At 43.8% G+C, this 72,089-nt stretch overlaps 2 protein-coding genes across 2 annotated transcripts in view; one reads left to right on the top strand and one right to left on the bottom strand.

Moving 5' to 3' along the window:
* Window positions 1-40,021: 40,021 nt before the first annotated feature.
* Window positions 40,022-41,097, bottom strand: LOC109239214. The gene is made up of 4 exons (XM_019405742.1): window positions 40,964-41,097; window positions 40,483-40,849; window positions 40,306-40,404; window positions 40,022-40,237 (listed from the first exon to the last, which is right to left on the bottom strand). Exons 1-4 carry the CDS (start codon window positions 41,095-41,097, stop codon window positions 40,022-40,024), a joined length of 816 nt encoding a protein of 271 aa, XP_019261287.1.
* Window positions 41,098-71,472: 30,375 nt separating this feature from the next.
* Window positions 71,473-72,089, top strand: part of LOC109239213 — a 1,053-nt gene continuing 436 nt past the window's right edge. The window contains exon 1 of the mRNA XM_019405741.1: window positions 71,473-72,037. Within this exon, the coding sequence (XP_019261286.1) occupies window positions 71,473-72,037 (565 nt within the window). The remainder of the gene's footprint in view (window positions 72,038-72,089) is intronic.

The raw sequence follows: 72,089 nt of genomic DNA, 5'->3' as shown, positions 1-72,089 counted from the left end.
TTGTGCCCGAGGTAGGCCTAAGAGACATATAGATTTGGAGAAAATCGATGCCAATAATTGCATCATTTTATTAATATGATAAATAAACCAAAATTCAACTAAAACGACAATAATTTTAAAGATTCACTAATGGCATGTGCCTTATTACAACCGAAGTCTAACACGAGTCTAGAAAGCAAGTAAAAAAATTATTCCTAATCTATTTGGTCCCAGAGGGACATTCTTCATGCTTGCCCTTCTTTGCTCCATCGATCAGGTTCCCCAGGTCGCGCATGTCCAACAGTAGATACACCCTTGCTAGATGCCCTCCTTCGTTGCCCTCTGCATTCTAACAGTCCGAGATTCTTTTCCTCATCATTCCCTCAAGCTCCATCAACCCCGGCTTCAAATATTCCAACCTCTCTATTGACTTAGTAGCGATTTCTCTCCTCTCGTTAATTGCTTCCATGTCCGTTTTATGTTGTTCCAAATGCCTGGCTTTAGACTCGAAAACCTTTTTGCGCAACATCCTGTATTTGACTTGTACTTCAGCAGCGTCATCTATAACCCTATTTTCAGATTAATTCCTGGCTTGACGTCCCCCGCTATATCATCTACCAACCATGATGGATAGAAGTGCACATGGCCGGTATGATACCGATCTGGCTCGATGGTATCTTTCTCCACAATGATCTTTTGGTGCCACATGTGATGTGCCTTGAAGTTGAATGGAATAGCGTTCCCCTGGAAGTCCGCTTTGTACCGAACCATTTTAGAAGCTCGTGGTATAACTTGTTTTCCCAGCTTGCCGCATAACCCTAATAGGAGCATAAGGATAGATTCCCCTCAGTCCGTTTAGCACTAGATGATGAGTATCTCTTGACCTGATGATGAATTCGCTGCTGGAAACCATTCGATCATCCAGTGTACCTTGTCATCAGTCCAATTGCTAAAGAATGTACCCAGCTTACATCATTTTCCGGTTGTGTGAACCTGTTTGGGATAAAAGTCATTCTCTTTGGATGGTGATAAGCTATGTGGTCATTCCATGGTCGTCGGGGAAGTTCTTGACGGTATTCTCCTCTCTGAAGGTGTTCCAACAACAATACTTGCAGCAACAGATTGCAACCCTCGAAATGTCTATACCCCTTTGTGCAACGGTCTAAAGCCCAGTACATATCAGCCAAAATCATAGGGACAATAGTGTAAGTTTGCCCCTCAATCCCCTTTATTAAAGTCTAAGTGACCATAGCTAGGCGAGTGTGGATATTTTCTCCTTGTATTGGAAATACCAGCATCCCTAGAAAACAGACATTGAATACAAAAACTCGGCGGTGAGTCCAACCTAAAGAAGTGATGACAAACTCATCATGGTAAAGGCAGTACGACTTGATGTGCCCATAATGCTCATAAAGGAAATCGAATGGTATGTACGACTTCTTTAGACAGACTAAATCATCATTTTTCCTAAAACCTATCATTTTCAAGAAACCTCGAGAAGTGCGGTTTTCCGATACCAACAAGCCATGGCTATCCCATGGGAGCCTAGCGAAACCTCCTATTTCTTCTAAAATGGGAGTCATTTCTATGTCACCAAAATGGAAATCGGCTCTCTTCTCATCCCAGAACATGGTGACGACCTCAATTAATGCATTATTTTGCCGAATGTCTAACATAGAGGGTAAATTCCAGAGGACTCTTTTCACATAGTCTTTCTCACTTGGTGCGATATTTTCCCACCAATCCAGAAGCAAAGGTGGGATATTTTAAACCATGCCGAACTTGGGGACTTCGTGCCTCATTTCTACAAAACAAAGAAAGTTAGCCCTTTCCCCCTCCATATTTGGCTATTTACATGTTAATGATCAACATATTGGCATGTTTTCTCCAAACAATGCACAGATCGTGTTGTGTCCATTGGGATTATGGAAATCCAGGCGGACTTTGGAAAATGCTTGACTTAGCGAGTTATTACGCGGACGGCGTTCTAACCCATACTAGGTTTGGACATGATGCATGCACACATAATATTAGAGTGGTGGTTTCAAGAAGAGTCTAGCCGGTACCCTCAAGCGGACAACTTGAGAGGGAAAGGCACGGAACCATCAAAGGCACTGCTGATCGACTAGTTTTACCGCAAATAAGCCTTTCCACATTTAAGGGGTGATTTAGGAAGAGTGCATACACTCATCAAGCGCCGTTATGGTATTAATTTCGCACGAGTGGAATATGATGTGGAGCATGATTTATGCAAAGAGAATAACACCACGTTGCCAAATATGTTTGCATGATGAAAACAGTAAATGCAATTTTTGAATGAAACGTAAAGACATAGAAAGAAAGGAAAACAAGGAAGAAGTTAGTTCATGTAATGTGGAAATTGTAATAAAGTAGACAAGGGGGTGGGGGTGTGGAGAGACATGATGTAGCAATTCTTAAAAATGTCTAAAGGAAAGCGCATGTTATGACCAAATTTAGCAGAGATTTGCATGCGAACTCAAATAAAGGAAAAACGGGGAAAAAGGTGTACAGATAGCAACAAAAAGGGAAACAGGAGCGGGATATTCATGTATTAGCAAAAATAATAAAGACACGTTTATTAGAGAAGACTAATTCATATAGACCAAGTTTGTTTATGGTAAGAGACTAAAAATATCCCTAGCAGAGTCGACATGCTGTCGTGCCACTTTTTCTCGCGAAATAGGGTATCAACACATGACAACTCTTTTAAGGAAGGTATTAAAAGAGAGAGTCGCCACCTAAGGGGTTTGAGGTGCGTTAGGGCACTTATTTGCGAATAACTCAGGCTTAACCAATTTGCATCACCAAAGATCAGGTAAGGGCTAAAATTACCTCGAGGAGAAGGTGTTAGGCATTCCTTGAGGTCCACAGCTGTGGGTCCTGACCAAACTCGAATTATATGAATTAGTCCAAATAAAGATAAAAGGCAAGAAGTTGGGCGAATAAACAAAATAATTGATTTTAAGACAAGATGGGGTGACATAAGTTTTTTAGCCAAAAGGATCACCCCGTGCAACATAAATAATACTTCGTATCTCCCTTGAGATGGGGTGTTACTCATATTATTCAGCGAGCACAGACTATCATCTCCTGCTACTCGATTACTATCTATAAGTTGTTACCTAAGGCATACTAATTTATTCTAAGTCGTACCTTATGCGTGCGCTACCCGTCCAATGCCTATGGTCCGGGAGGCGTTAGGACCTCTATTTTGGGTGGTTCCAGACTTAACTTAGGTTGCTCAAAATGAGAAAACTAGGAGACATACAAAACAAGTTGGACTTCATGTAAAATCAATTAAAGGCTCAAGTTAGCCTCCACACTTAGACAAGAAATGCACGCGAAAAAATTAGGCATTTTGACAATTTTAGAATTGAGACGAGTGAAAGTCATTAAGCCCTATAGACATGGTTCCTATGTGACCTCAAACTTGCAGGCAGTTTCATATGCAAGGTGCCATTTTAAGGCATGCTTTCCGAATTACTATATATCTTAGGGAATCTGATATTGAGTACTAATTGCTAGAATTACAGATTGTAAGTGTTTAAACCTATAGACAAGATATGTAGGTGCAGTAGTTGACAGTGATGACCATGTAATACATTAGAATTACTCAATTTGATCCTATAAGCATGCTTTCTAATAGTGGCAATGAAACAATGTTGAAAGATCAATATCAACACTTAAAAGCAAGTGGGATTACTCTATATGTAGAATTTCTAACGATTAGCGATTGAAACTGATTTTTATATACTTAGCTCCTAGAGTCATGATTTCCGGATGAAAATAAGCTAATGGAATCCTATGATCATGATATCTAATGAACAAGCTGCAATTGAAAGATTGGTCCTATTACTTCCTATAGGCATGATATCTAATAAAACATATGGAGCATAACATATTGAACGAATTGAACATTAAAGTCCTATAGGCAGGTTATCTAACACACATAGAAAATATGTTCGGGCAAATTAAACCCCTATAGACAGGATTTCTACCCACTTCACGCAAGCATTAGAATAGACTCATTTCCCCAATTTTACTAACACCCCAATTGTTATTACAACATTATTAGAGGCCTAATGAATGAAATGAGTTACAGAATTACAAAATAGCTATAGTGGGCCTACAGCAGGCCAAAAGGATACCCAGTCAGGCCAGGACTTCATTCTCATGTCCATACAGTTTCACAACAACCCAGAACATATCTCCATTTTACACAGAACAGACCACATCCAGTAACCACAGTTTGAACAAAAGTTCCAAAAGTGTAACAATTTACACAAATCAACTAGCTTATCTAGTAGGTGAGAAGAGGGGCAAAGTTTGAGCAAATTAGGGAAAAGTGGCAGTGAACCTAGATCCTAGTGTGTCAGAGTTCCCGAGGGCTTCAAGAACCAGGGCAGTGCTTACACTAGGGAGCTTTATAGAGAAGACTTAGGGTGGGGATTTGGCTTTTTGCCATCCCCGGAATTAAAGAAGAAACAACCAGTGAAAAATAGTAGTAGGGTAACATGTTTTGAAAGCATTAGATAACTTGTAAGATAATCACATTATGAATTCCAAAAAAAAGCAGACTAACACACTGGGAAGGGTGGCATATGACATGGAACAAGGAGCCTGGGATTGCAAGTTAAAATGCAATGGTATTAGGCTATTGAAACCAAACAATGCAACTGAGTTAGGACTTAAAGGGTTAGGTCATGCTAACCTAGGTTTAAACAGTATCCAAACAGGATCGTGTATCAGGGAGGGTATTAAATCAAAGGAGATTAGCTTCAAAAGATCACAATTCATTAAGGTTATAGGTTGGACATAGCAGAAGTTCATAGGGTGATAACCATAGTCAATATGAGCATACAACATTCAGATTAAAGGTATATTACACAAGTTAGGGCATACTAATAATATCAATTGGTCGTTAGAAAGTCAGAATTAGGCAGGGAACATGGATCAGACCCTATTGTCAAACAGATCATTCCATCATCATAAATTAAACTAAGCATGCTTCATTGTTTCTAAATTAAGTAAGCTAAGTGTAGAACATCATTAAGGTAGTAAGCAGAATTAGGCAGAAAAGAGTCGAAGAGATGCATTAGATCATGCATTTTCAGAGAACATACTCAACATAATAAAGTAAACATTACAAAGGTTTAGAAACTAACCGGTGATTATTTGATAAACAAGAAAAGATTGCAGTAAGGACCCAGAATATTGACAGAAATAAAACAAAAAATAGGCCATAGTAGAATATAGGGTGAATATGGACATAATAATACCTAAAATCAGATAATCGAAACTATTTTGGCTCGATTAAAAGAGATATGAAAACCCGAGTTTAGGGTAGGTAAGAATCAACAGAAGATATAGAAATATTCGTACTTACAATAGAGCACATGATGAATATAGACAGAATAATCAGAAAAGTTAAGGATCTGAACCGGTTTTGGTTCGATTCTTATGAGATCTGCATGCCATGTTTAGGCAAGCAGTATAGAAAATGATCCAGTACCAAAGAAAGGCCAGATATGGCATAGGGTAGCCATCGAATCCCATATCGTGTGGAATTAGGAGAGATTTTAGGGGAGGCGGCGACTAGGGTTCTTAGGAGGGATAAGGGAGGTGAGATATGAGGGCGGAAGACGATGGGAAGTGATTAGGGTTAGGGGGTTTGGCTAGTAATTAAAAGGGAGGGTGTAATGTGGGTCGTTGATCTCAAAGATCAACGGCCACGATTTAAAAGGGGTCTTTGGTCGGGTGGTTAAATGGGTTGCGACCCGATTGTGAGGATAGGTTGATTGATTTGGGTTGGGGGTCATTTGGGCTAGCGTGTTTGATTTGTTTTTTTAGGCTAGTTTTTAAATACCCGATATTTAATAAAGAAATAATTTATAAAAGTAATTAATAAATAGCAAAAATGTCATTTGTGTACTAAAATTATTGAAAATAATTACTTAACATTATAATAATATAAAAAGTCATTTTTTGCATAGATAATGTAATTATACATTAATATGGGCTATTATTTGCAAAAATGTGCCATTAGCCCTAAAATGCAAATGTAATTATAAAAATGCACTGAAAAAATATTTGAAATATCATGCTGGTGTAAATGATAAGTTTAGACGATTAAATCATCATTAAAATAATTTGAAGAGTAATTACTGGATATTTATATAATAAAAATGCCGAAATAAATCGATTTGAAGTCTTTAAAAATTATGAAAAATACTTGTATATGCTTGTAAACTAAATGATGATGCATACATACTATTTTTGAAAGTATATATATAGATATATAGAATATGAGGGAAAATTGGGTATCACCATGTACGAGTCTCCAGAATCGTGATGTAAACTGCGTGCCCCGGTCAAAGATGATAGATACCGGCACGCCATGTAGTCTGACAATCTCCCAGATATATACTCGAGCCATATGCACGGAAGAATAGGTAGTCATCACAGGAAGGAAATGAGCTGACTTGGTCAGTCAATCCACAGTCACCCAAACTGCATCAAACTTCCGTTGAGTCTATGCGAGTCCAACAACGAAATCCATAGTGATCCGCTCTCACTTCCACTAAGGAATCTCTAACTTCTGAAGCAACCCACCCGGTTGCTGATGCTCATACTTCACCTACTGGAAATATAGGCACTGAGCAACATACTCCTCTATGTCCTTCTTCATCCTACGCCACCAATAATGCAACCTCAAGTCCTGATACACCTTTGCGGCACCCGGATGAATAGAGTACCGTGAGCTATTAGCCTCTTGAAGAATCAACTCACGCAAACTGTCCACATTAGGTACACATAGCCTGCCCTGTATCCTCAAAGCACCATCATCCCCAATTGTCACCTCCTTAGCATCACCGTGCTGGACCGTGTCCTTAAGGACAAGCAGATGGGGGTCATCATACTGACGCTCCCTGATACGATCATAAAGAGATGATCGAGAGACCACACAAGCCAATACTCGACTAGGGTAAGAAATATCCAATCTCACAAACTGGCTGGCTAAGGCCTGAACATCTAACGCTATGGGCCTCTCTGCTGCCGGTAGATAAGCTAAACTCCCCAAACTCTCTGCTCGGCGACTCAAAGCATCGGCTACCATATTAACCTTCCCCGGGTGGTACAAAATGGTGATATCATAATTCTTAAGTAGCTCTAACCACCTCCTCTGACGCAATTTAAGATCCTTCTGCTTGAATAGATGCTGCAAACTTCGGTGGTCAGTATAGATCTCACAAGGGACAACGTACAAATAGTGCTTCCAAATCTTCAAGGCATGAACAATAGCAGCTAATTCAAGGTAGTGGACTGGATAGTTCATTACATGCACCTACAGTTGTCTGGATGCATAGGCAATCACCCTTCGGTCCTCCATCAACACCGCACCGAGGCCAACTCGCGACGCATCACAATAAACTGTTTGAGACCCCGAACCTAAAGGTAATACCAATATTGGGGCTGTAGTCAAAGCTTTCTTGAGCTTCTAAAAGCTCTCTTTGCATTTCTCTGTCCATCTGAACGGAGCACCCTTTTGGGTTAGCCTGGTCATAGGCGTTGCAATAGACGAGAACCCTCAACAAATCGATGATAATATCCCGCCAAACCTAGGAAGCTCCGGATCTTTGTGGCTGATGATGCTTTGGGCCAACTCTGCACTGCCTCCACCTTCTTCGGATCCACCTTGATCCATTCACTCGATACCACGTGACCCAAAATGCCATTTAATCTAACAAGAACACACATTTTGAGAACTTTGCATATAGTTTCTTCTCTCTCAAAGTATGAAGCACAGTCCTTAGGTGCTGCTCATGATCATCCCAACTCTGGGAGTACACCAGAATGTCATCAATAAAGACAATGACGAACGAGTAAAGATAAGGTCGAAATACACTGTGCATCAAATGCATATATGATGTTGGGGAGTTGGTCAGCCCAAATGACATGACAAGGAACTCGTAATGACCATACCAAGTCTTGAAAGCAGTCTTTGGGATATCTGGCTCCCGAATCTTCAACTGATGATAACCCGAATGCAAATAAATCTTGGAAAACACTTGGTCATCCTGTAACTATCAAATAGGTCATCAGTACGAGACAGAGGATACCAAATCTTCACTGTAACTTTGTTGAACTGATGATAATCGATGCACATTCGCATGGACCCATCCTTTTTCTTCACAAACAAGACATGAACACCCCAAGGTGACACACTGAGCTGAATGAAGCCCTTATCAAGAAATTCCTGTATCTGTTCCTTCAACTCTTTCAACTTAGGAGGGGCCATACGATAAAGAGGAATAGAGATGGGTTGAGTGCCCGGCAACAAATCAATGCCAAAGTCAATATCTCTGTGGGGTGCCATGCCCGAAAGATCAGCTAGAAACACATCAGAAAAATCCCTCACTACTAGGACTGAATCAACTGTAGGGGTATCAATACTGACATCTCTCACATAAGCTAGATATGCGTCACACCACTTCTCAACCATTCGTTGAGCTTTAAGAAATAAAATAACTCTGTTGGGGTGTAATCTAAGGTACCCTTCCACTCTAATCATGGTAAACCTAGCATAGCCAGCGTCACTATTTCGGCGTGAATATCAAGAATATCATAACGGGGTGACAACCAGTACATGCTCGAGATAACATCAAAATCTACCATGCTGAGCAATAATAAATTGGCTCTGATCTCAAAACCACTAAGAGTAATCAAACACGACCGATAAATGTAGTCCACAACCAAAGAATCTCCCACAGGAGTACATAAATAACAGGGGAACTCAAAGAATCTTGAGATACGCCCAATATGGGGCAAAATAAGAGGACACATAGGAATAAGGGAGCCTGGATCGAATAGAACTAATGCATCTCTATGACAAACTGGAGCAATACCTATAATGACAGAATCAGAAGCAATGAACTCTATACGAGCAAGAAGGGCATAGTATCTAGCCTGGTTTCCCCTTCTAGGGCGACCTCTACCACCCCGACCTCCACCTCGGGCTGGCTGAGCATGTGGGGTGGCAGCTGGTGTTGTAATCATAGCCTGAAGACCTGGTGGAGCACGCTGTGGCTGAGAAGTTTATGAAGGTGCACCCCTCCTAAGTTAGGGGCAATCCCTCACCATATGGCGAGTGTTGCCACACTGAAAACAAGCTTTGGGAGGGCATGGCGGCTGTGACTGGCTCGGTCCAAGTTTGCTGGACTGACCGCTGATAGCACCCCGTGCAGGAGGCACACTAGATAATGGAGGTGCAGAATTAGGCTCCTGAGGTCTAGGAGGAGTTGGAATACCACTGGTGGCTGGAAGAGCTAAATGAATGGGGCGACTCACATAACCCCTACCATGATGAACTGCAGCTGGGGCACGGGCACCAGAATAAGGGAGCGACCCTCGAGACCTCTTGGCCTCTCTCTCCTCCCTATCCCGAGTAAACATGCCCTCCACTCCCCTAGCAATACTCACCTCCTGTTGATACGAGATATCCATCTCTAGCTTCCGGTCCATGCTAGTCCTAATGCTGGGATTGAGTTCTTCAATAAACCGGTGAGCCCTCTATCAAACTGTAGAAACCAAGGCCGGTGCATGTCTAGCCAAGTCACTAAATGGACTGCTTACTCTGAAACAGTCATAGAACCCTGGTGCAACTACTCAAACTCCGCGCGCCATGCATCCCTGAGAGACATACTCTCTCAAAATCATGTAAGAGAACTAAGTCCATGTAAGGAATGTTGCCTCAGTTGGACTGTCCAACTCATAAGTACGCCACCACTAATAGGCTGCTCCTCGAAGCTGGAAGGCACTGAAAGAAACCGCACTCGACTCTACTATGCCCATAGTGCGGAACATACGATGGCACTCCTCTAGAAATCCCTAAGCATCATCTGTCGCTAAGCCATTGAATATAGGAGAGTCATAATTTTTGTACCTCCAAAGCCTATGCTGCTCCTACTCCAAAGCTGCTACCCTACCCTCGGGCTAGCTGGGGCGATTGGTGGTACCGGTATAACCATTGGAATCTGATCAACCTGAACCTGCTACTCTGGGGTGTGGGTGGCGGGAGTCTGTACTTCTCCCCTGGCCTGAGATCTGGCTGCAGCAAGGGGAATCAACCCTGCTTGAGCTAGAGTGTTGTACATGCTCATGAACTGTGCAAGGGTCTCCTGAAGAGCAGGAGTTGTAGTAGTAGGAGTATCGGGTGCATGTGCTACGACTAGAGCTACTGTTGGCTCCTCTGCAGCAGCTCGTTCGAGTGCTCTGGCTGCACCACGTGGGTATCCTCGGCCTCTACCCCAGCCCCAACCTTTGGTGGATCTAGTAGGGGGCGTGGGTGCCTGGTCATCTTCGGTAGCACGTGTCCTCACCATGTGTGAGAGAATATAAGATAGAACTTTAGAATTTGAAGTCAATAATCTCGCGTGACAAGGAATCAAATGAAGTGGAATTTTTCCTAACAGTTCCATAGCCTCCAGAAGATAAGTATAGACGCCTCCGTATCGATCTGCGAGACTCTAATAAACTGGCTTGTAACTCACAACTCCTATGAACATGGCTCATACCAACTTGTCACGACCCAATTTCTCCCTCCGTGAGTTGTCGTGACGGCACCTAGTCTCTACGATTAGGTAAGCCTAACACTTTGCGGAAAAAGAAACAAAAGCATGAACTTTAACTACTAACAGTAACAATAACTAATAAGCAATTGAATGCCACTAGGCATATACAATTGTCACTTCTGAATTCGGAAACCCGCAAGTCACAAGCTACTAAGAAGTCTTAACTATTTTATACTTCACTTCTATAGAAGGAAGGAAAATGAACATATGGGGGCAGAGGGGGACTTTGAGAATCTGCGGGCACGGGCAGATGTATCTTGAAGTCTCCAATAAGCAACAACGACTGCAACTAGTTATGAAGCTGGTACAGTGAACCTGAATCTGCACACAAAAAACATGTGCAGGAAAGGGCATGAGTACACCACAACGGTACCCAGTAAGTGCCAAGCCTAACCTCGGTCGAGTAGTGATGAGATCAGGTTAGGGCCCTACTGGTATAAATATAATGAAATAAGGCAGAATGAAATATTGTAGTAAAAGTAAATATGGAAATCTAGCAGGAATAGAATCAATGAAAAACAACACCTCAGAACATAGTGATAGCAATAGAGGATCTCCCGGGATACCGTCCCGTAGTCCCAAACGTAAATGTGCAGGAGAATCTCCCATAATATCGTTCTGTAGTCCCAAAGTAAATATGCAGTGCTAGAGAATCTCCCCGAATACCATTTTGTAGTCCCAAAGTAAATATGCAGTACAGGGGGATCTCTCGGAAAATAATTCCATAGTCCCAAAGTAAATATGCAGCTCAACCAATAGAAATAATAGTTACAGCAAGGAAACCTACAGTTTTGACTATGTTCAAGGCAAACAAAGCAGGTAATCTCACTAAACATGCTGCACAAAGTTCAAATAGGCAGTTAAAACACGTAGGCATGCTATTCTAACTAAATTAGGATAGTTACATATGCTAGTGTACTTCAAATAAGGAGAAACAGGTTATGACTTAGTGAAAATGGGGTTTATAACAAATAGCCTGTGTACGTACTCGTCACCTCACGTACACGGCACTCACATATCAAAACAATATCGAATCCTAAGGGGATTTCCCCCACACAAGGTTAGGCAAGCTAATTTCCTTCAACCAAGATCAATTCAATTTGAAACAGTGCTCTTTCCATGAATATCCAACTCCAGATGGCCCAAATCTAGCCAAATAAATTACATAACGTAAATATAGCTACAAGCAACTAATCTAGCTAATGAAATAAAAGCTAAGGCAAGAAAATAGAAAAACGCCCTAAAAACCTCCCCGAGCCCACGTCTCGGAATCGGGTAATTAGTCACAAATTATGAACATGCATTCACTCATGAGTCTAACCATACCAAATTCACTCAAATCTGACACCAAATCTCGATCAAAACCCCAAAATTCGTCCTAAGAACTTTTAACTACCCGACCGGTCGTTTAGAGAGTTACAGCCCCGTTCCCTATTTTTCTACGTCATTTGTGTTCTTCAGTTGTACTATGTCTTACCGGGTCAGTTGGTTCGGGTACGAAGTGGTATTGGAGTAAATTGAGACACTTAGTCTCTTAGGAGAATGTTTAAGTTAGAAAAGTTGACCGGATGTTGACTTATGTGCAAACGACCTCGAATTTGAATTTTGATAGTTCTGTTAGCTCCTTTAGGTGATTTTGGACTTAGGAGCGCATCTGGAATGTGATTTGAAGGTCCGTGGTAAAATTAGGCTTGAATTGGCGAAAGTTGGAATTTATGGGATTTTGGCTGGTAGTGGAAATTTTTGATATCGGGGTTGGATTGGATTTATGGAAGTTGGAGTAGGCTCGTGGTGTCATTTCTGGATTGTGTGGAAAATTTGAGGTCATTCGGACGGGATTTGACAGGTTTCGGCGTCGTTTGTGGAATTTTGAAGTTTAAGATGTTCTTAGGCTTGAATATGGGGATGATTTAGTATTTTGATGTTGTTTTGAGTGATTCGGAGGTTCGACTAAGGTTGTATGATGTTATGGGATGGGTTGGTATGTTTGGTTGAGGTCCCGTGGGCCTCAGGGTGATTCCGGGTGGTTAACGGAAGGTTTGGAACTTGGAAAATGCAGCTGAAGCTCCTGGTTCTGGTGTCTCCGCACCTGCGGAGTGGGAACCGCAGGTGCGATCCCGCAAGAGCACTTGAGGAGCCAGAGATGCGGCCTTGGAGGACCTGGGCAGGAACCGCAGGTCCGAGGTAGTTTCCGCACCTGCGATGATCACAGATGTGGTCTAGAGGCGCAGAAGCGGTCCCAAGGGTTTAAGTGATTTCCACAGAAGCGGAGCGGGGTCCGCAAATGCGGTGAAGGGACCGGAGGTGCGACTTTGCTGGGCAGAATGTATAAATAGAGGACTTCGTGATATTTCCTCATTTCCACCATTTTCAACTCGGACTTTGGAGCTTTTGAGGTGATTTTTGAAGGAGATTCAAGGAGCTTCACTGAGGTAAGTCCCTTGAGCTTGAGTACCCTTAGCTATGGTATCTTCCCGTTGTTTTCTTATCTAATTAGTGGGGTTATGAAGTGAAAATTGGGGGTTAGGACCTGGGATTTTGGAGAGTGAATTTTGGGGGTTTGAGTGACAAAATGAGGTCGGATTTTGGTAAATTTGGTATGGTTAGACTCGTAAGTGAATGAGCTTTCTAGCTTTGTATCTTTTGTTGGATTCCGAGACATGGGCCCGGGGGCCGGGTTTGAGCCAATTTCGGGATTTCAGTCCAATTTAGTAATTTTCTTGTAGAATTTGTTCCGTTGGCATATATTGATTGTGTTGTACTGCTTGTGGCTAGATTCGGGGCATTTGGAGGCCGATTTGAGAGGCAAGGATATCGCGAAGTAGGATTTTGCTCGGATTCAGGTAAGTAACAGTTGTAAATCTAGTCCCGAGGGTATGAAACCTCGGACATTGTGTCTAGCCACTACTTTGGAGGTGACGCACATGCTAGGTGACAGGCGTGTGGGCGTGCACCGACGGGATTGTGACTTGGTCATTCCCGTAGACCTATAAAATTGAACAACATGATGTTAGTTATTTTCTCTCTATGTGTTATGAAAGATTGACCGTAAATCATGTTAGAAACCCTGTTTAGGCTATATGTTGGCAATGTTGGATCCCGTTGGGGCCGTATTACATGTTGAATTGCCTGTTAAATGCGATTTGTACTTAGTCACAGTTTTTAGTCGCATATCATATCTTAGTATCTATTATTCTGTTCGATGCATCATGTTATCGTTGTTTGGGCTGATTTTCCTAATATCTGAGAGACCGAGAGAATGGAGAGATTGATGACTGAATGAGGCCGAGGGCCTGATTGTGAGATATTCATAGGATCGGGCTGCATGTCGCAACATGTTCTATTGATTTATGTTTGAGTGAGGCCGAGGGCCTAATCAATTTATTCCATGATTAGCTTGTTATATTGCATGGGCTGAAGGAGCCCCTCCGGAGTCTGCACACCCCTAGTGAGAGCAAGTACCTACTAAGTGCGAGTGCCGAGTGCTGAGTGATTGTGAGGAATTAGTGACTAAGAGGAATGAGTGATTGTGAGGGCTGAGATATGATTGCCTAAGAGGCAGTATATGATTTCATTGTTGATGCACACAGTTGCCTTATATCTATGTTTTGAAACTGTTGAATGATATTCTTATCTGGTTTTACTTGAACTTGACTTAAATAAACTGATTTGACTTTAATTATCGGAACTTGGGAAGCATGACTATTTTCGCAACACTGATTTCTTCTTCCCTATCTTTCCTTATTTTCTGTATTTTGAATTCCATACTATGATAGTCTTGATATTTTTGGAATCGGTTATGTTAGATGATCATGACTAGTGACACCCCGATGTGGGGCTTTATTCCCGCTCTTATATTTTGGGGCTCACCCTGTTTTATGGCAAAGATTTTAGTTATTTTAAGAGTCTTGATTATTTCTGGTTATTGTTGAAAATGTTTTGGTAATGTCTACTGGCCTAGTATCATCGATAGGCGCCATCACGACGAGTCGTGCAGAACTTTTCCCAATTTTCTCTAATTTTCCACCCCAAATCTAAAAGTAAATGATGAAATCAACCATAGATTAGTGGGATATAATCATAAAGGAGTTAGGAATCATTACCCAATAACTTCCTCTGAAAATCTCTCCAAATTTCGCCTTCTACCGAGCTCTCAATTAAATTTTGTGATATGAACTCAAAACCCTCATTTTTTAACTTTCAATTCTGCCCAAGCACACCCATCTTCGCGAACGCGGCCTCCTCCTCGCGTTCGCGTAGAACAGAAATCCACTGCTCGAATTTCCTCTTTCGCGAATGTCGAGTGTCGTCTCGCGAACACTTAGCTTCACCCGCCAGACCCTTTGCGAACGCGTCCTCCTCTACGCGAACGCGTAGAACAAATTCATGAGGTCCCAGCTATTCTATTTCCTCTACGCGAACGCGATGCCATTCACGCATTTGCAATACACTGAAGACCAAACCTTCGCGAACGCGTCCCCTTACTCGTGAACGCGAAAAGCAATTTCTTCTCCTGTCCCAACTCTTCTTCGCAAACGCGGGCTTCTCTTCGTGAACACGAAGGACAATCTTTTGCAACAAAAACCAACAAAATTTGCTATCTCTCCAAAGTCGAAAATGACCCGTTAACCACCCGAAACTCACCTGAGGCTCCCGGGACCTCAACCAAACGTACCAAGCAATCTTAAATACCGTACTAACTTAGTCGAGCCCTCAAATCACATCAAACAATGTTAAAAACATAAATCACCCTCCAATCCAAATTTAATGAACTAGAAACTTCCCAATTCGACCACCGATGCCGAAACCAACCAAACCACGTCCAGTTGACCTCAAATTTTGCATACATGTCATATTCAACACTACAGACCTACTTCAACTTCCAGAATCGTAATTCGACCCCGATATCAAAAATTCCACTGCCGATCCAAAACTCCAAAAATTCGACTTTCGCCATTTCAAGCCTAAATGAGCTACGGGCCTCCAAAATACAATCCGGACACGCCCCTAAGCCCAAAATCACCCAACGGAACTAACGAAATTGACACAATTCTATTACGGAGTCGTCTTCACATGGTTTCGACTACGGTCCAAATCTTAAAGTTTAAACCTCCATTTAGGGACTAAGTGTCCCAAAATACTTCAAAAACCAAAACGAACCTTCCCGGCAAGTCACTATAACATAAATAGATACGGGGGAAGCGGTTAATAGGAAATCGGGGATCTGACTCTCAAATCGATTGGCCGGGTCGTTACAGAATCAAACGATCATGTTCACATAATATCCTATAATTTCTGCTTTGTTATTCCATGAAATACCCTTTATTTTCTGCCAAAGCTTAAAAATGCGCTTGTTACTCTAAATAACTTCTAGCAACATGCACCCCATAAGTCCCTTCAAATTGAGAGGGGAATTCTTTTAGACGGAGATATATAATCCAATTCTTTCTCTCTCCTTCTTCTCTAGTGAAACAACCCCCATTTTTTTGTCCAAAACGTTTGCAAAATCCTCAAAAATTTACTTTTGTTTCTCTAGTATCTAATCAATACTCCTGAAATGTTTGTATTAAAATTTATATGTATGATGATAATATGTATTTCGTGATTAATAACACAATATTGATAATTTTTACAACTAATCACTTGAAAATATTCTCATTACATATCAGGCGTTGTCATGTATTACTCATTCACGTTCAAAATATCAACAAAAATTGTGTGTTACACACTATTAAAAATCAATGGGGAAAAGGGGATAAATTTTTAATAAAGCTAGGAACAGTGGAGGCATATGACAAAAATAAGGAATCCAAAGTACTCCATCCACGAAATTGAAAATAAACTACTGCTACATCCTAATAAACTACTGCTACATCCTAAGAAATAAACTACTGCTACATCCAAAGAAGTTGAAAAGTTCATCGCCGTAATTTTACTTCTTGGTAAATGACGAAAGGGATATACATAAAAGCAGAAACACACTTTTTCTTCTCATTTGAGAAAAATAACATGAGAAGTCGTTGTAGGACAAGACAGAGAAGAGAAGTTAATTAGCAACTAAACATACATTTGATTTACCAAATAAATTACTCTGATCAATCATCTTTGTCCAGAACATAGAAGTCATCATTCTCCTCCCCGCCGACTTTCTCAAGGCTTTCTTATTTAATTTGTTTTGCTCCATTGGTGTCACGACCCCAAAAAGGGATCCGGTCGTGATGGTGCCTATCGTGAAACTAGGCCAACCGACACAAACCTCAAAGCCAACCCAACAATTATAATAAGTCATTGAAAAGTCATTAATAAGTTAAAATCCCAAAATGTAAGGTAGAATAGAACAGTGCGGAAACAAAACACAGCCCGACATCGGGGTGTCACCAGTCTTGAGCATCTACAACTCGTCTAGGAATATGAAAAGACAACATAGTCTGAAACAAAGCTAATACAATGCGGAATAAAGATAGGAAGGAGAAGCACTGGGCTGCGAACGCCAAGCAGCTACCTAGTCAACTCCGAAAGCCTGCTGGAAGACAATCAGCACTCGCTAGCGTGACCCGAGACTCCTAGATCTGCACACAGGGTGCAGGGAGTAATGTGAGTACGCCAACTCACTATGTAATAAAAGTAAAGGCAGCTGAGCAGCAAGAAAACATGCAAGCCACGTCAAAATGCTACAGCAAAATAGTATAAATCCAAAACAATGCAGTGAAAACAATAAACTCGTAAAAACGACTCAGTTCAATAAAATCCTTTTCAAAACTTCTTTCAATAGTTTCAAACGAGTGACGAAAAACAATGAGTAAAAGAATAGAAACGTAAACAGCCCCTCGGGCAACAATATAAATCAACAACCGTCCCTCGGGCAAAATATCAACAGAACCAGCCCCTCGGGCTACCTCACAATCACTCGTATCAGCCCCTTGAGAAAAAAAATGAAAAAACAATAGCCCCTCGGGCAATATCACATCTCACACTGGCTACCCGCGTGTACTGGGGGTGTACAGACTCCTGGAAGGGCTCCTACATCCCAAGCGCTATAACAAGCCATCTCGTGGCATAATCAAACAGGCCCTCGGCCTCATAACAATCACAAGCCACCTCGTGGCATAATAAATCAGGCCCTCGGCCTCTCATATATCACAAATCAGTACCAAATGTTGTGCCGCGCAATCCGATCCCATAACATCCTCACAACACAGGCACTGGGCCTCAGTCAGTCGAAACTCACTCAAGCCCCTCGTGCTGACAGTAAAACAAATACTCGGCTCAAAATATCATTTATGAAATCAAAACGAGTAAATAAAACCGAGTTATAAAAATAGTAAGAATATAGCAGGACTGAGTGTAAATATCAAACCGGAAACAGTGAGGACATCAGTAGTAAAAGCCCCTAAGGGTCCAAACAATCGGCACAAGGCCCAGACACGGCATTTAGCCCCAAACACAATAATACTTTCCGAAATATTAAAATATCAAATAGTTTCCAACTAAATACGTGACTTAATAGTCGTACGGGACGGACAAAGTCAAAATCCCCAACGGTGCACGACCCCACGCTCGTCACCTAGCGTGTACGTCACCTCAAAATAGCACAATGATGTGAAATTTGGGGTTTCATACCCTCAGGACAACATTTACGATCATTGCTTACCTCAATCCGTCCAAACTCTAGCCCGCGATGCCTTTGCCTCTCATATCGGCCTCAACACGCGTCGAATCCACCAAAAATCTAAATCATAACATTAGAATATGCTAAGGGACGAAGCCCATGCGAAAATAATCAAATTGCATCAAGAAACCCGAAATTGGCGAAACCCGACCCCCGGGCCCACGTGTCGCAATATGACAAAATTAACATCAATGGAATCCTTATCCTCCCACGAGTTCATACATACCAAATATACCAAAATTCAACCACAAATGACCCCTCAAATACCTATTTTTAGGTCTCCAATTCCCAAGCCCTAAACCCCCAATTTTGCTACTAATTTTCTATATTTCAAGCTTACAATGTTAAAAATCATCATAGAAACAAGTTGAGGGTCCAAAAATCTTTCCTCCACGAAACCCTCTCTAATTCCCTCTTCAATTTGCTCTCCAAAGCTTTCTCCCGAATGAAATATGGTGAAAAACCACTCAAAATCGCGAAGGGCCAAATATATATGTTGTGCCCCAGCTAAACCGCTTCTCTGGTACAAAATCTCGCACCTGCATATGCGCACCTACGGTCCCAGGTGCGCATATGCGGGAACCACTTAACCGCACTAGGATCGCACCTGCGATCAGAATACCGCACCTGCGCTATCGCAGGTGCGCTCGAACAACCGCATCTGCGGTGGTTATCACCCCATTCCTAACTCTTATTTCATTTCTATGTCTCACACATAGCATCAAGTGCTTAACAACTAGCATAAAAATAGATCACGTATTCTTAGAGTCCCATAATTAAATTTAATTGTTGTTACCATTTTCACGGTAAAATGTTTGGCGCCCACTGTGAGGCTAAAAATAATAGTGCTTATTTTCTTGTTGCTTCCCTTACACAACACAAGTTATCTTTCACGCTTGTTTTTGTCCAAAGATCTTTGATTTCAGGTCGAAATGTCTGATTCAGTAAACAACAAATCTTGAGAACCACGGTGAGAATGGTGTGGCTGTTCCAGGTGTTGGAGAACCACCACGAAACCTTGAGAATGCACCAGGACCAATTTCGATTGACAAAGTTTCATGCGACGCTCAACACGTCGAAATAAGCTCCCACACTAACAGGAGCATACACCGAGGCGACCAACAAGAAGCCCATAAAACCCCATCTCGGGAAGAACAGGAGGTTAGCCTTCACGTTATTTTAGAAATGTTGCTGGCGCAATAGCTAGCTATAGCTCAGTTGCAAAGCCACCAGAAAACTCCCAGCACAGAAGCACCGGGGACAGCTCCCCTGGCCGAACAGGTACCGGGGAGATCGAGCAATAACGGGTCGATGGCGATCCCGTCATCGTAAAGATGCTCGAGGACCTCACCAGAAGGAGCGAATCGGGCGAGAAAATGATAGAAGCCAACGATAAAAAGGTCGAGACATACAACTCCAGGGTCGACCAAATTCCAGGAGCGCCCCCGATCTTGAAAGGTGTGGACTCAAAGAAGTTCGTATAAAAGTCGTTCCCACAGGAAGCGACCCCGAAACCCATTCGAAAGAAGTTCAGAATGTCGGACCTTCTGAAGTACAATGGTACCTCGAACCCCAATGAGCACGTCACCGCTTACACCTGTGCAGTAAAGGGCAACGACCTAAGGGACGACGAGATCGAGTCCATCCTGCTGAAAATGTTTGGGGAAACGCCCTCTAAAGGGGAAATGATGTGTTATCACAACCTGGCCCCAAACTCGATAGATTCATTTGCCATGGTGGCGGATTTTTTCATTAAGGCACATGCTGGTGCCATCAAAGTAGCAACAAGGAAATCCGACGTCTTCAAGATTAAATAGAGAGAAAATGAGATGCTGCGATAGTTCGTATCTCGCTTCCAGATGGAAATACCACCAGTCTCCGATGACTGGGCGGTACAGACCTTCATGCAAGGTGTGAACGAACGAAGCTCGGTGGCTTCGAAATAGCTAAAATAGAACCTAATCGACTACCCGTTCGTGACATGGTCAGATGTTCATAACCGATGCCAGCCAAAAATCAGGGTCGAGGATTACCAGCTAGGGGCCCTTTCGGGCTCGGTATACCTAAGTAGGCTTCTGGCAAATGAGCCAAAACCAAACAAAGAAAGGTACCAGCAATACACCGATGATAGGAGAAATGCTCCGAGGCGCAACATACCCCGCAACAATCAAAGGATGGACCGAGGACAGAATCCTCGGGGACTCGTCAACAAAGTCGGATTTGATAGGCATCAAGGCCAACAGAGGCACCTCACTTGCCGAAATACAACTTCAACGTTGATGTATCAGACATAGTTTTCGCCATCAGCAAAATCAGAGATGCCTAGTGGCCCAGTCCTGTGCAATCGGATCCTTTACAAAGGAATCATAACTTAGTGTGTAAATTTCACAACACACACGGCCACAGGATCGAGGATTGCCACCAGCTCCGAGAAGAAGTAGCCAGGTTACTCAATAAAGGTCATATCCGAGAATTCCTAAGTGATCAGGCCAAAAATCAGTTCCGAGAAAGAGAGGCGGCCAAGAATAACAAAAATAATAAGCCGCAACATGTCATCAACATGATCTTGGGAGGCATTGATGCCCCATAGGAGCCCATGATGAGAAGAACAAAAATATCAATCACCATAAAAAACCAAACTCGGAGCTACGTACCCGAGGATGCCCTCACATTCGGCGACGAGGACATCGAGACCTTTTCTCAACCTCTCAACGACGCACTGGTAATCTCCTTCCTTGTCAATTAATTTCAAATTAAATGTGTACTTTTGGACCCAGGTAGCTCGGCCAATATTATCAGATCGAGGGTGGTAGAGCAGCTCGGACTACTCAACCAAATCGTACCCGCCTCTCGAGTCCTCAATGGATTCAACATGGCGAGCTAAACAAAGAAAGGAGAAATCACCCTCCCATTCAACGTGGCCGGCACGACCCAAAATGCTAAATTCCATTTCATCGAGGGAGACATGAGGTACAACGCCTTGCTCGGAAAGTCGTGGATACACTACATGAGAGCGGTGCCATCCACCCTCCATCAAATGATGAAATTCCCGACAAAAGAGGGTATTAAAACTGTCTACGGGGAACAGCATGTGGCAAGGGAAATGTTCGCAGTACACGATGTAACACCGACACTAGTGCCTCCACCCTCGAAGGAGCCATAGGATAATCAAACAGTAAAATAGCGATAGCAAGCTACGCCCTCGTCTAAGTCCGAATCGAACGAAATGAAAGACCATACCGCGTCCTCATCACAAGTGACCAGAACATATCGGACCTCGAAACATCGCCAGCACATTCCACGCTGAGGTATGGCCATCCCTTTGTATTTTGGTATATACTCCATTCTGACCTTTATGCAGGCATCCGACCGAAGCAGTCAAAACGCTAAAACCAAGCTCGAAGACGTTAAGGTTTTAAAGAAACCGTTGCACTCTTTTCCTTCGATCGGGTTTTTATCCCAACAAGGGTTTTACCGGCGAGGTTTTTAACGAGACAACACCTACATATGCTACATAGGAAAAACTCAACAAGTATTCAAGGCTTCTTTTGCAATCAACCTCAATTACTGGGGGGCATCCCTTTGGAAGATGACCTTTTCGGAGAAGCTAAGACATGATGAACGGGGTCTCGAAAGAAAATACAATGTACCGGGCCAAACGGTCAAACGAATCGTGTCCGCATAGAACATCCAAGCTCCTAACAACAGAGGCATGTATACTTGTACCAAGTAATCGAAGAATACTTCTCATCAAAGCATTTCACGCTTCAAAAGAAACTCGGTGTCTTTTTTGTAAAAATGGCTCCTCTGTCGAAAACGTCCCAAACACTCGGAAACTGGCATCGACAACTCAAAACAATGCGACCCCCGGGTCGGGCTTATGACTCATAAGCCCTCAATGAGGCAACACTGAGATTGCAAAATAGCTCCAGAGCCAAAAATGCCCCGAGCACTCGGGGACTGGCGTAAAAAACTCAAGTCCACATGACCCCCAGGTCGGAAACTCCGGAATCGTAAGCCTTCAATGAGGCAATACCAAGTTCACAAGTAATGGCTCCCGAGTCGAGAAATCCTCTGCGACTCGGGGACTGCCTTCAATCGCCATCTCCATCGCAATGGCTCCCGAACCAAAAAATCCTTGATGACTTGGCGACCGTCGCCAATTACCACTCATTAAAAAACTCGAGGACATAAGACCCCAAGCGGGCAGACTCGGTCTCGTAAGACCTATATAAGGCAGCAACAGTATCTGTAAGACCTCAAGCGAGGCATGAACCATACTTGTACCAAGTATCTAAAAACTGTAAGACCTCAAAGGCATGAAAATTCCGTAAGACCTTATTAAAGGCATAAACCCGATCTCAAAGTTAAGGCTATATATGGAACTTGTAAGACCCCTAAAAGGCATACCCTCGATACAGACGCCGAAAATACTTTACTCGGAATCAAAAATGGCTCCAGCCAAGCAAAAATGAATACGGCCATAAGGCTGTACCAGCTAAACTAACGCGACATGGGGACGCCCGACCGTCGCTACAAAATCATAGGCCTTCAATTACTTAGAATCTACTTCGAAAAGAACCGGCTAAACATGCTACCCTCAACATAGGAAAAAGAGCTTTGACCAGGTCAGCTCCAAATCACAGGCTTCGAGATACTCAGCCTCTGAGCCAAATCTCCCGAGGTGCTCGATCATCGCCATGAAACGACTCATAATCGAGGTTCTTCCCGAACCGTCGAAGAGTCGGGCAAAAATTATTTCAAAAAGTCCTTAACGAGGGAAAAATAAAGCAGTAAAGTGTCGCTTCGACCCAAGGCGTAAGATCCATTGTCGCCAGCCCGCATAGAAGGCCGCATCGGCCTAAGGAGTAAGAGCCATTATCGCCAGCCCGCACAAAAAGTCGCATCGGCCCAAGGCGTAAGAGCCATTTTTGCCAGCCCGTATAAAAGGCCGCATCGTCCCAAGGCGTAAGAGTCATTGTCGCCAGCCCATGCAAATACAAAACATGAGGGTCGAATGAGCTCGAGTCAAAACTCGATTTGGAGACTGAACTCAAAATAGTTAACTGAAAATGTCCCAGGGCAAAAAGCATAAGAGCTCAAATGCCAGCTTACACTAAAAGGTCGCTTCGACCTAAGGCGTAAGAGCCATTGCCGCCAGCCCATGCAAATACAAAACTTGAGGGTCGAATGAGCTCCATCGAAACCCAATTCGGAGACTAAACCCAAAATAGTTAACTGAAAATGCCCCAGGGAAAAAAGCATAAGAGCTCAAACGCTAGCTTACACTAAAAGGTCGCTTCGACCCAAGGCATAAGAGCTGTTGTCGCCAGCCTAAGCAAACGGAAAAACTTGAGGGTTAAATGAGCTCAAGTCCAAACCCAACTTGGAGATTAAACACAAAACAGCTGGTTAAAACATGTCTAAAAACAAAAGCATAAGAGCTCAAACGACAGCTTATACTAAAGGCTCGCACCGGTCGAGTACATAAAAACCTACGGGCCAGCCCGATGGACCTCAGGGCCGTATCGGGAATCTAAGGATTCCTATCGGCAGAAAAGACCAGTTCACCCGACCAAATTCGAGACAGAAAGGGATACAGAAGAAGTAAAGCCACGAGGTTTTCTTTTATACACATATACGAAAAAACGCAATCTCCATCTACAAACATGCTTTAAAAATACTACATATAGATGGCAAAATCTACGCCCCCCCCCTGGGGGCTACGGCCTGCCGGCCTCATCTTCGCTTTCTTCGGTGTCAAACAGAAGTAACCGAGCATCACGCTAGTCCGCCCTCGCTCGCGCCGACTCTTCCGAGAGAACAAAACCCCTAGCACGGATCTCCTCGAGGGTCTTTCTTCGAGACTTGCAACGAGCATATTCTTTGATCCTCTCTTCGCGATCAAGGATCCTTCTCAGCTCAACTTGAGCCTCAGTAGCGTCCTTTAAATAGATTGCCATCTCCTGGTCAGCCTTAGTTCGGCTCATTACAGCTTCAGCCCGGGCATCAACGATCTCAGCCCTTAACTTCGAAAGATCGGACTCGAGCTTCGTAATCACATCTGCTTGAACCAAAGCATTGTCACGAGCTAAGCGGAGTTGAGCCTCAAAGGCGGGAACACTAGCCAGGGCACCCTTCTCCTCGAAAGCCTGAACCTCCGCCTGAGCTCTTAGCTCATCGTGTTCATTCTTGGCTCGGCCAGCTTTATCCCGAAGACGCTCTAGGGCTTCCATCTTTTTCTGCAACTGAGATAAACGAAGTGTATGCCTTAGAAGCTAGAAGGCGGGACGCATACTCACCCGGGATGGAAAACTACCTGCTCCATCAAGTAGCTCTCATAGTTCAAGCTCCGGCTCACTCGTACCGCAAGTGTGCCAGCTCGACTTCCTTTTCATCGCAAAGAAGCTTAAGGGATTTCTCCCTATCCGAAGCTTTACACAGCCTGGCTTCACGACGAAGCAGCCGGGACTTAAGCCTGTCGAAGTCCTGCAAAAGAAAACCCAATAAAGAAGGCAAGACGCGAAACTCAAAAGGCCTATGTCGAAACTCACCACAAAGTGAAGCCGCAGGGATTCCTCGAAAGCCGAACGTGCATCTGTTAATCTAGCTCCCTCAGCTCTGAAAGAGTTGACTCCGGTCGAGGCACGGTCACTCGGAGTATGCGACCCCGAGTTTCTAGTATCCCTCGAAGCACTGTCGATGGAAAAGGAAGGTGATAGCAACGGAGAAACCACCTTTCTAGAACAAGGAATGACGGGCGCGGCAGGCTCAGATGATGCTTCCGCTCCGGAGCCCCGGTCCAGTTTCGCCTTGCTTTGAGCCTTATCGCCCTGTAAAGGCATCTCCTGCTTATTGTTGTCGTTCTTTAGCCCGGAGGCTAGCGACCCTTCCCCCTCTCCAAAGGACTGTGGCCTTGCCTCGGAAGGCTCTCTGATGCCTACAATAGCTAGATTAACACACAGAAAGGGAAAATGCCTCCCCAAATGAAGGAAAGGAAAGGAAGAAATAGCACAACACATGCCATGATGTTCTGCTCCCCATCTGCCCCGAGACAAAGCTCGCCACTTGCGCTCATCACAAGTCGAGTGGGTCGCCAACTTTCAAACCCAATCCGGCAGATCGAGAACGTCGCCTGGTGCCCATGCAACCACTGTAGAAAAAGAAAAGAAGGCACGATTACGATATCAGCCTTCGCCATAAACAAAACTAAGAAGGCACGAAATGTACCACTTACGTGTATAGTTCCATTCCTCAGGGAATGGCATAAGCTCCATAGGAAAAATGTCAACGGTCCGGACTCGAATGAATTGACTCATCCACTCCCGATCTCCATCTTCCTCATCATCAATGACGAAGGGCGTGGTCAACCAGCATCGCAAGGTTAGCAGACCCCGATGGTGAAAGGGCCGGTACAACTTGATAAGATGACTGAGCGTAAAGTCAAGCCCCGCCTTCTCCGTGAAAAATCTCATCATCAACACTATCTGCCAAAATGATGGATGGATCTGCGTCAAGGTAACCCGATACTTTAAATAGAAATCTAGCATGACCCTATCAAGGGGGCCCAGTGTGAAGGGATACATGCACACATTGAAAAATCCATCAGCATGATCCTTGATGCCCTCATCCATGGAAAATATCTGTAACACTACTTCCACCCCCCATCCGCAGTCCTTTCTCATTAACCCAAGATGCTCTTCTCCTATCAAAGAAGTAATCTCCAAAGTACGCTCTCGTTAGTCCTGAATACCGGAGGCAAAACTCCCCCCTCTCTGCCGGACAGACCCTGACGTGGCAGTCGTGGCAGTGGCAAAATCAGAGAACTCGAGCAGGAATTTGTGCAAACACGTTAGCACTGAAGTGATGAAAGGCTTAGCATAGAAAAAGAAGGGTAACTACCGAAAATGGTGGGGTCTCCAAAGGAGCAGAAGCGACCCCATATATGGAAAAAACGGCAACGATCTGCCTGCCTAAAAGGCCAACATAATCATCGCTAGTCTCGAGGTGGTACCCGACCTCGAGGACCTCCATCAAAAAGAAGCTAGGCTCTAAGAAGCCAACGGCTTCGCTGCAAGTCCCGAGGTAGTACCCGACCTCGATGACCTCCATCAACAAGAAGTTAGGCTCTAAGAAGCCAACGGCATCTCCGCAAATCCCGAGGTGGTACCCTACCGCGAGGACCTCCATCAAAGGGAAGTTAGGCTCCAAGAAGCTAATGATATCATTACAATCCTCGAAGTGGTACCCGACTTCGAGTACTTCCGTAAAAAAGGAGTTAGGCGGTTATAAGCATCTAAACTTCATCCATATGGGCTTGATCACGGAGTACCGTCCGTATTCGGGTAAAACCTCGTTTGGGATCTATCTACAATGCCTTAGGGCCATCAACGCTAATTTCAAAGCAGGTTTCCAGGTGGCGCGGGTTTGAACACTCGGGAACAGCTCTCAAAAGCTTAGATACAGTCCCTATCCTCGAAACGCCTAGCAAATTTCCCCTCGAAGATTACCGCAAGGTCTAAATGACAAATCACAATCTCTAGATTCAAAACAGTATTTTCCTTCAACTCGAAGTAAGGGACCCGATGAACTGAGTTTATCAGCCCGATCCAGGCTCGACCCAAGGTACCGCAAAGGGTTTCGCAAGAAGCCGTATTAATCAATCAAAGGTCAGAAAAAATACTCGCATCCGGGTTCGATATTGGTAGTAGACGATAGAGTCACACAGTCAGAGTCTTCATAACTGCAAAATAAAACAAGCATCAAAGACAAAAGTGAAGACACGTCTTTCTATTCATAGACATTTGATTACAAAAGCCCACTAGGGGTCCTTACATATGAGTATAAAAGCTCACGAAAGGTCCTTACACAGAAACAAAGAAGCGAAGGGGTACACATATAGTATAAGACAAGAGCCTAATCTATTCTCGAGGGTCATTTTCGGCAGCAGTGTCTTCGAGCACTATCTCCTTGGGAATGCATCCTCGGTGGCAGTATCCTCGAAACGTCATCTCCTCGGGAGTCTTATCTCGATCCACCAGAATGGCATCTTCAAAAGGAGAATATGAATAAGAGGAAAATGGTGGAGGAGAGCAAACTGACGCATGAGAGGCAGAAATGAATGAAGAAGTGGCTGGGTGAAAAATTTCGCTAGTATGGACCTCGCCAACACTACTATTGCGAAGCCACTTTTTGAGACACTACACCGGTGCGGGATGCAATAGTTAGTAGATAGTACCACCTTACTCCAGGGAAAGCAAAAGGAGTGAGACGCCACACCGGGTAGTTAGAGGAGGTGAGCAGCGGTGTAGACTCCAAATATTTCCCCGAACCAGGAGAAATCGGCCAACTTCGTCGTCCCGAGCCAACGACGACGACAACAACAACAACGAAATGGTGTAATCTCGCTCGGCGAAAGGATGTCCAGGAGATAGGTCGTGGCATGGCTGATAGAAACGCCGCCATATAATCTTGAGGCCATGAGCCTCAAACATGGTGAACGACAATGGATAAGGATGGCGAGAAGAGAAGGGTGGAGAGATATAGGAAGACACTTGGATAAAAGGTTGATCCCCGGAGGCTCCCATTTATAGGAAGGGCGGTAGCGTAACGGACGACGCCATTATTATCTTCGAAAGACGTAACAGAAGGCACATTTAATGCGTCTTTGGGAGCTGAAACGGCGGCGATGTCATAGCTGTGGAGGATGAGAAACCGTAATGTTATGTATGATTCTGGAGAAGTGAAATGACGGGACGTTTCGGTTATCACGGAGGCTTGCGTCATCGGTATGACGTTATCACGGGAAGTCCGAAGAGTTGGGTGTCAAAATCGTTTCTTGACGCTCCTCTCTAAGAAACGCGGGGACTATCTGTATACGGTGAAATCGGAAGGTCCAATTCCTCGTCATCGAGGCACCTCGTAATATCATCTCGAAGCCTAGGGGCTACAAGGCTATGGTTGAGTTTCCTCCTTCGAGGTTCATCGACGCCCGACCTTGGGACAATGTTGACCACGGCTATGGTAGAAATGGGGAGTTCCCAAGGCACGCGGCTAGGGCTGGCACAATCTAGCGAGCTACTCTGAACCCAAATCAGGACGTCATTTAGTTGTCCCATCTCCATATCGACGTAATTAATGCACTTTGTACTACGTTGGGATTCCCCTCCTAGATAAAAGGAATCCTTTTCACTTTGTACAGGCACCTGTTACTTCAGTTTCTCCATACGAAATATAAAAGAACATTCTCTCTGCTTTCTTATATATTCCCTTGATATTATTGCTTCCATTTATTATCTTCATTATTGTTCATCATTTATTGCTTATCATTCGCCATAAAGAGCCTTCTTTGATTTTATCATAACTGTTAGTCATACTTCGACTACCTTCGATAGCTCGTAGTCGAGCCTCGAAATTGACCTCGAGGCCCCCGAATCGACAAGCTCGAGGCCCCGATTGTTAACCTGTCGGTTTGTTTATCACCCCATTCCTAACTCTTATTTCATTTCTAAGTCTCACACATAGCATCAACTGCTTAACAACTAGCATAAAAATAGATCATGTATTTTTAGAGTCCCACAACCAAATTTAATTGTTATCACCATTTTCACAGTAAACATGCGGTTCCATCTTCCCATGCCGATTTCCGCATCTGCGACCCTCTGGGCGTTTCTTCAAGCCCGCACGTGCGGTCCCCAAGATGCAGGTACGGTTATAACACGAGTTTGAGCACTTCAGCTGCAAATTCCAACTCCAAACCTCCCGTCAACCATCCGAAATCACCCCGAGGCCCCCGGGACCTCAACCAAAAGTACGAACAAGTCATATACCACCATCCAAACTTATACCAATATCTGAAACACCTAAAACAACATCTGAACATCAAATTAACCACGGATTCAAGCCTAAGAACACCAAAAACTTTCGAATTCCGTTTTTTGATCAAAAATTCTATACAACCTCGTCCGAATGACCTAAAATTTTGCACATAGATCACATATGACACAACAAACCTATTGTAACTTCTGGAATTCCATTCCAACCCCGTATATCAAATGTCCACTACCAACCGAAAAATGGCAAAATTCCAATTTCGCCAATTCAAGCCTAAATCTACTCCGGACCTCCAAAACTCATTCTGATCGCGCTCCTATGTCCCAAATCACCTCCCGAAGCTATCTGAATCATAAAAACCAAATTCCGAGATTGATTGATCACAAGTCAACTCCCGATTGACTTTTCCAACTAAAAGACCAACTCAAAAGACTAAGTGTCTCAAACCTTTCCAAAAGCATTCCGGATTCGAACCGACTAACCCGATTCCATATAACACAGATGAACTAAGCATAAAGAAGCGGAAATGGGGGAAACGGAGCGGTAACTCATGAAATGATCGACCGGGTCATTACATCCTTCCCCTCTTAAACAAACGTTCATTCTCGAACGAGTCAAGAAACATACCTGAAGCCTCAAATAGGTGAGGATATCTGCTCCGCATCTCCCGCTCGGTCTCCCAGGTAGCCTCCTCCACGGGCCGACCTCTCCACTGCATTTTCACTGAAGCTACATCCTTTGATCTCAACTTTAAAACCTAACGCTCCAAAATAGCTGCTGGCTCCACATCATAGGTCGAATCCCCCTCTAACTGAACCATGCTGAAATCCAAAACATGAGACGGATCTCCAATATACTTTCGGAGCATAGAAACATGAAATACCGGATGCACACTCAACAAATGGGTGGCAAAGCAAGCTCATAAGCCACCTCCCCAATCCTCCGAAGCACCTCAAAAGGCCCAATGAACCGAGGACTCAATTTACCCCTCTTCCCAAATCTCATAACACCTTTCATGGGTGAAACCTTCAGTAGAACCTTCTCCCAACCATATAGTACACATCACGAACCTTCTTGTCAGCATCACTCTTTTGTCTCGACTACGCTGTACGAAGCCTCTCCTAAATCACCTTCACCTTGTCCAAAGCATACTGCACTAAGTCCGTACCCAAAAGCCTGGCCTCACCCGGCTCGAACCATCCAACAGGAGATCTACATCGCCTCCCATATAGAGCCTCATATGGAGCCATCTGAATACTCGACTGGTAGCTGATGTTATACGCAAACTCCGCAAGCGGTGGAAACTAATCCCATGAACCAACAAAGTCAATCACACAAGCGTGCAACATGTCCTCCAATATCTGAATAGTGCGCTCGGACTGCCCATCCGTCAGAGGGTGAAAAGTTGTGCTCAACTCGACCTGAGTACCCAACTCTCTCTACATGGCCCTCCAAAACTGCAAAGTAAAATGAGTGCCTCTATCTGAAATGATGGAAACTGGGACACCATGCAATCAAACAATCTCTCGGATATAGATCTCTACCGACCGCTCTAGAGAATAGATAGTACACACAGGAATAAAGTGTGCAGACTTGGTCAGCCGATTCACAATCACCCAAATAGCATCGAACTTCTTCAAAGTCCGTGGGAGAACAACTACAAAGTCCATTGTGATCCGCTCCCACTTCCATTCTGGAATATCCATCTCCTGAAGCAAGCCACCCGGTCTCGGATGCTCGTACTTCACCTGCTGACAATTGAGACACCGAGCTACAAATCCCACAAAATCTTTCTTCATCTCCTCCACCAATAATGCTATCTCAGATCCTGATACATCTTTGCGGCACCCGGATGAATGAAATACCGCGAGCTATGGGCCTCCTCCAGAATCAACTCCCGACGCCCATCCACATTGGGCCAGCCCTACATCCTCAACACCCATCATCACCAATGGTCACATCTCTAGCATCGCTGTGCTGAACTCTGTCCTTAAGGACAAGCAAATGAGGATCATCGTACTAGTGCTCTCTGATGCAATCAAAAAAGGAAGATCGAGAAATCACACAAGCCAATACTCGATTGGGCTCTGAAATATCCAATCACACGAACCGATTGTCCAAGGCCTGAACATTATCTGCAAGAGCCCTCTCCCCAACAGGAATAAATGCAAGACTGCCCATACTCACCGCCTTCCGGCTCAAAGCATCAGCCACTACATTGGCGTTCCAAGATGGTACAAAATAGTAATATCATAGTCCTTTAGCAGCTCTAACCATCTACGCAGCCTCAAATTGAGATCATTCTGCTTGAACAAGAGCTGGAGGCTACGATGATCAGTAAATACATCGCAAGACACACCATACAAGTAATGCCTCCAAATTTTCAACGCGTGAATAATGGCAGCCAACTCTAAATCATGAACAAGGGTAGTTCTTCTCGTAGGGATTCAACTGACGAGAAACATAAGCAATAACTCTACCCTCCTGCATCAACACACACCCAATACCCACTCTCGAAGCATCACAATACAGTGTATATGAACCTGAAGCTGATGGCAAAACTAACACTGGAGCCATGGTCAAGGCAGTCTTGAGCTTCTAAAAGCTCGCCTCACACTCATCCGACCAGTGGAATGGAGCACCCTTCTGAGTGAACTTGGTCAAGGGTGATGCAATAGATGAAAATCCCTAAACGAACCGACGGTAATAACCCGCCAAACCAAGAAAACTGCGAATGTCTGTTGCTGAGGATGGCCTGGACCAACTCTGAACCGCCTCTATCTTCCTCGGATCAACCTGAATACCCTCACTGGATACCACGTGCCCCAAGAAAGCTACTGAACTGAGCCAGAACTCACACTTGGAGAACTTTGTATAAAGCTTCTCCTCCCTCAATCGCTACAATACCACTCTCAAATGCTCCGCGTGCTCCTCCTGAATACGCGAATACACTAGAATATCATCAATGAAAACTATGACAAACGAGTCGAGATACAGTCGGAACACGGTGTTCATCAAATGCATGAACGCTGCTGGGGCATTTGTTAGCCCAAAAGACATCACAAGAACTTATAGTAACCATATCGGGTCCTGAAAGCTGTCTTAAGAATATCTGAGTCCCTGATCTTTAACTGGTGATACCCTGAACAGAGATCAATCTTGGAGAACACCCTCGCTCCCTGAAGCTGGTCGAACAAATCATCAATGCAAGGCAGGGGATACTTGTTCTTAATTGTAACCTTGTTGAACTGCCTGTAATCAATGCACATCCTCATAGTGCCATCCTTCATAACAGAACAGGTGCACCCCACGGCGAAACACTAGGCCGAATGAACCCCTTATCGAGGAGTTCCTAAAGCTGCTCCTTCAACTCCTTCAACTCCGCTGGTGCCATACGATACAGTGGAATAGAAATGGGCTGAGTGCCCGATGCCACGTCAATACCAAAATCAATATCCCTGACCGGTGGCATGCACGGCAGGTCTGCAGGAAACACATCGAGAAAATCCCTCACAACTGGAACAGAATCAATGCTGGGAGTCTATGCACTGACATCCCTCACAAACTCTAAGTATAAAAGACAACCTTTCCCAACCATCCGCTGGGCCTTCAGAAATGATATCACCCTACTGGGGACAAAATCAGTCGAACCTCGCCACTCAATCCGTGGCACACCCGGTATAGCCAACGTCACTGTCTTAAAGTGACAGTCCAGAATAGCACTGCATGGGGATAACCAATGCATTCCATAAATCACATTGAATCCACCATATAGAGTAACAAAAGATCCACTCAGGTCTCCAAACCCCCAATGGTCACCACACACGGCCGGTACAAACCGTCCACAATAATAGTATCGCCTACCAGAGTAGATACACGAACAGAAAAAACAAGAGACTCACGTGGCATATCCACATAGCGAGCAAAATATGATGACACGTTTGAAAAAGTGGAACCAGGATCAAATAAAGGAGGGGCATCTCTGTGGCAGACTAAGAAAATAAATGTAATCAGTGCATCTGAATCCATAGCATCAAGTCTAGCTGGGAGTGCATAGAAACGGGCTTGACCACCACTTGATCGACCTCCCCCTCTGGGGCGACCCCTAGTTGACTATCCTCCACCCCTAGCTGGCGGGGCGAGTGATGAAGTAACTGGTGCTGAAGTCGAGGGTTGACTCCTCTGCTGAGATGAACCCCAAGATGACGAGGACACTTCCTCCACATATGTCCAAACTCCCCACACTCATACCAACACCCAGGTGTTGGAGACGGGGACTGAAGGGAACCCCTAGCACCGGAATGACTAGCAGTGGGACCTTGCATGGAAGAGCCCTGAACTGATGGAGCACGGGACGTACTCTAGGCTGGGAGGGCACAAAGTGATGAATGACCCTGCTAAGAACTGTGAGAACCATGGCCCAATGATGCCCCACGATAACTTGGGCAAGCTGACTGAGCATGCCTGAATGGGCGGCCTCTGCCGTGCTGAAACTGACCCCTCGAAGGAGAACCCCCAAAACTACCAGATCCCCGATGCCTCTTGGCCTCCTTCTCCTCTCGCTCCTAGCGATGAACTGACTCAATCTCGCGAGCGATATCAACAACCTCCTCAAAAGTAGCCCCTGACACCCTCTCCTTGGTCATGAGAATCCGAAACTGATATTTGAGGCCATTAACAAACCTCCTGATCCTCTCTCTATCCGTAGAAACCCACCAAATAGCATGACGAGCTAACTTTGAGAACCTCATCTCATACTACGTCATAGTCATATCTCCCTATCGCAACTACTCGAACTGCCTACGTAGCTCCTCCCTGCGGGACTGTGGTACATACTTCTCCAAAAAGAGAACGGAGAACTACTGCCAGGTAAGGGGCGCCGCACAAACAAGCCTACGCCTGTCATAAGCCTCCCACCAAGTGAAGGCAGCTCCAGTAAATTGAAAAGTAGTAAATGTTACCCCGTTGGTCTCCAGAATACCTGCGGTGCGATGAATCCTATAACATCTGTCAAAGAAACTCTGGCATCCTCACCCTCTATACCACTGAAAGTCGGAGGCTGAAGTCTACCAAACCTCTCCAATCTGCATTGCTCGTCCTCTGGCATAACTGGAGCTGCATAACCCAGAGCAGCTGCCACCGGCTGGGCTGTGCCTCCGATGTCTGCAATCCCTGAACAACCAGCTCGGGTGTGCGGGCGGCGGGAGTCTGAGTGCCTCCCCCGACCTGAGAATTGGCTGCGGTATTAGAAACCGCGACCGCCTGAGCAAGACTAGTGCACATGGTCAAGAACTGAGCCAAGGCCTCCTGAAGACCCGGAATGACAATAGGCACAACCATTGCCTGAGCTGGTGTTGCCGGAGCATCCACAACTGGGACCTGGTCCTGAACTGGGGCTGCTGGTGGATTTGCAGGTGCTGCCCTAGCTGGTGTGCGGACTACACCCCTGCCCCCACCACGGCCTCGATCGCATCTTCGGCCTCTAGTGGCCCCAGCTGGTGGTACTGGTGGTCGTCCATCTTGACCGATAGCGCGTTTCCTCGCCATCTATGAGAGAATAGAATAACAGAAGTTTAGTACTAGCATCAATAGATTCTCACGACAAGAATTCAAGAATAAGAAGTTTTCCTAAAAGGTTCTGCAGTCTCCCGAGGATAAATACAAACGTCTCCGTATCGATCCGCAAGACTCTACTAAACCTGCTCTTGACTCGCGAGACCTATGTAACCTAGGATCTGATACCAACTTATCACGACCCTAAGACAGACCCGGTCATGATGGCGCCTATCGAGAAACTAGGCCAGCTGACACAAACCCCAAAGCCAACCCACCAATTATAATAAGTTATTGGAAAGTCATTAATAAGCTAATATCCCAAAATGTAAGGTAGAATAGAACAGTGCGGAAACAAAATACAGCCCGACATCGGGGTGTCACCAGTCATGAGCATCTACAACTCGTCTAGGAATATGAAAAGACAACATAGTATGAAACAAAGCTAATGCAAAGCGGAATAAAGATAGGAAGGAGAAGCATTGGGCTGCGAATGCCAAGCATCTACCTAGTCAACTTCGAAAGCCTGCTGGAAGGCAAATCAGCACTCGCTAGCGTGACCCGAGACTCCTGGATCTGCACACAGTGTGCAGGGAGTAATATATGTACGCCAACTCAGTAAGTAATAAATGTAAAGGCAGCTGAGCAATAAGAAAACACGGAAGCCACGTCAAAATGCTACAGCAAAATAGTATAAATCCAAAACAAATCAGTGAAAACAATGAACTCGTAAAAACGACTCAGTTTAATAAAATCCTTTTCAAAACATCTTTCAATTGTTTCAAATGAGTGACAAAAAACAGTGAGTAAAAGAATAGAAACGTAAACAGCCCCTCGGGCAACAACATAAATCAACAACCGCCCCTCGAGCAAAATATCAACAGAACCAGCCCCTCGGACTACCTCACAATCACTCGTATCGGCCCCTCGGGAAAAAACATGAAACAACAACAGCCCCTCGGGCAATATCACATCTCACACCGGGTACCCGCACTCACTAGGGGTGTACAGACTCCTGGAGGGGCTCCTACAGCCCATGCGCTATAACAAGCCATCTCGTTGCATAATCAAACAGGCCCTCGGCCTCATAACAATCACAAGCCACCTCGTGGCATAATAAATCAGGCCCTCGGTTCCTTATATATCACAAATAAGTACCACATGTTGCGGCGCGCAGCGCGACCCCATAACATCCTCACAATACAGGCCCTCGGCCTCACTCAGTCAAAACTCACTCAAGCCCCTAAGGCTGACAGTAAAACAAGTACTCGGCTAAAAATATCATTTATGAAATCAAAAGGAGTGAATAAAATCGAGTTATGAAAACAGTAAGAACACAGCACGACTGAATGTAAATATCAAACTGAAAACAGTGAGGAAATCAGTAGTAAAAGCCCCTAAGGGTCCAAACAATCGGCACAAGGCCTAGACACGGCATTTAGCCGAAAACACGATAATACTTTTCAAAATATAACAATACCAAATAGTTTCCAAGTAAATACGCGACTTAATAGTCGTACAGGATAGACCAAGTCACAATCCCCAACGGTGCACGACGCCACGCTTGCCACCTAGCGTGTGCGTCACCTCAAAATAGCACAATGATGTGAAATCTAGGGTTTCATACCCTCGGGACAGCATTTACAATCATTACTTACCTCAATCCGGTCCAAACTCTAGCCCGTGATGCCTTTGCCTCTCATATCGGCCTCAACTCGTGTCGAATCTACCCAAAATCAGAATTATAACATTAGAATATGCTAAGGGGACGAAGCCCATGCGAAAATAATCAAATTGCATCAAGAAACCCGAAATTGGTCAAACCCGACCCCAGGGCCCACGACTCGGAATCCGACAAAATTAACATCAATGGAATCCTTATCCTCCCACGAGTTCATACATACCAAATATACCAAAATCCAACCACAAATGACCCCTCAAATCCCTAAATTTAGGTCTCCAATTCCCAAGCCCTAAACTCCCAATTTTGCTACTGATTTTTCATAGATTTCAAGCTTATAGTGTTAAAAATCATCATAGAAACAAGTTTAGGGTCCAAAAACCTTACCTCCACGAAACCCTCTCGAATTCCCTCTTCAATTTGCTCTCCAAAGCAGTCTCCCGAATAAAATATGGTAAAAAACCACTCAAAATCGCGAAGGGCCAAATATATATGTTCTGCCCCAGCAAAACCGCTTCTGCAGTACAAAATCTCACACCTGCGGTCCCAGGTGTGCATCTGCAGAAACCACTTAACCGCACTAGGACCGCACCTGCGATCATAATACCGCACCTGCGCTATCGCAGGTACGCTCGAACAACTGCATCTGCGGTTCCAACTCCCCATGCCCATTTCCGCATCTGCGACCCTCTGGGCGCTTCTACGAGCCCGCATCTGCCAAGCCGCAGGTACGGTTATGACAGGAGTTTCAGCACTTCAGCTACAAATTCCAACTCCAAACCTCCCGTCAACCATCCGAAATCACCCCGAGGCCCCCGGGACCTCAACCAAAAGTTAGGACAAGTCATATACCACCATCCAAACTTATACCAATCTTCGAAACACCTAAAACAACATCGGAACATCAAATTAACTACGGATTCAAGCCTAAGAACTCCAAAAACTTCTGAATTCCGCTTTTGATCAAAAAGTCTATCCGACCTCGTCCGAATGACCTGAAATTTTGCACACGCATCACATATGACACAACGGACCTACTGCAACTTCCGGAATTCCTTTCCGACCTCTAAATTAAAATCTCCACTACTAACCGAGAAACGCCAAAATTCTAATTTTGCCAATTCAAGCCTAAATCTACTCCGGACCTCCAAAACTCATTCCGATCATGCTCCTAAGTCCCAAATCACCTCCCGAAGCTATCTGAATCATAAAAATAAAATTCTGAGATTGATTGCTCACAAGTCAACTCCCGGTTGACTTTTCCACCTAAAAGACCAACTTAAGAGACTAAGTGTCTCAAACCCTTTCCAAATCATTCCGGATTCGAACCAACTAACCCGATATCATATAACATAGATGAACAAAGCATAACGACTCAGAAATGGGGGAAACGGAGCGGTAACTCATAAAACGACTGACCGGGTCGTTACAATTGGGTATCTTCACCGGTTAAAAATTAATAGTTTCAAGGACAGAAGAAATGTTAAACAAAAGGAAATTACAATTGCACGCAGAAGAGGAACCCAAAAGAAGGGAATATATGAAATTCAGGAAGGATGCATTTACAAAGAAGAAGAGCAGACTATGAAACGTTTTTTAGTCGTGGTAACGTCTAAAGTAAATTTTCTAATATGATTTAAAATAGTTGAAGAAATAACAATTCTTTACTATAATGCACAATAACTAAGAAGTAATTTCTTCTTGTAAAGACTTTAATTTGGGAAGTGGAAAAGAAATGAATTATATATACTTTTTGACATTTTATAATTAGGAAAAAAACAAAAAAGGAGAAAAAAGATAAATTGGATCTTTTCCCAAATAGAGGTTTCAAATTAGAGAAAATGCATAAATACCCATTCAACTTGTCCTGGAAAGTCATTTACACACCTAAACTTTACGGGCGTCCTAACACCCCACTATTTCTTAAAGAACTGTATTTATTTACTCCCTCCTTATGCCTGGCCAGCCGCGCGTGTTTGACAACTGAATTGAGCGCGTCCTAACTCTATTAATCGTTGAAAACACCCCAAAAAAAAAAAAATAAATAAATCTTTAACGTTAATATAACCTCAACCAACGGTAAAATCCCCTCTTCCCCAATATTTTACCAAACCCAATTGAAGAACCCTAATTTCTTCTTCTTCTTCTTCTAATTTCTGCCGAGAATCTCTCAAATTGCCCTTTTGAAGTTTTAATCTTTGAAGGCAAAGGTTAACCTTTCTCCTTCTTAAGAACCCTAATTTCTTTTCTTTTAATATTGTTATGCCTTTGCCCTATATTCCAATTATCCGATTTTATGAAAGCTAATGCAATTTATCTGACTTTGATATTGTCTTGTTGTGTTGTAGTTGTTGCAATGCCTTCAAAAGGCTTGAATTTGACAAGGCTTTGCACGGAAGAGGAAGAAAATGAGTCAAGTGGAGAAATTCGATGCAACCATGGCTATGTGCTGCCTTTGTTAACAGCTTGAACCCCTCGGAACCCAGGAAGAAGATATTGGGTTTGTCCATACTATGGGGTAAATGATAGTAAAAATTCTTTCATTAATTGAGTTGTGAAAAATTATTATTCATTAATTTCCTTTTATTATTCATCTTAGGGTCCACGATCTTGTGATTTTTGGGTTTGGAAGGATTCCGAAATTGATCCTAGGTCCAAATTTGTTATTCCAAAATTGCTGGACAAAATGGGTGAACTTGAGAATGCATTAGAAGGCTTTGAAAATCTTGCCAAGCCGAGGACAACTTTAAAGGTTGAAAACACCATAGAAGAGGACAAGATGAAGAAGATTGAGGCTCAATTGGTAAAATTGCAAGATGATATGGAGAAGATGAAAGAGAAGGAAAAGAAGTGGAAGAGTAAATTAGCTAAGTCAAAGGCTAGGGAAAATGTACTTTGGTTCATTATATTGGGGATGTATATTATTTTTGTTGCTTGTGGGTATCCCGGAATCTCATTGAAAGAAGATGCAATGAGGTTGCCATTGTGAATCTAGTTTTGTCATCTCAATATGAATGTAGTTGTTGGTTGTAGGATTTATTTTGTATGTTTACAATAGAACTTATGTAAGCCTTTTGTTGTTTTGCCATCTCAATATTTTGTAGTATTCTCATCTCAATATGTAATTGTAGTTGTTGGTTGTAGGATTTATTTTGTATGTTTACAATGGAACTTATGTAAGCCTTTTGTTGTTTTGCCATCTCAATATTTTGTAGTATTCTCATCTCAATATGTAATTGTAGTTCTTGTGTATCAATTATTGTTTCAATACACCTTACCAAATGACTCCAAAGTCTGTACTTATCAAAGGTTTAGAATAGAGATGTATAAAAACTTGTGAAGGAAGAACTTTTTCTTTTCACAACTGAAGGAACACATTTCATGGCAAACACACATACTATCAACCTGTACAACTAATAGATCACTAAAACATCATATATGCATTTCGTGCATAAAAGCCACAAAATGAGTTAACAATACAGCTGTTTGTTGTCATTGTAGCAGCAGCAAAACATACACCAAATGTAACAAAATAGCAGTCTATAGCTACCAACAAATCCTTATCAAAATACAGAATTGCAGTCTATAGCTACTTCAAATTGCAGTCTAGTTCAGTCTATTGCAATACAGTCATCAAACAAAAGCAAAGCTTCATCAGCTGGGTTGATTTGCAATGGTGCTTTCCTGGGTCAACTTAGCAGCCCTAGACCTTGTTTGAATGAGCTTCTTGCCTCTCAATTGTTGAAGCTGCCTTGATGTCATAACTTCTTTACCTTTCCATTTAACATCTCGTGTTGGTTGATGGCCTAGATTTCCAGCTACTTCTGCCGAGGACCTCACATTCTTAAAGTTTGTAGATGACATTCCAGGCTACCAAAATCCGACAGAAAATCAGACAAATGAAATCACCTATATATGAGAGTTTGTGTTAGACTTACATTTTGAATCTTGAAACCACTTTGAGTGTGTAAAACTCCCATCCCAACCATCCTTGGTTTCTTAAATTGTGTTCTTACATCAGTGCTAGTACCAACATCCTACATCAAATAATCAAAATTAAAAATCTAGGAATTTTTTAAAAAAGAGAAAGAAGACATTAAAGGGAAGAACTTCACCTTTTCTTTAGAACCTTTTGGCCTACCCCTTCCTCTTGCAGTACTTTGCTTTGGTGGCTTTGAACTACCAACACTTGTAGGTACAGAATTTGCTGAAGTTGCAGCAGTATTACCTCCAGCAGCCTTTGCACATCCCCTCTTGTTATGACCCTTGTTATGACAACTGCTACATGTCATTTCCACTCCACTTTTGGACAATTTTCCTGTCTTATTTTCACCAGGCTCTTTTCTTCTAACCTTCTTTGGCCTTCCAGGCATCTTCTTGACATGAGGTGGTATAACAGTTGGGTTTTGTGACTCTGGCCACATATTCATACCCAATACAGGCTGTAGAAAGTAACTGTATGCTTTCATGTAAGTTGCATTACTGTACTAATGAGAAATATAGTTCATAGGCTCAAGATTTTTAAAATGCAGGGCAACAACTGCATGAGCACATGGTATGCCTTTTAACATCCAAGCTCTGCAGGTGCATGTTTGCCTGTTGATGTCCACCAAATGCTTCACTTCACTTGCACCTGATCCTTGCTTCACTTCAAATCCATACTCACTATTCCAGAAAATGTTACATTTCATTGACATTTCTGTGTTCTCTTCCAAGACTTTCATGGCCATTGGTGAAAAATCAGTAATCCAAGTGTTTCAAAACTGTCTGAGCTGACCTATTCTGTTCATCATCTTCACCCTTATTTCTTCAAGCATTGTCACTATAGTCTTCTGCCTTGCTGCCAAAATCCAAGCATTGAAACATTCTGTCATATTATTGTCAACACTATCACACTTGCAGAATGTGTTGAAATACACCTTACTCCATCTTTCAATGTTGTAGTACAACAGTTCATCAACTATCTTAGACCCCAATTTCTTCATGTCATCCAGATTTTTCTTCAACTCCCATTCATAGGTAGACCTTGCACACCTCCAGAAGCAGTTCCTTCTCTCTATACCCCTCCATTTCTTAGACCAGTTAGCTAGGATGTGCCTTCCACACATCCTATGCTCAGAATTTGGAAGTAGGTCTGCTATAGCATTCTCAAGCCCCTAGAAAATTAACAATGGTAGTTAGTATTAAGTGAAACAGCAGTAGAAAAATAACAACAGCAGTGTCTAAGAAAAACAGCACTAGAAGTGATTACCTTTTGCATGTCTGTTATTACTGTCAGATTGGTACCATCTCCAAGCTGAAGATCACTCTTTAAAAGGCTGACAAACCACCTTCAAGTGTGCATATTTTCAATCTCAACAACAGCCCAAGCAAGTGGAAGCATCTGATTATTTCTATCTTTGCAAACTGCTACAAGTAGTTGGCCTCTACATACCCCTTTTAAAAAACATCCATCTAATCCAATGCATGGCCTACAACCAGCTAAGTATGACTTCTTCATTGCCTCAAAACAAATGTAGAACCCAACAAACATTTTCTTCCCACCTTCAAAAGTTTCTTCACTAAGTTTCACTACATATGTACTACCTGGATTAGATCTAAGCAACTCATCCCTATAATCTAAAATCCTACCATACTCTAGTTTATGATCACCCATTATCTCATTCAACACAATATTTTTTGCCCTCCTACAAACTGTCCTCCCAACATATAATCCCAATTTCTTTCTAATCAACTCTTGAAACTTGAATATTCTAATGTTAGGTTGTTCTTTTATCCTCTCATTGAACCTTTTAGCCAAGAACTTTGAATTACATAGCTTGTTTCTGTTAGTAGGGTCACATTTGTGAACTGGATTGTAGTTCTTGACTACAAAATCCTTAGTCCTAGAATCATAACTAGCAACTAGAAGCCAAGGACATGATGCCTTCTTGCACTTAACCCTCACCCTTGTAGGTTCATTTACATACTTTTTTATAGAAACCTTTTGTTGAACAGCATATTTAGTTACAACTTCTCTAAAATCTTTCACACTTGCAAATGCAAGTCCAGTTTCCCAAACTATTTTCTTGCAAGTCTTGTCAAATATTACTCTTCTTTTAGTTTTTCTTCTTCTAGCTTTAACTTTCTGTTGAACCTCCACTTCACCTTCATCATCAACATCATCTGGATCTGTCTCAAAACTAGCAGCTTCATCTGAGAGGTAATAAGGCTCATCACCACCTATCTTACCTTCTAAACTCTTCTTCTTCCTAGATTCATATTCATCATACCCCACATCTGGCCCATAAGGTCCCTATCAACCTTAATTACTACCAAAGCACGACAATTAGGTGGTCTAACATAAATAACAGCAGAAGAACTATTGTAACCAAACTCTTTTACATAACCTAAAAACTCAAAATATGAGAACCTATCAACATCGACATCAACACAATCAGTAATCATCCCACCAACATAATCCTCCACTGAAAATGAATGTAACTTATCCGTGGAGATTTTTCCACCATGGAAAAACCTTAGTGTAACAAGTACAAAAGACATTGAAATACCTGAATATAGTAGAAAATCAACTAATTAAATTGTGTAATTACTATTAGACCCCTACACAAGAAGTCAGAATACATGCAACAAGAATAAAACTGAAAATTGATTATTATTACACCTTAAAAATTGTATTTCAGTTCCTCGATTTTACATTGACAACATTATAGTGAAGAAATTTGCAGCAAGTTCAGAACCCTAGATATGGATGATATTAAACAAACTAAAAAAGAGATAACATTTAGGGTTGATGATAGAAAAGGCTAGGGTTGATGTGTTTACCTCCAAACTAAAACAAATATACCGTTTGCACTTGATTCTTCAGAGACCTTCAACTTCGAACGGGTCTTCAACCAAATCGTCAAATGAAACAATTAAGAACTAACGGAAAGTACCAAGAAGAACGAAATCAAAGGATTTTGCAACAGATCCCTTCGATTTTGTTCAGGCAAATTGATTTTGGAGAGGCTAATCGAATCTTTGAGGGTGGGTAGGGTTCTTCAATTTTGGGAATTTTTCACTGAGGGGGGTTAATGGGTTAATGAGTTTTGTTTGTAAAATGTTACGTTTATGTTTATTTACGGAAGGATTTAATTACGTGGCTTCATTTTAAAAGCGCGTGTTTTCCACTTACGTTATTATAATTGGGCCAGGCATAAGGAGGGAGTAAATAAATACAGTTCTTTAAAAAATAGTGGGGTGTTAGGATGCCCGTAAAGTTTAGGTGTGTAAATGACTTTCCAGGACAAGTTGAATGGGGTATTTATGCATTTTCTCTTTCAAATTACCTTGTCTATTCCAACAATTATATTTATATATAGATATATAGATATAGATTAAATATTTTTAGTTACACCTCCCACTATTTTTCTTCTTACTCCGGGGGTTACGTTTTGCATGGAAAGGGCATTTGAATATTTAAAGATCCTACTTTGGCGTCGCTGCATTTCAAGGTGTACCAATTATTTTCACTGTTCTTTTTCTTTGTTTATCTTCTTCCTTTTCATTTTTTGTTTTGATTTAATACTTTGGCATGATTCTTGCCTATGCCCATTTGACTTGGTTCATCATTATAAGAGATATTAGCAGAGTACGAGGAATTTTTTAGGTTGTAGTTCTATCGAATTTAGAGCTATGTTGTTGGACAAGATATTGTATTTATATAATATTCTCATGGTGAGTTTGAATTATAATATTTTCTATTGAAGTGAATAGAAATTGCGGCAGAAGAGAATTAATGTGATTATCGTTTCTCTTATTTATACTAACAATTTTAGTATTTCTTTAATTGCAGATATACCATAAAAAGTAAAGTAGGTTAAAACGGAGGACAAAAGGAAGCCCCGATCAGGATACTAAGCAAATTTCATAATTCTTTATACGGTATTGTGAAAGTTTTATTAAATTATTATTGTATGCGGCGAAATCAGAGGGTTCAATTTCTCGTCATTAAGGCATTTCGGATGATCATCTCGAAGCCTCAAAGCTACAAGGTTGTGGTCGAGTTTCCTCCTTCGGGGTTCGTCGGCGCCCGACCTAGGGGTTTGTCGACACCCGACCCAGGGGCAATGGTGACCAAGACCATGATAGGAAAGGGGAAGTTCCCAAGCTACACGGCTAGGACTGACAAAGCCTGCCGGTCTACTCTAAACCTGAGTCAGGGTGTCATATCTAGTTGTCCCATCCCCGTATCTTTGCAATTAATGTATTTTGTACTATGTTAGGATTCTCCTCCTATATAAAGGGGGTCCTTACCATTTTGTAAATTCTGTTGCTTCAGTTACTCCACACGAAATATAGAAGAACATTTTTCTTTCTCTCTAACATATTCTCTTGATATTATTGCTCTTGTTTATTACATTCATATTTGTTCTTCATTTATTGTTTATCATTGCCATAAAGATCCTTCGCTGATTATTTTGTAACTGTTAGCCCTTCCCCTATTACCCTTGATAGCTCGAGCCCGAGCCTTGAAATCGACCTCGAGGCCCCATATCGACCGGGTCGATGCCCCGATTGACTAGCCTATCGGTTTGATTATAACTCTATCTTTAGCTCTTATTTCGCTCCTAAGTATCACACATATAGCATCAACTGCTTAAGAACTGGCATAAAAATAGATCACGTATTTTTAGAGTCCCATCAACAAATTTAATTATTATTACCATTTTCACGGTAAACAGATTGGCGCCCACCGTGGGGCTAAAAATAATAGTGATTATTTTCTTGCTGGTTTTATTACATAACACAAGTTATCTTTCACGCTTTTTCTTATCCAAGATCTTCGATTTCAGGTCAAAATGTTTGGCTCGGTAAATAGAGTTGAAAACGACAATCTTGAAAACCACAGATAGAACGATGTGGCTACTCCTGATGTTGGTGTGCGGCCATGAAACCTCGAGAACGCTCTAGGACCAATTCCAGTGGACATAGGTTCACGCGACGCCCAGCAGGCCGATATTAGCTCACACACCAACAGGAGCGTGCCCCAAAGAGACCCACAAGAGGCTCAGAAAACCCAAGCCAAGGAAGAACGGGAGGTTATCCTTCATGTTATTTTTGAAGGCACAACAGCTGGCTATCACTCAGCTACAAAGTCACCGGAAAACCCCTAGCACGGTAGCGCCGGGGACCACTCCACCGGCCGAATAGGTGCCGGAAAGATCAAGCAATAACAGATCAATAGCTGATCCTGTCATAGTGAAGATGCTCGAGGACCTCACCAGAAGGATCGAACCTGGCAAAAAATGATAGATGCCAACGATAAGAAGGTCGAGACTTACAACTCCAGGGTCGACCAAATTCTAGGAGCGCCCCCGATTTTGAAGGGTGTGGACTCGAAGAAGTTCGTGCAGAAGCCGTTCCCACATGAAGCGGCCCCGAAACCCATTCCGAAGAAGTTCAGAATGCCGGAGCTTTTGAAATACAATGGTACCTCGGACCCCAATGAACACGTTACCGTGTACACCTATGCAGTAAAGGGAAACGACATAGGACGACGAGATCGAGTCCGTCCTGCTGAAAAATATTGGAGTAACACTTTCTAAAGGGGCAATGATGTGGTATCATAACTTGGCTCCAAACTCTATAGACTCATTTGCCATGTTGGCAGATTCCTTCATAAAGGCGCATGCCGGGGCCATCAAGGTGGCCACCAGGAAAAATCCAATGTCTTCAAAATCAAGCAGAGAGAGAACGAAATATTGCGGGAATTTGTGTCCCACTTTCAAATGGAAAGAATGTAACTACCACCGGTGTCTGACGACTGGGCGGTACAGGCCTTTACTCAAGGTCTGAATGAGCGATGCTCGATAGCTTCGAAGCAGCTGAAAGAGAACCCGGTCGAATACCCCGCCGTGACTTGATCGGACGTTCATAATCAATACCAATCAAGAATCAGGGTTGAGGACGATCAGCTGGGAGCCCCTTTGGGCTCGGTATACCCAAGCAGGCTCCTTGCAAAGGAGCCAAATCCAAACAAAGAAAGATATCAGTCGTACATCGAAGATCTAAGGAATGTCCCAAGGTGTAACCCACCTCGAAATGACCGAAGCATAGACCGAGGACAGAATCTTTGGGGACTCATCAACCGAGCCGGATTTGACAGGAACGCAGGACAAACAGAGGCACCTCGCCTGTCATAATACAACTTCAACGTTGATATATCGAATATTGTCTTCGCCATCAGCAAAATCAAAGACGTCAAGTGGCCCAGGCCTATGCAATAAGATCCTTCGCAAAGGAACCATAACCTAGTGTGCGAATTCCACAACACAAATGGCCACAGAACCGAGGATTGCCACCAGCTCCGAGAGGAAGTATCCAGACTACTCAATAAAGGTAACCTCAGAGAATTCTTAAGCGACCGGGCAAAAAATCAGTTTCGAGAAAGAGAGGCGGCCAAGAAGAACTATACGAATGAGCCACGACATGTTATCCACATGATCTGGGGAGGCGTCGATGCTCCCCAGCAGCCCGTGATAAGAAGGACAAAAATATCCATCACCAGAGAAACGCGAACCCGGGGATACGTACCCGAAGATGCCCTCACATTCAGCGAAGAGAACTCTAAGACCTTGTCTCAACCTCATAATGACGCACTGGTAATCTATTTCCTTGTGAATACATTTCAAATAAAACGTGTACTCGTGGATCCAGGTAGCTCGGCCAACATTATCAGGTCGAGGGTAATAGAGCAGCTCGGACTGCTAGACCAAATGGTGCCCGCCACTCGAGTCCTCAATAGATTCAACATGGCAAATAAAACAACGAAAGGAGAAATCACTCTCCCAGTCAGTATGGCCGACACGACCCAAAATGTAAAATTTCATGTCATCGAAGGAGACATGAGGTACAACGTCCTGTTCGGACGACCGTGGATACACTGCATAAGAGCAGTACCATCCACCCTCCGCCAAATGATGAAATTCTCAACAAAGGATGGGATCAAAACCGTCTACGGGGAACAACATGCGCAAGGGAAATATTCGCGGTGCACGATGTGGCACCAGCACCAATACCTCCACTCACAAAAGGGCCGAAGTGTAGTCAAACTACATCTCCGATTAAGCCCGATTAAACAAAGCAAAGGAATGTACCGCGTCCTCATCACAAGCAACTAGGACATGTCGGACCTCGGAACATCGCCGACGCATCCCACGCTAAGGTATAATCATCTCCCTTTTAATTTTATATTTCATACTAACCCTCATGTAGGCATCCGATTGTAATCGAAGCTCTTCCAACCCAAAGGTCGTAGGTTTCAAAAGCATGCGTTGTACTCTTTTTCTTCGATCGGGTTTCATCCAAAGAAGGGTATTACCGGCAAGGTTTTTAATGAGGCAACATCTATATGCTACCTAAGGAAGATCCAGCAAGTGGGCAAGGCTTCTTTTGCAATCAACCTGAAACACTGAGGACATCCCCCGGAAGGTCATCCACTCGGAAAAACCAAGAAACGCCAAATGGGGACACAATAGGAAAATGATGTACCGGGCCAAACGATCGAATGAGCCGTGTCCGTATAGCCGGGCCCCCGATGGCGGAGACATATATACATGTATCAAGTAATCAAAGAACACCTTTATCGAAGCATCTCATACTCCAAAGGAAACTCAGCATTTTCGCAAAAACAGTTCCTCCATCAAAACGTTCCGAACACTCGGGGACTGGCGACAACAATTCAACACCTGAACGACCTCCGGGTCAGGACTCCAAACTCATAAGCCCTCAACAAGGCAACATGTAAATCACAAAACGTCTCCAAGGCCGAAAGTGCCCCGAATACTCGGGGACTGGCATCAAATCTCAAAAATCGCATGACCTCAGGGTCGGAATCTCCAAAATCATAAGCCCTCAATGAGGCAATACCGAGTTCACGAGTAACGGCACCTGAGCCAGAACGACCTAGATGACAAGACTGTCGCCAATCGCCATTCATTAAAAAACCCGAGGCCATAAGACCCCGAGCGGGCAGACCCGGTCTCGTAAGACCTACATAAGGCAACAACAAGATCTGTAAGACCTCAAGCAAGGGATGAACAATACTTGTACCAAGTATCCGAAACTGTAAGACCTCAAAGGCATGAAAAATTTGTAAGACCTTACTACAGGCATAAATTCGATCCTGAAGTTTAGGCTATATATCGAACTTGTAGGACCCCTAAAAAGGCATACCATTGATATGGACACCTAAACTACTTCACGCGGGACAAAAATGGCTCTGGCCAAGCACAAATGACTACGGTCATACGGCTGTACCAGCCGAACCAACGCGACTCGAGGACGCCCGACCGTCGCTACAAAATTACAGGCCTTCAATTACTTCGAATCTACTTCGAAAAGAACCGGTTAAACTAGATACCCTCGACATAGGCAAAAGAGCTTCGACCACGTCAGCTCCATATCACTGGCTTCGAGATACTCAGCCTCCGAGCCAAACCTCCCGAGGTGCTCGATCATCGCCAAAACGACTCGAAATTGAGGTTCTTCTCGAACTGACGAAGGGTCAGGCAAAAACTACTTCAAAATGTCCTTAACGAGGGGAAAAATAAAGCCAATAAAAGGTCACTTCGACCCAAGGCGTAAGAGCCATTGTCGCCAGCCTACATAAAAGGCCGCATCGGCCCAAAGCGTAAGAGCCACTGTCGGCAGCTCACATAAATCTCAAAACTTGAGGGTCGATTGAGCTCGAGCCGAAACCCGACTCAGAGATTGAACCCAAAATAGTTAACTACATACGCCTAAAGGCAAAGCTAAGAGCCATTGTCGCCAGCCTAGTAAGCCACAGGGCCACACACACATAAAAGATCGCTTCGATCGAAGGCGTAAGAGCCATCGTCGCCAGTCCATGCAAACATAAAACCTTGAAGGTCAAATGAACTCGAGTCGAAACCCGACTCGGAGACTAAAACCTAAAATAGTTGAACAAAAGCATAAGAGCTCAAATGCCAGCTTATACTAAAGGTCGCATTGACCGAGCACGTAAGAGCCCACAGACCATCCTAATAAGCCTGAGGGCCATATCACGGATCTAAGGATTCTCACCAACTCCGAGACCAGTTCCCTAGGCAAAATTCGAGACAGAAAGGGGTATAGAAGAAGTAAAGCCACAATTTTTTTATACGCATACGCGAAAAAACACAGCCTCCATCTACAAACATGCTCTAAAAGTGCTACATACAAAATGGCAAAATCCACGCCCTCCCCCTGGGAGCTACGTCCTGCCAGCCTCATATTCACTTTCTTCAGTATCAGACAACAGCCTTCGAGCATCACGCTCGTCCGCTCTCGCTCTTTCTTGCACCAACTCTTCCGAGAGAACGAAACCCCTAGCACGGATCTCCTCGAGAGTCTTTCTTCGAGACCCGCAATGAGCATATTCTTTGATCCTCCCCTCACGATCGAGGGCCCTTCTCAGTTCAGCTTGAGCATTAGTAGATTCCTTTAAATAAATTGCCATCTCCTGATCAGCCTTAGTTCGGCTCCGTACTGCTTTGGTCCGGGCATCAACGATCTCAGTCCTAACTTTCAAAAGCTCGGATTCGAGCTTCGTGATCATATCCGCTTGAACTAAAGCATTATCACGAGCTAAGCGGAGTTGAACCTCGAAGCCAGGAACTTTAGTCAAGGCACCATTCTCCTCTGAAGCCTGAACCTTCGCTCGATATCTTAGCTCGTCACAGTCACTCTTGACTCGGTCAGCTTCATCCCGAAGACGTTCCAGGGCTTCCGTCTTTTTCTGTAGCTAGGATAGATAAAGTGTTAGCCTCATAAGTGAGAAGGCGGAACGTACACTCGTGCGAGATATAAAGTTACATGCTCTTTCAAGTAGTCCTCATAATTTAGGCTCCGGCCCACTTCGTACCGTAAGTGTGCCAGCTCGACTTCCTTTTCATCGAAAAGGAGCCTAAGGGATCTCTCATCATCCAAAGCTTTCCGCAGCTTAGCTTCGCTACGAAGCAGCCTGGGCTTAAGCTCGTCGAAGGCCTGCAAAAGAAAACCCAATAAGGAAGGGAAAACATAAAACTCAAAGGGATTATGCCAAAACTCACGACGAAGTGAAGCCGCCGGACTTCCTCGAAAGTCGAGCACACATCTGTTAACCTAGTTCCCTCAGCTCTGAATGAATCAGCTCCGGTCGAGGAGCGGTCACTCGAAGTATGCGACCCCGGTTTTCCAGTATTCCTCGAAGTATTGTCAGCGGAAAAAGAAGGCGACGGCAACGGGGAAACCACCTTCCCGGAACCGGGAACCACGGGCGCGACAGGCTCAGATGATGCTTTCGCTCCAGAGCCCCGATCCAGTCTCACCTTGCTATGAGCACCGTCACCCTGTAAAGGAACCTTCCGCTAATTATTATCATCCTTTAGCTCGAAAGCTAGCAACTTTTCCCCCTCTCCAAGGGAGCGCTGCCTCGCCTCAAGAGGCCCTCCGATGCCTACAACAGCATAATTAATACACAGAAAGGGAAAATGCCTCTCCAAGTGAATGAAGAAAAAGGAAAAAGTAGCGCGACACCCACCGTGATGTTTCGCTTCCCATTTGCCCCGGGACAAAGCTCGCCACTTGCGCTTGTCGCAAGTCGAGTGGGTCGCCAGCTTCCGGACCCTACCCGGCAAATCATGAACGTCGCCCGGTGCCCACGAAACTGCTACCGAAAAAGAAAAGGAGGCATGGTTACAAAACCAGTCTTCGCCAAACAAAGCTGTGAAGGCACGGGATGCATCACTTATGTGTATAATTCCATTCCTCAGGGAATGGCATAAACTCCACAGGGATAATGTCAGCGGTGCGCACCTAGATGAATCGACTCATCCATAACCGATCTTCATCTTCCTCATCGTCAACAACGAAGGGCATGGTCGACCAGCACCGCAAGGTTAGCAGACCTCGGTGGTAAAAGGGTCGGTACAGCCTAATGAGATGATTGAGCATGAAATCAAGCCCCGCCTTCTCCGCAAAAAAAAATTCTCATCATCAACACTATTCGCCAAAACGACGGGTGGATCTGCGCCAAGGTAACCCGATACTTTAAACAGAAATCGATCACAACCCTATCAAGGGGGCCCAGTGTGAAAGGATACGTGTGCACATTCAAAAATCTATCAACATGATCCGAGATGCCCTCATCCGGGGAAAGTGTCTGTAACACTACTCTCTCCCTCCATCCACAGTCTCTCCTCACTAAATCAAGATGCCTGTCTCCTATCAAAGAAATAATCTTCAAGGTATACTCTCGTTGATCCTTAGCATCGGGAGCGGAACCCTCCCCTCTCTGCTGGACAGACCCCGATGTAGTAGTCATGGCTATGGCGAGACTAGAGAACTGAAGTAGGAACCTGTGCAAGTACTTTAGCGCTGAGATAATGAAGGGCTCAACACCGAAACGGGAGGATAACTACCTAAAATAGTGGAATCTCCAAAGGAGCGGAAGCGACCCTATATATAGGAAGCCGATGGCATCATCACCAATCCCGAGGTGGTACCTGGCCTCGAGGATCTCCACCTAGAAGAAGTTAGGCTCCAAGAAGCCAACGGCATCATTGCCAATCCCGAGGTGGTACCCGACCTCGAGGGTCTCCAAAAAAAAGAAGATAGGCTCCAAGAAGCCAACGGCATCATCGCCAATCCCGAGGTGGTACCCGACCTCGAGGGTCTCCATCAAAAAGAAGATAGGTTCCAAGAAGCCAACGGCATCATCGCCCATCCCGGGGTGGTACCCGACCTCGAGGATCTCCATCAAAAAGAAGATAGGCTCCAGGAAGCCAATGACATCATCGCCAATCCCGTGGTGGTACCCGACCTTGAGGATCTCCACCTAAAAGAAGTTAGGCTCCAAGAAGCCAACGACATCATCGCCAATCTCGAGATGGTACCCAACCTCGAGGATCTCCACCTCAAAGAAGTTAGGCTCTAAGAAGCCAACGGCATCATCGCCAGTTCCGAGGTGGTACCCGACCTCGAAGACCTCCATCAAAGAAAGGAGTTAGGCTCCAGGAAGCCAATTACATCGTTACAAGTCTCGAGGTGATACCCGACCTTGGGGACTTTCGCCAAAAAGGGATCAGGCCCCAAGGAAATAAGCATTTAAGCACCACCCATATGGTCTTAGCCCCGGGTTACCATCCGAGCTCGGACAAACCCTCTTCCAGGATCTATCCACAGCGCCTTAAGGCTATCTACTCTAAGTGCAAAGCAAGTTTCAAGGTGGTCCGGATTTGTACGAACCTCCATCCGGGGACTGCCCTCGAAAGTCCAAATGCAGCCCCTGTCCACGGGCTTTCGAACAAATTTCTCCCCAAAGGTCACCACAGAGCCTAAGTGGTAACTCACTGTTTTTAGGCTCGAAGAGTTACATTCATTCAACTCGAAGTAAGGGGTCTGAAGACCCGAATTTATCGGCTCAATCCAGGCTCGGTATTGACACCGTCCTGTAGAGCCATACATTCAGAATTTTCATAAGCGTAAATAAAAGGGAACACAGCGAGCGTCAAAGAGAAAAGTTGAGAAAACAACTTTATATTCATAAACGTTTGGTTACAACGGCCTGCAATGGGTCCTTACATATGATTACAAAAGCTCGCAAGGGGTCCTTACACATGAACAAAGAAGCGAAAGGGTGCACATAGTAAAAGCCTAAGATCCTAGCCTATTCTCAAAGGTGCGACCTCGGCAACAACATCTTTGGGCATTATCTCCTCGGGCGCACGTCCTCAAAGACAATATCTTCCAAGCGCCGTCCCCTCGGGAGTCTTATCTCGACCCTCCAAAATGGCATCTTCAAAAGGGAAGATGTAGAAGGGGAAAGCGATGGAGAAGAGCAAAGTGACGAAGGAGAAGCCGAATGGAGCGAAGAAGTGGTTGGGTGAAAAATATGGCTTGTACGAACTTCGCCAGCGCTACTATAGTGAAGCCACTTCTTGGGATATTGCCCCGGCACTGGATACAACAGTTGGTAGATAGTATCACCCCACCCCAAGGAAATCAAAGAGGGCGTAGTACACCGGGCTGGGGCACGAGGGTGAGCAGCGGAGTATAGTTCGAACACCCTCATGAGCAGCGATGTATAGTCCAAACACATTCCCAGACGGAAGAGATCGGTCTCCCTGTCTCACCATCTCGGGACAACAACAGCAACAACAACAACAATGAAATGGAAGAATCTGTCTTGACTGAGGGAAGTCCAGGAGGTAGGCTTTTGCACAGCCGATAGAAGCACCACCATACGAACGTGAGGCCATGGGCGTCAAACATGGCGAACGACAGTGGATAAGGATGGAAAGAAGAGAATATAGGATAAATATGGGAAGTCACTTGGATAGAAGGTTAATCCCAGAAAGCTCCCATTTATAGGAAGGGCGATAAAGTAACCGACGACACCATTATTGTCTTCGAAAGGCGTAACAGCAGGTGCAGTTAATGCATCCTTGGGAGCTGAATTGGCGGCGGCGTTATAGCTTTGATGAACGAAAAATCGTAACACATTGAACGACGCTGAAAAGACAAGTCCATGGGGATGCCCCGGTTATCGTGAAGGTTAACATCATAAGTATGATGTCGTCAATGCGACGTCATCGCGTGAAGTTTGAAGAATCGGATGTCAAGGTCATTTCTTATCATTCCTCTCTAAGAAACACTGGGACAATCTGTATACGGCAAAATCCGAGGGTCCAATTCTCGTCATTAAGGCATTTTGGAAGATCATCTCGAAGCCTTGAAGCTACAAGGTTGTGGTCGAGACTCCTCCTTCGGGGTTCATCTACGCCCGACCTAGGGGTTTGTCGACACCCGACCCAGGGGCAACGGTGATAGGAAAGGGGAAGTTCCCAAAGTACACGGCTAGGACTGACAAAGCCTGTCGGTCTACTCTAAACTCGAGTCAGGGTGTCACATCTAGCTGTCCCATCTCCGTATCTTTGCAATTAATGTATTTTGTACTATTGTTTACCGTGAAAATGGTAACGACAATTAAATTTATGAAATGGGACTCTAAAAATACGTGATCTATTCCCAAGCAAGTTGTTAGAGCAGACGATGCTAATAATGTGAAATTTAATGATGGAGCGTGAGATAAAACGAGATAATGATCGAACCAAAGGGCCTACTACTCGGATGTAAGCTTAGCCGATGGGGACATTGAGGTCGACCTCGAGGTCGAGCTTGGGCTATCGGGGACAATCGAGAGTACTATAACAGCTAGATATATAATCAAACGAATCTATTTATAACCGAAACTAAGTTGTACGATGAAGAACACATATAAAGATGAAGAACACATATAGAGGCAAAGGATATCGAGGTATCTTCAGTATCAGTAAGAGCCAATATGTTTTAGTAAGAAGAGAGAGAGAGAGAGATATTATTGCACTTGGTAGAATTGTTGGAGCCCTCTTTACAGGGTATTAATGGCTCCCCTTTTATAGGAGGGAGGAGCCTAAACTTAGTACAAGATATGTTGCATGATAAAGAAAAGGGGATGGGACAGCCAACTAGCTCTATGACGTGTGCGTGGGCTGATATCGAGCTGCTCGAATAAACTTAGTCGACCCCGAATACGTTCTTCGGGAACCTTCTACGTTCGGCGGGGTTTTGGTCGATGTTACCTTTGGCTGGGTGTCGACATATCTTGAGGGAAATGGCCGGCTCGAGACCCCGGACCTCCGGAGTGATCTATCAAAGCGTTTTGCCAATGGGAAGTCGGTCCTCCGATTTCACCTTGCACAGATAGTCTCCGCGTTTCTTAGAGGGTAGCGATAAGAAATATTTTTGACACCCCATTCCGCGGGCTCTTGAAATGACATCGTGCTGTTGGCGTAGACCCTCCCATAAATGTTGAGGCGTTTCACCTTTCCGCTCCTCCAGGGTCATTCAAAAATATCATGACTCCTTGCTCCTCGGGGTCATATCGTTTTTTATCGATTCAGCTTCCATGAACGCATTAATTGGGCCTGTTGTTACACTTTTCGAGGGCAGTAATGTCACCTTCGGTTACTTTGTACTCCCCCTGTATATGGGGCTTCTCGTGATCAACTTTTCATTCAAACTTCCTTCGATATCCATCCTTCTCTCCTTGCCTGCTATTTTTTAGTCTTTGCTATGTTTGAGGCCCACGGCCTCAAGATCTTACGCCATATACGCCATGGCCCAACTCTCGATCCCTTTTTGGTTTGACGAATTTGTGCCGCCGTGAGGTTATTGTTGTTGTTGTTGTTGTTGTTGTTGTTGTTGCTGCTGCTGTTGCCGTTGCTGTTACTGTCCTCCGAATCGGGGGAAAATTCGGATTATGCACCGCTGCTCAAGAGGGGGCTCGAATTATACACCGCTGCTCACCCTCCTTCATCGGCTTGGCGTGTTATATCCTCTTTGGATTCCTGAGGGGTATGGTGACGGGCTCCGCTGGCTGTTGCCTCCCGGGCCGAGGCAATGTTTCAAGAAATGGCTTCGAGATAGTGGTATTGGCGGGGTTCGTACTAGCCAAAATTTTCACCCAGCCTCTTCCGGTCTTCTTCCGGCATCTCTTCGTCATTTTGCTCTTCTCCTCCACCTCCCTCTTCTATATCCTTCCTTTTGGAGATGCCATTCCGGGAGGATTTAGGATGAGATCCCCGAGGGGATTGGACACGGAAAATATTGTCTTTGAGGTCATATGCCTGAGAGGGTGGTAATGGGAGCGCAACATAAACATGCTAGATCCTTAGGCTTGCATATAACCTGTATTTCTTTGCTTTTTTGTGTATAATGTAATCATATGTAAGTATCTCTCGAGGACTGTTGTAAGTGAATACTTGTGCAAATACAAAAGACTTTCTCTTGATTTCTTCCTTCGATATTTGCCCCGCTCCTTTATATTTTTTGGCAGCTTCGAGTGCATGGTCCTGTTATGTCGTCTGTGATACTGGCCTCAGGCACGAGTGTTGCATCCGGCCTCATGTTGACAAACTGGCTGCGTGCAGGGTCCTTTTGTGACTTCCCCAACTGGGCCCAAATTGGGCCAACAACCTCGGGCCGTCGGAGCCCTTTCTTCGCGCAAAAGTGAGGTCAAAATCTTCGGACCTCGTAATGGCCGTTGAGAAGAGACTCGTCTGAGGATCCGTGGTCTTGAAACGCTGGTAACTTCCCGGAGGTGATTTCTGAATGGAGATCCGGCTATGCTTCGTGCCGTCCTGGGCATTACCCGGAGCCCGTTTTGTATGGGCGCTTTTGTAAGTACGCCTCCCCCTTTGTAAATCAGCCTCCTATGGTGAAGGCCTCTTGGGGCTGTATGCCAATTTGATGGAGACGCTGTTGGTCTACTTTAGGCATTGTCTCGTTATGGCGGAAGTCCTTGGGGTCGGAGTTGGTGTCGGAGGTTGGTGCCTTTGATTGGCGCTGGCTCGTTCCGGCCCTTTTCTTATGTGCTTGTGCAGTTGCTTCCGCCCGGGTATTCCCGGAGCTTGCTGATTTTATGGCGCTTGGCGGATCATGCCCTTAGCAGCCGCTTGTCCGGGGTACGGCATAAACTGGGCATGACGATAGATGAGATATGTGTTGCATACTTGTGAAGGAGCTTTTATTGGGGCGAGACTGGCTCGTGCCTCCAAGGAGAGTGCGTTGTCCGAGCCTAATGTTGTTCCTTAAGGCCAACAAGGGTAGGGCTACTTAGGAGGGTGTTTGGTCGTTGAATGGACCTTGCCGGCTTCCCGTTGTGGCAGGTTTTGGTGTGATCCCTCCGCGTCTTGGATCTTTGAGCTTTGATTCGAGTCGATATGGCTGTAGAACTGCAGCTTGATTCTTCGAAGAGTCCGGATTGGGAATAGCCGGTGCCCAGACTGGCATAGCACTAAGCTGAACCGTGGATGGTGAAGGAGTGGTGATTTATCGCCGATGATTTTAGCCAGGCCAGAGCGGGCCTTCGAAGGGAGCGTTTGCTTGCAGTGACTTATGCCGGGGGTACCATTTTTCCGGAAGAATTTGCTTGAGCGAAGGTAGCCCGGCGTGGTGCCAGGCTCGTTTACGGCTGATGCCCCGAAGAACGAGGTCAGGGCCGATAGGCCGCCATTTTTTTTTTGGAGCGTCGACCTTGCCACTCTGTGTTTGGCCTTTTACAGACTATGCTTGTAGACGGAGAGCGAATCTTTCGCGCATATATATATAAAATAAAAAAAATAAAAAGAGGAGTCATGAATTTCTTTACCTCTTTTGTATTGCTTTTGATCCGACGGACTGGCTTCCGTGTTTCGGCGGTACCCTCGCGGGTTCGGAACCGATCTATTTAGGCCAGGGGACCTTTGAGTGTAATTTGCTGATGCGAGCAGGCGTCGGAACCTTTACGTTTTGTCTAACTATTTCAGGCCTTGAGCCAGGTTTTTGTCGAGCCTGCCGGTCCTTCGATCTCTTTGCGCCGGTGTAATGTTTGAGCCGAGGTTGTGATGAATGATACCAGGTCGCGGTCGAAAATGGCGGCTTACTCGAGGAGCGCCGATGCCTCCAAAGCTGAGTTTGCAGAAGACCCTCGATCGTGCCTAAAATAGCAGAGAGCGCGTGAGGTGCAGATCCCGGAAGGAAGTCTTTGAGGAGATTCTCGGAAGGGGTTTTGATCTTTCGAGGGAGATTAGGCCAAAGGAGAGGAGAATGATGCCAAATTCCTGCTGCCCGATGCTGAGGATGATGAGGAGGAGACCGCTGGGCTATGACTGCCGGAAAAAAGCGGAATGATCGTTTCTGCCTCCTTTGTTATGTATATACGGTTTTCAATATTCTACATAGGTTGGGGTTGTGCCTTGTTGTCAGTACATAGCAATAAGAGGGGGAACCCCGCAACTTATATTTTTCTGTATTTCCGCTTGTTGGATTTTCAATTGGGTCGATTCAATCCCGGACCTGCCTTAAGTCTTGTATGTTTTACTCGTTGTCGGGTTCAGTCTTCGAGTCGGGATCCGACTCGAGCTTAATTTACCCTCGAGATTGGCGCTCGTCTGGGTTGGCGACTACGGCTTTTATTTCTCGCCTTTGGGCGTTTGATTGTTTTAACTTATTTAGGGTCCAGTCTCCAAGTCGCGTTGCGATTCGAGCTTTAATTGACCCTTAAGCTGTCAGTTTTGGTTGGCGACAAGGGCTCTTACGCCTTTTGGTCGTAGGGACCTTTTGATATGTGGTCCGTAGGCTTTTTTAGTTAACTATTTTGGATTCGGTCTCCAAATCGAGTTACGATTCGAGCTCACTTTAATCCTCAAGTTGTCAATTTGGCCGGCGACAATGGATCTTACGCTTTTTGGTCATAGAGACCTTTTGATATGTGGCCCGTAGGCTTGCTTAGCTGGTGACAATGGCTCTCACGCTATTTTTGCCCGTGGGCTTTTTGTAGGCTTGTTTTCCGCTCGTTAAGGTCTTTTGAAAGATTTTAGCCTGACCCGTCGTCGGTTCTGGAAGAACCTCGATTTCAAGTTGTTATCGGTGATATTTCGGGCACCTCGGAAGGTTCATAGCCCGTTGTTTGCCTGTTGAAGGAAGCCTGTTTTAACCGGTTCTTTCCGAAATATATTCAAAGTAGTGGCCTGCAATTATTGTTTGGCGATGGTCGGGCATCCTCGAGTCGCGTTATTTTGGCTGTATCAGCCGTTTTGACCGTAGTCATGTGCGTTTGGCGGTAGCCATTTTTGATCCCGAGTGATAGTTTAGGCGTCTACATCGAGGGTATGCCCTTTCGGTATTCTTAAAAATGCGACGTATAGCCTAAACTTTGGGATTTTCATGCCTATTAAGGTCTTACAGTTTATCATGCCTATTGAGGTCTTACAGCTTGTCATGCCTATTGAGGTCTTACAGTTTTTTCGGTGATGTAGTATGTCGATTGTCGTCAGTCTCCGAGTCATCAAGTTGTTTAAGCGTGAAGACCGCTTCTAGTGAACTCGGAGCTGCATTTTCGGGGCTTTACGAGCCCGGAGTTCCGGTCCTGGAGTTATTCGAGTGCCCAATTGCAGGCATTAAGTCTCCGAGTATTTCGGGATGCATTTGGTGAAGAGAACCCTGCCGGGAATGCACTGTGATTTCCCCGTTCGGAGAGCGGAGTGCTGGAAGGCGTCCTTTGATCTGTTGGCGCAATATACCTCGTTTTGTTGGCCCGACCTATATCGGGCCAAGGCCGATTGCTTGTGGGTTTGTCCCGCCTGAAGAATATTGCGGTCTCATAACCTCGACCCGGAGGCCGTTTGGGGCGTTTTGAACTGTTGGCACCTGTTCCTGCGTTTTTCGGGATGTTTCAGGGGAAAGAGTCCAAAAAGTATTTTTTGATTTGTTTGATACAATAGTACATGTTTTTGCCGACGAGGCTTGAATACACCGGTGTTTCGATGCATCGTTTTCTTACAGGAGACCTTGTCTGGTGTTTTCCGAAATTCCCACGAGCGGGCCGCTTTACAGGGAATGCCTTCTCGCTTTTTCAACGGCCGCTGGGTTTGTTCAGATAATTTTGCGGAGTTCCCCTCCCGGTGGCTTGCAGACGCGCCTTTGGGGTTTCAGGGTTCCGTAGCAGCACTAACGTCTAGGAAGCTCCCGATTTGGGTGTCTACGCGAGGGTTAATCTCGGATTAGAAAAAATAACATAAGAAAAGGAATGGTTGTACCTTAAAGTTACATGCGCAGGCGACGTCTTGGGACTTAGCCTATTATAACTTCCCGGGGGCAGAGGTGCGGCGCGGATTTTTCACTTTGCTTTGTCAAGTTCGACCGGGGGCGAGGCCTGGTCTGCTCGTGGTTTTATTTTGGGGTAGAAGTGTGAGCGATGGCACTACGTCGTGTATAGCGAACATTTCCCTTGCCGCGTGCTGTTCCCCGTAGACGGTCTTGATCCCGTCCTTTGTCGGGAATTTTATCACCTGATGGAGGGTGGATGGTACTGCTCTCATGCAGCGTATCCAGGGTCGTCCGAATAAGGAATCATATCTCATATCTCCCTCGATGACATGGAACTTGGCGTCTTGGGTTGTGCCGTCCACGGTAACCGGGAGGATGATTTCTCCCTACGTCGTTTCGCTAGCCATGTTGAAACCGTTGAGGACCCGAGTGGCGGACACGATTCGTTCGAGCAGCCCGAGTTGTTCTATTACCTTTGCCCTAATGATATTGGTCGAGCTACCTGGATCCACGAGTACACGTTTTAAATGAAATGAATTTATAAGAAAGGAGATTACCAGGGCGTCGTTGTGGGGTTGAGATAGGGCCTTGGCGTCTTCTTCGCTGAACGTGAGGGCGTCTTCTGGGATATATTCTCGAGTTCGCTTTTCCCTGGTGATGGATATCTTTGTTCTTCTCACTATCGGTTCCTACGGGGCATTGGCGCTGTCACGCCCCAAACCGAGGGACATGACCGGCGCCCGACCGGGTAGCCCCAGTCAAGCGGACCTGGGTGTCTTTCCCATCCCACGCGTTACCCCGTATTTTCATTGCTCATTAATCAAGGAATTAGCCATTTATAATTAAAACACCTTTTCACAAAACATACATAACATACATGGTTACATAATGAGGTTTACAACTTACATCGCCCAACATACAAAATACATATTTACATAAGTTCGTAACCCACATTTACTGTCTACGGAGCCTCTAAGGATACAAAAGGATAGTACAACACTTGCCGGTAACAAGGCTCCGGCTATACCTTACACAAATACCAAAACATGACTCCGGAATAAAAGCGGCTTGAGCCACGCAGGGCCCCGAGAGGAAAGGGGCTCACCAATTCAGCTGACGGGACTGGAGTACCTGCTATGGATCCACCTACAATCATAACACGAATGTAGTGCCCCCGGCAAAACGGACGTCAATACATTTGAATTGTACTGGTATGTATGAACAAGCTTTGCCCTAAGTAAACTCAAACCATACACAAGTATCAAGTAATAATGGAATCAACAATCAAATACACATGAAAGGAAACAATCAAGCCAAACAAGTTTACAATCTCTCCATTTCCCCTTCAACATTTTTCACATAAATGATTTCACAACTTTCTCATATTTTCATTTCAATAGTGATTTCGATCACTTTCCACCCTTATTACCTCGGCCACCCTTCTTATCTCGGCCACCCTTATCACCACACCTTATTACTTCGTGTTGCGGCGCGCAACCCGATCCCACCGAACAATCACAATTCACAAACAATCACAACAACACAACAATTCATAAAGTACAACAACAACAGTTCACAAAGAACAACAACAACAATTCTCAAGGAATAACAACAGCAATTCACAAAGAATTTCCATAACCCTCAATACCATTTCCATCATTGTTCAACAACTCATATGCATTTTATGTCACAATAATAATTGCCCACGACAAGCCATATATGTTATTACCACAGTTGTTCCAATCGTATCATTTACGATTTCCTTCCATCATTTGTTTCTCAGCTCTTACCACATAACACTTTCACAATCACACATTTGGTTTATTGTCAGTTACTTACACTATTATATCGGGAGACTTAACCACGAACACTCAAATCATACCAATCATAAGAATTTCACACATAATCCACGTAGATATCACATACAAAATATTCGTACACCAAACAAGGTGATTTTACAAAGGTCAAAGTTAGCCATACATACCTGGAGCCGAATTCCCTTTCAACTTCTATTTTCAGTTCACCAAATAGTCTAGCAACGTCAATCTAGTGCACAAGTTAACGCATATGACTTATATTGAAGTTCACAATTGCTACTCAAACTTGTTTAGGTTATCAACCCTTCTTTGTACAATCCTTTACTCCTACCCAATTCCTCTTACTAGATTTTAGGTTTTAAAATGCATGCATGTATGTTTTCAACCATTATTTTCAAGAATCAATGCATGAGACTCCCCCCCTTAGTTTAAACCTGAAATCAATGAAAAATGGTTAGTGATTTCACCTGCAAGAATGGGGATGAAGACAATCACTTTGAAATTTCCCGGCCCGGATAGTTTTGAAGAATCAAATTGATGGAGATGACTTTCTCTCTAAAGAACACTCTCTTCCCTCTCTCTTATTTTGTTCAGAAAGATCGTTAAAATGAGGGGCTGGAGTGTTTTATTAAAAATGGGTCGGGTCTAAAATTTTAGAAAAATAGGTACCCGAGTCAGATATGCGGTCCACTTTGCGATCGCAGAGATGAAATGCGGTCCGCAGAATGGACCGCAAAAGTGCTCCAAAAATCTGATCCTACTATTTGGGTTTGCGGTGGAAATGCGGTCCGCATACACAATTTGCGGTCGCATAATACACCGCATTTTAGACCTCAAATTTGCCTGGCACATGGACTCATTTTGCGATAGAAATGCGGTCCGCATATCAGTTATGCGGTCACATAATGGACCACATTTTGACCTTAATTTTAACCAAACCACTGACTCATTCTACGGTAGAAATGCAGTCCGCATACTTGATTTGCGACCGCATTCTGGACCGCAAAATAACACTTTTCTGGAAAACTTTTATTCTTTGATTTTTCAATGCGAAGAGTTTTACACATTCCCAACACATATTCGGCCCATGATGATGTGGATGACAAGTTGTGGTTCGTTTGCCTCGTTTTTCTTGGTCGCCTCCTTCTCTCGGAATTGATTTTTGGCCCGATCGCTGAGAAATTCCCGGAGATGCCCTTTGTTGAGTAGTCGAGCCACCTCCTCTCGTAGCTGATGGCAGTCCTCGGTCCTGTGACCGTACGTGTTATGAAACTCGCATACTATGTTGTAATTTCTCTGCGAAGGGTCTGACTGTATCGGTTTGGGCCACATGGCGTCCCTGATTTTGCCGATAGCGAACACGATGTCTAAAACATCGACGCAGAAGTTGTATTCCGATAAGTGGGGCACGTTAGTTGGTGCTATGTTTCGATCGAACCTGGTTCTGTTGATGAGTCCTCAAGGGTCCTGTCCTCGATCTATCTTTCGATCGTTGCGAGGTAGGTTGCGTCTTGGGACGTTCCTCCTGTCTTCGAGGTACGGCTGGTACCTTTCTTTGTTTGGTCTCGCTTCTCTTACCAGGAGTCTACTTGGGTATACCGAGCCCAAAGGGGCTTCCAGTTGGTCATCCTCGGCCCTGATCTTTGACTGGTACCAGTTGTGGACGTCCGACCAAGTCACTGCCGGGTATTCGATCAGGTTCTGCTTCAGCTGCTTCGAGGCCACCGAGCTTCGTTCGTTCAGGCCTTGGTTGAAGGCCTGTACCGCCCAATCGTCGAAGACGGGTGGCAGCTCCATTCGTTCCATTTGGGAGAGGGACACGAATTCCCGCGGCATCTCATTCTCTCTTTGCTTGATTTTGAAAACGTCGAATTTCCCGGTTGCTACCTTGATGGCTCCCGCGTGCGCCTTTACGAAGGAGTCTGCTAGCATGGCGAATGAATCTATGGAGTTGGGAGCCAAGTTGTGATACCACATCATGGCCCCCTTCGTAAGTGTTTCTCCGAATTTTTTCAGCAACACAGACTCGATTTCGTCATTTTTTATATCATTGCCTTTTACAGCGCAGGTATAGGCGGTGACGTGCTCGTTGGGATCGGTGGTGCCATTGTAATTGGGTAGTTCCGGCATCCTAAATTTTTTAGGAAGGGGCTTCGGGGCCGCTTCCTCGGGGAACGGCCTCTGTACAAATTTCTTTGAATCCAGACCTTTTAGGAACGGGGGTGCTCCCGGGATATGATCCACTCGAGAGTTGTAGGTCTCGACTTTTTTATCGTTGGCTGCAATCATTTTTCACCCGATTCGATCCTTTTGGTAAGATCCTCCAGCATCTTCACTATGGTGGGGTCAGCCGTTGACCCGATATCATTTGATCTTTCGGGTATTTGCTCGACGGGGGGAGCTATCTCCGGTGCTGGTGTGCTGGGAGTTCTCGGATGGCTTTGACTCTGAGCAATGGCCAGTTGTTGTGCCTGCAACATTTCAAAAATAACGTGAAGACTAACTTCCTGTTCTTCCCGGGCCGGGTTTTTTGAACTTCCTGTCGGTCGATGTGTCGCACGGTTCTGTCGGCGTGAGAAGTTTCGTTGACTTGCTGTGCGTCCTGTGAGTCCGCGTCCGCTAGTACTGGTCCGGGTGCATTATCAGGATCCAGTAGTGGTGCTCCGGCGGCCGGGATAGCTACACCATTTTCCCCGTGATCTTCGAGGCGGTCGTTCTCAACTCTGTTCACTGAGCCAGACATTTTTACCTGAAATCAAAGGATCTTGGACAAGAAAAAGTGTGAAAGATGATATGCGTTTGTGTAATGAAACTAGCAAGAAAATAATCACTATTATTTTTAGCCACGGTGGGCGCCAAACTGTTTACCGTGAAAATGGTAACGACAATTAAATTTATGAAATGGGACTCTAAAAATACGTGATCTATTCCCAAGCTAGTTGTTAGAGCAGACGATGCTAATAATGTGAAATTTAATGATGGAGCGTGAGATAAAACGAGATAATGATCGAACCAAAGGGCCTACTACCCGGATGTAAGCTTGGCCAATGGGGACTTTGAGGTCGACCTCGAGGTCGAGCTTGGGCTATCGGGGACAATCGAGAGTACTATAACAGCTAGATATATAATCAAACGAATCTATTTATAACCGAAACTAAGTTGTACGATGAAGAACACATATAAATATGAAGAACACATATAGAGGCAAAGGATATCGAGGTATCCTCAGTATCAGTGAGAGCCAATATGTTTTAGTAAGAAGAGAGAGAGAGAGAGATATTATTGCACTTGGTAGAATTGTTGGAGCCCTCTTTACAGGGTATTAATGGCTCCCCTTTTATAGGAGGGAGGAGCCTAAACTTAGTACAAGATACGTTGCATGATAAAGAAAAGGGGATGGGACAGCCAACTAGCTCTATGACGTGTGCGTGGGCTGATATCGAGCTGCTCGAATAAACTTAGTCGACCCCAAATACGTTCTTCGGGAACCTTCTACGTTCGGCGGGGTTTTTGTCGATGTTACCTTTGGCTGGGTGTCGACGTATCTTGAGGGAAATGGCCGGCTCGAGACCCTGGACCTCCGGAGTGATCTATCGAAGTGTTTTGCCAATGGGAAGTCGGTCCTCCGATTTCACCTTGCACAGATAGTCTCCGCGTTTCTTAGAGGGTAGCGATAAGAAATATTTTTGACACCCCATTCCGCGGGCTCTTGAAATGACATCGTGCTGTTGGCGTAGACCCTCCCATAAATGTTGAGGCGTTTCACCTTTCCGCTCCTCCAGGGTCATTCAAAAATATCATGACTCCTTGCTCCTTGGGGTCATATCGTTTTCTATCGATTCAGCTTCCATGAACGCATTAATTGTGCCTGTTGTTACGCTTTTCGAGGGCAGTAATGTCACCGTCGGTTACTTTGTACTCCTCCTATATATGGGGCTTCTCGTGATCAGCTTTTCATTCAAACTTCCTTCGATATCCATTCTTCTCTCCTTGCCTGCTATTTTTTAGTCTTTGCTATGTTTGAGGCCCACGGCCTCAAGATCTTACGCCATATATGCCATGGCCCAACTCTCGATCCCTTTTTGGTTTGACGAATTTGTACCGCGGTAGGTTATTGTTGTTGTTGTTGTTGTTGCTGCTGCTGCTGCTGTTGCCGTTGCTGTTACCGTCCCCGTTGGCTCGGATCGACGAAGTAGAGGGTCGATTTCCTCCGAACCGGGGGAAAATTCGGATTATGCACCGCTGCTCAAGAGGGGGCTCGGATTATACACCGCTGCTCACCCTCCTTCATCGGCTTGGCGTGTTATATCCTCTTTGGATTCCTGAGGGGTATGGTGACGGGCTCGACAAAGCCTGTCGGTCTACTCTAAACTCGAGTCAGGGTGTCATATCTAGCTGTCCCATCTCCGTATCTTTGCAATTAATGTATTTTGTACTATTTTTTACCGTAAAAATGGTAACGACAATTAAATTTATGAAATGGGACTCTAAAAATACGTGATCTATTCCCAAGCAAGTTGTTAGAGCAGACGATGCTAATAATGTGAAATTTAATGATGGAGCGTGAGATAAAACGAGATAATGATCGAACCAAAGGGCCTACTACCCGGATGTAAGCTTGGCCGATGGGGACTTTGAGGTCGACCTCGAGGTCGAGCTTGGGCTATCGGGGACAATCGAGAGTACTATAACAGCTAGATATATAATCAAACGAATCTATTTATAACCGAAACTAAGTTGTACGATGAAGAACACATATAAAGATGAAGAACACATATAGAGGCAAAGGATATCGAGGTATCCTCAGTATCAGTGAGAGCCAATATGTTTTAGTAAGAAGAGAGAGAGAGAGAGATATTATTGCACTTGGTAGAATTGTTGGAGCCCTCTTTACAGGGTATTAATGGCTCCTCTTTTATTGGAGGGAGGAGCCTAAACTTAGTACAAGATACGTTGCGTGATAAAGAAAAGGGGATGCGACAGCCAACTAGCTTTATGACGTGTGCGTGGGCTGATGTCGAGCTGCTCAAACAAACTTAGTCGACCCCGGATACGTTCTTCGGGAACCTTCTGCGTTCGGCGGGGTTTCGGTCGATGTTACCTTGGGCTGGGTGTCGACATATCTTGAGGGAAATGGCCGGCTCGAGACCCCGGACCTCCAGAGTGATCTATCGAAGCGTTTTGCCAATGGGAAGTCGGTCCTCCGATTTCACCGTGCACAACTATGTTAGGATTCTTCTCCTATATAAAGGGGGTCCTTACCATTTTGTAAATTCTCTTGCTTCAGTTACTCCACAAGAAATATAGAAGAACATTTTCCTTTCTCTCTAAAATATTCTCTTGATATTATTGCTCTCGTTTATTACATTCATATTTGTTCTTCATTTATTGCTTATCATTGGCCATAAAGAGCCTTCGCTGATTATTTTGTAACTGTTAGTCCGTCCCAAATTACCCTTGATTGCTCGAGCCCGAGCCCTGGAATCGACCTCGAGGCCCCATATCGACCGGCCCGATGCCCTAATTGACTAGCCTATCGGTTTGATTATAACTCTGCCTTTAGCTCTTATTTCGCTCCTAAGTATCACACATCTAGCATCTACTGCTTAACAACTAGCATAAAAATAGATTACGTATTTTTAGAGTCCCATCAATAAATTTAATTGTTATTACCATTTTTACGGTAAACAATTATCAGGCCAGGTAAAATTATATTCGATATCTTTTATTTCTTTCGTAACTTTTTCTTTTCCAGAATTCATATCTTACTATTTTTTTTAATATATAGATGAAAAATAAAGGTTTATATATATTGTTGTACGAAAGTTCCCACCACAAAGCAGTCTTAAAATAAATAAAAAAATTGCCGCTGCAGGCTTCAGCAATATTTATACCTTTTTGCTTGCTTTTTTTAAAGGTTTTCTCAATGAGTTCGAGTATTGCTTTCTCATTTTTGAACAAATTTTTCCAATAAAGATGTACAGCCAACAAAATGTTGTTCCTCTTTTTTTCCTTTTTCCCAGTAACTCTAAAGATTGTGATTTTCCTCACCTTTCTTATAATTGATGTTTAGTACTGTGTAATAATGTATGTTTGGAGTTACTGATGAGCAATAAAGATTGAGGTCTAAATAATTTTTATTGCTTGCTCAGTATCGATGGAATTTGTTAACACTGGGAGAGAGTGAGCGGAACAATGGCACAGATCATAGAGTATTTAGCCAGTTTAAGAATAATCGTACGTTTCTAACAAGTAACATAGCAAGTTTAAGAGTCACTTAATTTATTAATCCTCTTAATTACTCTTCTTTGTCACTCGGCTACTTCATTTCTTATGAATTTAATGTATACTGAATGTGTAGTTATTTGGAATGTGAAATGTATTTTTTAATTTTTGTTTGTTTATACATATTTAAGCCAAACAAGACACCTTGATTTAGGGAATTGTACTATTTTTGCAATTTTTGTATTGCGCCTTTAATACCTTCCCTGGCTTCCTATTATTTCTCTACTAGCTTCTTTTTTTTCATTTAAAATGTTTGTTCGTGCTTATTAGCGTTTTTCATTAACTTTGTTAATTATTTTATTTCTTCTTTATTAATTCTAATTTGATAATTTGTTTAGGTTACTAACTGAGAGTAAACAAAGAACTAAATTAGTAAAGTGATAAGACAGCGAAGAGGAGAAAGAAGCATGAAGGGGAGAAAATTGATGTGAAGAACTTAGCCACTGGAATCATAAAGTAAAAATACATTTTATATGGACATAGAATACAAATTATTTACAAATATTTCATATGGACATAGAATACAAATTATTCACAAATATAACTGATGCATAGGATACAAGTTATTCACAAATGTAATTCCTACCGAACTTATATCTCCTCACTTTCTCCTTTTATAACTATAACGCTTTCATTTATTTCTCAGAGAGACTGATGATTGGACTTTATGTTTAAACTTTTCTCTCTTCCTGGGCATCTTTTATTTTATTTTATGAAGTTTTATGTTGGATTTGTAGGAGAACTTTCAATAGAAAATAACATAGTTTTCATGGTGTTACCTATGTATAGTTCTTCATAGTTCTATGTATAGAGTTGAAGGTATGGAAATTGCAATCATAGTACCATTGAAAGTGCTTAATATATATGATTTTATTCAATTTTTACAAATAAATTTATATACATATACATACACACACACACACATATATATATATATATACTCCCTCCGTTCCAGTTTATGTGAACCTATTTCCTTTTTGGTCCGTTCCAAAAAGAATGAACCCTTTCTAAATTTGGAAACAATTTAGTTTAGATTTACAATTCTACCATTAATGAGAAGCTTTTATAACCACACAAACACTCTGGGCCCCTTTTTAACTTGTTTAGGACCACAAATTCCAAAAGTCTTCATTTTTTCTTAAACTCCGTGCCCAGTCAAACAGGTTCACATAAATTAAAACAGAGGGGTATATAATAATGACCGCGCGAAGCGCGGACAAATACACTAATTAATAAATAATAACCACTAGGAACCTGCCTAGTGTTATATTAGCTTAAAGAATAAAGACCAATGATAGGAGCTTGAGCTCAGAAGATAGTATGGCCATATTAAATGATATGAATAGGATGCTATTGCTCTCAATTATACCTCGGGGACAACATGGAGTCCAAAAGGGGTCATATATAGTCACAGAGGGAGGGGCACATCTTAATTTGAAATGGCTTCAATGCCGGTCTATTTATGGACTCTTCCCAATGTTACATTGCAATGGATGGTGTCTTACTTGGGGAGTAGCAGTAGAGAGCATTTGCCTTAGAAGGGATTTTCGACTGCATAATTGGGCACGCACCTATTGTATTGGAAAAAATTAAGTTCATATATAAAATTAATTATAAGGTAACATGTTATGACACGTAGACTGGTCAAAAAGCGACAGTTGGCAAACAATAGTTGAAGAGGCACGAGCTTCAAAAGGCACGAGCAGAGATTCAAGAAAATCAGAAAGGATAGATGCTCGAACCTCTTAATATTCAGGAGTCGCATCAGAAGAGTGAACCTAAATAGCAAAAAGGGCATAGATACGTATTATTGGTAATTAATAGGCATTAATTACGGAAAATGTTATGTAATCTGTATTGAATCAGTTATGATTACCAATTATAACGTTACATTAAATGCCATTAATTATCCATAATGACTCCATTATGGAGGGGGGAAAACGTATTACTTAAAAATAGCTATAAAAAGGTGAGGACTGAACATTTGTAAGGACACGAAATACTATTGAAATATACTGATTTACTTTGCTTTCTACTCACCTATTTTTTACATCAATCATTCTTATTTCTATTTGATTATCAGTAACCCAAGTTCTTCTTAAAACAAGATTTGACCGAAATCCCAATTTTTGGTTAAACAAATTGGTTCCGTTACCGGGAATCTGATAATCTACTCTTTTCTAAATTAACCTTTTTGTCAAATCAATCATGTTAAATGTCAATGACAACCATCAAAGAGACCGTCAACTCTAGGAGAATCTGCAAGATGATCGTACGCCGAACCCTTCCCCACGAAACTCTCCTCGACACTCTCGAGAAGGAACTCTTGATGGATCTAAATCAAATGCAAATGATCAATTGGAAAATGATGAGGCAATCAACGAAGCTTTGCAAAAGTTAATCGCTCAACGGGTCAGCAAAGCTCTTGAGGCTTTCGCCAACCAGTTGTCGGTTGTGCCACCAACACCAACTCCAAATAATAATACTTTGGAAAACCCTTGTTCCGGGCTCGTTAATTCAGGCAGTGGTGGAACTCCCAGCGAGTCTCGTGATGGAGAACCAGGTAACATAGTCAATGCTGATTTACAAAATTTAGTATTAACCTTGCAGAAACAGCTTAAGGAGCAAAGCGACCGCATAGAACAAATACCTGGAGTACCGCCTATAATCAAAGGAATAGATATGGACAAATATTCACAACAACCTTTGAAGCCAAGTACTGCTCCTCTCCCAGTTCCGAAGAAATTCAAGATGCCCGATATTCCAAAATATGATGGAACCTCTGATCCACGAGACCACGTGACTACATTCACAATTGGAGTAAAGGGCAACGATTTGATCAAACAAGAAATTGAATCAGTATTGGTCAAAAAATTCGGTGAAACACTCACTAAGGGGGCATTAACATGGTATTCTCTTTTACCCGAAAATTCTATAAATTCTTTTGCTGAGCTTGCAGATTTATTTATTAAACCACACTCGGGAGCTCAAAAAGTCGAAAAAAGAATGGAGGATATTTTCAAAATAAAGCAAGGAGATTCGGAACTGCTCAGAGAGTTCGTAGACAGATTCCAGCATGGAAGGATGATGTTGCCATGCGTACCTGATAATTGGGCAGCCATGGCTTTTACCAGTAATCTAAATGAGAAGAGTTCAGAAACAAAGAGATGACTCAAGGAAAGTCTACGTGAATTTCCAGCAACAACTTGGAATGATGTTTACAACAGATACAGCATGAAGTTGCATATAGAAGAAGATACCATTACTCAGTCTCAAAAATAGGAGAGGGTGAGTTCCAGGTGTGCCGATACTGAAAAACGGTCCGGTAAAAATAGGTACGAGCCCTATATGGGACCCGCAGGAAGAGATTCCCATTCAAAACAGGATAACTCAAGGTATGATCATAGATCGAGAGACAGAGAATCAGGCTCATCATCAAGGTTCAAAAAAGAACGAAACGCACGAGAGACGCATGGTGATGACAGAGGCTCTAAGGCGAAGATCGGCGGTTATAGTTTTAATGTAAGCACGTCCGAATTGGTGGCTGTTTTGAGAAGTATGGGAGACAAGGTACGTTGGCCAAAACAAATGAAATCAAACCCAAACAGACGAAATCCTGATCATTGGTGCGAGTTTCACCACGATCACAGCCACAAAACGGCGGATTGTAGATTGCTGCAAGGTGAAGTTGAACATTTATTGAAACAAGGGTATCTAACTGAATTATTTAGTGATAAAGGAAAGCAGGCATATATGAAAAACAGACAGGAATCCCAAAGACCCCCTTCACCAAAGAGGACGGCTAACATCATCAGCGGGGGAGAAGAAATCAATGGCGTAACTGCAGCCAATAAAGTTTCAAAGATTACAGTTACACACGGGAAGCGAATTCGACGTATTTTAGAAGAACAAAGTATTATGTTTGATGATGCAGATGCAAATGGCGTATTAACCCCACACAATGA

The sequence above is a fragment of the Nicotiana attenuata genome, unplaced genomic scaffold (assembly GCF_001879085.1).
Source record: "Nicotiana attenuata strain UT unplaced genomic scaffold, NIATTr2, whole genome shotgun sequence".
NCBI classification, from domain to species: Eukaryota; Viridiplantae; Streptophyta; class Magnoliopsida; order Solanales; family Solanaceae; genus Nicotiana; species Nicotiana attenuata.
Note: the sequence above shows the minus strand (reverse complement) of the source record. Positions and strands in the feature narration are given on the sequence as shown.

What these genes read in the sequence shown, in the direction of transcription:
- LOC109239214 (XM_019405742.1), bottom strand. Translation starts at nt 41,097, where the DNA reads ATGGCCATGAAAGTCTTGGAAGAGAACACAGAAATGTCAATGAAATGT. An exon ending in CATTTGGTGGACATCAACAG is followed by an intron (nt 40,850 to 40,963) that starts GCAAACATGCAC and finishes TCATTAGTACAG; the next exon opens with TAATGCAACTTACATGAAAG. An exon ending in CAAAAGGTTCTAAAGAAAAG is followed by an intron (nt 40,405 to 40,482) that starts GTGAAGTTCTTC and finishes TATTTGATGTAG; the next exon opens with GATGTTGGTACTAGCACTGA.